This window comes from Camarhynchus parvulus, chromosome 9, assembly GCF_901933205.1.
Source record: "Camarhynchus parvulus chromosome 9, STF_HiC, whole genome shotgun sequence".
NCBI classification, from domain to species: domain Eukaryota; kingdom Metazoa; phylum Chordata; class Aves; order Passeriformes; family Thraupidae; genus Camarhynchus; species Camarhynchus parvulus.
Genome location: NC_044579.1, coordinates 20,139,051 through 20,209,266, shown reverse-complemented (window position 1 = coordinate 20,209,266; position 70,216 = coordinate 20,139,051). Strand labels below are relative to the sequence as shown.

Sequence of the window (70,216 nt, the reverse complement as noted above, 5' to 3'; positions counted from 1 at the left end):
ATGGAGCAGAAATCTTTCTTCCCCTTAAAATAAATCAACAAGAGGAGATTTATAATTTCTCCAGGGGGAAAATTGCACCAGCCAGCCTGTTTTCTCAGGCCTCAGCTCTTGAGGCACTTGAGCACAATTCCAGCTTGAATTGCAGGAGTTCTCCTCCTGCCTGGCTCCCTTTGAATGACTCATGGCTTTCAGAGTTGGTCACGTCCTTCAGGATCCTGTGGAATTGAATGGAGCCTTTCCTTCCCTGCAGCTCAAGGATATGGAATGGGAGCCATCCTCCCTTCCAACCCTGCCTCCTGCCTGAGCTCATGTCAAAATGTTCTCCTTGGCAAGCTGCAGCACGGTTCTGTTTGACAGACAGGAACACAGGGACGTGCTGGGTACTTTGCTACGTTTCCCACAGGGGACAATTTCACAGCTCTTCTGTTTAAACAAGGGTTTTCTCCGTGTCTTGTTTAACCCCCTTGCTGCCCTGCCACAGGAAATATTCCTGTGTGCCCAGCATGGCCTAAATCTTCATTTCCAGCCTTAGAAAGGGACAAGAGGCAGAGTTGAGAGAGCCTGGATTTTAAGTTAGAGGGACACTTTGCATTATGTCTTGGAGTTGATGGACTTCACCTACAGCTGAGCCCTGGGATGATGCAGGGTGATGGTTTGGAACTAAAAGAGAGGAGGTTTAGGCTCAATATAAGGAAGAATTTTTTACTGTGAGGGTGCTGAGGCCCTGGCACAGGGTGCCCAGAGCAGCTGTGGCTGCCCCTGGATCCCTGGAAGTGTCCAAGGCCAGGCTGGACAGGGCTTGGAGCACCCTGGGACAGTGGGAGGCATCCTTACCATGGCAAGGGGTGGAAATGGATGGGCTTTGAGGTCTCTTCCAGCCACAGCCATTCCTGGATTCCATGGCTCTGAGTGGGCTGCAGTGCCACGAGGATCCTGCTTTGCCTTCTGCACCATCAGCACCTGGAGGACACCAGATGGACTTGCAGGCCCAAGAGGAGATTTTCACCACAGCGTGAACTCAGATCCACATACTCTGCTGCTACCTCCCTCTGCTCCTAAGGGAAATTGTAGCTGCTCCCATTTCACTTTAGGTCTTGCGGTCTTTCCAGGAAGCTCAGTGATCTCCTTTTGTCCTGCGCCTTGCAGACACTGGGGTTCTCCTGTTGTTCCTTTTGGGCTTGTCTTGACTCAGGGGTCTGCTCCAGCCTGCCATGAAATTCCCCCAGCCTGAATTCTTTCTGCTCTTCTTGCCCAGGGAAATCACATAAAGGCGTCCTGCTTATGCCACCCTTCACCAAATGAGGAGAGCACTGCAGCCCAGCTGGATCTTGGGGAGGGATTTAGAGTTGTGCTCTGACTTTTAGGTCCTGAATTCAAACTGGGGCAGTTGTTTCCATCCCCCCAGAAAAGCTGGGCAGAGCAGGAGGGGCTCTGACAGCTTGCCAGCGAGGCAAATGCTGCCATTGAGTTTTCCCATCCTGTCCCTTCTCCAATATCAGGAGACTGCCCTGTCCCTTAACCCCACGAGCCCTCTCTCATGGCAGGAAACTCTTCTGGCTCACACAATCTTCAAATTTAAAACATTACTTGGTAACCATCCAATTTCTCTGAGAGGAAATTCTATTAAATCCCCAGAAGAAAGTGCATTATGGCTGTACTTTCCAAAGCAGACCCTTGAATAAACTTTTTTTTTCCTTATTTCACGTAAGGAAATTCACATTTCCATTATTGCCTGTCATTATGAAGCAGATGAACATTTTCTGGAACAATTAGACGCGGGTGTGTGGAATAAAGAGCGGAGTTCGCCTGAGATCATTGAAACCTATCTGTTTGGGTGATTCATTTTCTTCCAACTAGGCTGCCCATAATAAGCTTTTCTTCTCTGGCTTTGTCTTGTTTCCCATTTCAGGCAGCCACAATGCCCAAAGAACTGAAAGAATGTCTTTCCCCATGTCCTTGTGCTGCGACTGAGCCTGGCAAACAAAAAAATAAAGAAAAAAATATTATTTAAGAAAAAAATAAAGCAGAAAAAGAAGAGAAAGAGGGGGCAGAGAAGATTATAAATAAAACAAGTGGTGAGGGTAACCTGGGGTGTGAGGGCCTTGAGAAATATTGTGCTGTAGAGGATAGGAGATGAATTCTTTCTGCTCCTAAATGGAAAAAAAAAATAAATCCATGTACATAAAAGATGTCAGAGTATTCCTTGTCTTGGCCTGATTCTTGTGCCATGTGCCAAGAAACTTCATCTCCTGCTTCCAAGACTTCAGTAAAGTCCCCAGTGTTCAGAAAGTGCTCCTGGTGACCCCATGGAAAATGAAATTTGGCTCTCTGGGTGATGTGCCACAAAGGTGACACAGCTGGTCTGTGAGGCTGAGCCTGAGGAAAGGAAATGGTGTAAAAATTCTTACAAATACAGGGTGTCCTCTGCACACCTTCCCCATGGTCTGGGATCTTCTCCATGCCCCCACCCCAGGGTATCCAGGGCTGATCCCAGGGTGGGCAGCAGCAAAGGGATTGGGATTGTGCCCCTCTGCCCTGCTCAGGTGAGACCCCACCTGCAGAGCTGCCCCAGCCTTGGGGCCCAGCACAGGAAGGAGCTGGAGCTGCTGGAGAGAGCCCAGAGGAGGCACCAGGGTGAGCAGAGGGATGGGGCAGCTCTGCTGGGAGGAAAGGCTGGCACAGCTGGGGTTGTTCACCTGGAGGGGAGAATCTCCAGGTAACCTCATTGTGGCCTCGCAGTGCCTGAAGGAATCAACAGGAACCATGGAGAGAGACAATTTCCAAGGGTCTGGGGTGCCAGGACAAGGGGGAATGCTTTCCCACTGCCAGAGGAATGTTCATTAGATGGGAGATTGGTGAGAAATCCTTCCCTGTGAGGGTGCTGAGGCCCTGGCACAGGGTGCCCAGAGCAGCTGTGGCTGCCCCTGGATCCCTGGAAGTGCCCAAGGCCAGGCTGGATGGATCTTGAAGCACCCTGGCATAGTGGGAGGTGTCCCTGCCATGGCAAGGGGTGGGACTGGATGATGTTTAAGGCCCCTCTCAGCCCAAACCACCCCATGAGTCCCTGATTGCTGACAGAGGAGCAACTGGCTCCCATTAACTCTTTGCCCACATCCTTATTCCCTGACAGCTTTTCTTTGGATGTGTCTGTGATTCCCACCAGGCTGTGCCATTGCTGGAGCAGCACAGAGCCCCAGCAGCTGCAGTGTCCACCCTGGGGAAGGCACCTCCTTCCCAAAGTGGCTCCTCTCCCTGGGGCAGGAGCTTTATCCTGCACATAAAAGTGCAGTTTCCTCCTCGGTACCTCACAGAGGGCCCTGCTGAGCCCCATGCCAAGTGGAACAGCCTGAATTTCCTCATTTCAATGGTTGTCTCAAAGCGCAGCACTGTGGAGTCACAGCTGCACCTCACTCCCAGGTGTGGGTGCTGTGATGTTCCTCCTTGGAGGGTTCAGAAAGCATTTCCATTGTTTTTTTCCCTGCATGTACATAAATACACCTGGATAATGAGAGATGACTGATAGTACAGGGAGCTTTGCTGAGGGCGTGTCACTTGACAAACAAATAGGTTTGTAGGGGGCTAAAATCATATTTTCCTTGTTCATCCAAAATTAAACATGCACCTGCTGGGTGATCCCTTGCTGGTTCACCTTTTGGTGCAAGCAAGACAACAGCAGTGCAGCCAAAATTCCTGTCTGATGGCAGGAGTGAGCGTGTTCCATTGTGGTTGTCACCCAAATCCCCACAGAGCAGCCTGAGATTTTGTCAGGACTGCTGCAAATCTCCTGGGCACCTCCAAGAATGCTCTGTACTGAAGTTTGCAACTCGAGAAATTGTTGGAGAGTGGAAGGAAATAAAGAGCTTGCTTTGATTCTTTTAAAGCAACAGCAGCAGCTGGCGTGGGGTCTGCCCTGAGCTGCTTTTGGATATATATATTAGCAGGGGTTGGATGGAATGGAAGCTGCTGGAGAATGTGAGGCAAGGGAAAATGTTTTTCTAAGGAAGAGAAATGGTAAAACTTAAGGGAGAAAGCAGAGAATGTGAGACCTTGAACCGAGCCTCTTTGGGGAGAGGGGGGGATGAAACAGGAAAAAAAAAAGTGCCCACTTGAATAATAGACTAACTGGCGACCTTGAACATATATGTGTGCATAATGAGAGTGAAACAAAGGGCCTCTGAATATCAGGCATTCTTAGGCTGCAGAATAATAATCACAAGTGGCAAATGTAAAAAATAAAAGCAAGATATATAATATAACTGAAGTAATGGGGACCTGAACCAGCAGAGATGAGAGGAGTGATGGAGGCCTCAGCAGCAGCCTGGGCTCCTCAATGCCCCAGCTACTGCTTCAAGCAAAGCCAAGATTTTCATGCTGCTCCAGGAGGATTTTTTTTTTGGTGTTTTATTATCTTGGACCAAGTGGAAACTGCATTTCTTCCTCAGAGCACGGCCAAGTTTGGGAGAGGGGAGTTTCCCAGGTTGGTTCTGCTCCCCAGCTGTATCCAGCCCTCCTTGTCCGGCATCCCAGCTGGCAGGGGATGGTGATGCCCATGGATGCTGAGGGGTGGCAGCAATTCTTGCCAGTGAGGGATGTGGCTTGATGCTGATCACTGGGCTCCATGGATCTGTCAAGGCCAGTGGATGTAGGGAATCCCATGGAAAAGCGGCAATGCTCCCAGTTTGTTCCCAGTACTCCCCACATCACTGTGAAGCAGCAAGTGCTCTCATCCTGCTTCCTGCCGTGGCCTCTTAGGCAATTCTTCAAGTCATCTTGACCACTTGAGGTTTGTCTGTTCCTTGATTTCTTCTGGATTGTCTGTTTGTTTCCTTATTTCTCTGAGAGTGCAGTTCAACACGGTGCTCACCTGCAGCAGTCCCTGTGTGACCTCCAAGGCTGCTCCTCTCTCTGGGGATGAGGATTTTTGATCCCAACCTTGTGCTTTCCTGCCCATATCCTGTGTGCTGTAGTCCCTTTGCAAGTGTCCTCCACATCTTCTGATTAGACTCGAGTACCTCCAGGAGAAATGTTGTAAATGCCTTCTCCAGGTCACCAGTGAAGATGTGAGACTCCTCCTGAGGTTCTCCTTGGCATGTGACCCTCGTTTGGTTTCTTCTCAGTAACTGGTCAATTTCAGGTGGGCATTGAAAGATTTCCTCTGAGACCTCCTCTTCAGCTGCGGTTTCTTGGAGGTTGTGGGGGATGTTTTACATTAGATTTCTTCTTCATCCCTTCTGTCCTCAGAGCTTGTGATTTTGTGCCCAGAAGAGTTCAAAAAATGTGTAGGTGTGGTGCTTGGGGAAAGGGTTTAGTGATGAGCCTGGTTGGACTCAATGTTCTTAGAGGTTTTTCCAGCCTAAATGATTCCAGGATGCTCCTTCAATTCCACCAAGGGTAACTCCCCAACATCCCTGTGAGTGAGACACTCCAGCACCTCCAGATCCATCACCTTCCCAAAGTGGAACTCTCACATCTGAGATGGGAATTGTCTGGCCCATTTCTCTTTGGAGCTGGGTTTTGGGGCTGAAGCCACTAAAGACTCCTAGAGAAAACTTCAGCCAAGCTTTGCAAGGCTGGACATTTTTTTGGTGGGTTTCCATCCTCGGAGGATGCTGCTGGAGCACCCATTCCTTCACACAGCCCAGTTACCCTGGGCCTGGCTCCCACTGCCTGGTGTTGATCCGTGTGTTGTCCTCATTCTTCACACCACAAAAGATTAAAGATAATACTGATACTAATAATACAAACCCGCCCTTGTGAGAATGGGCTGCCGGAGGTATTATGCCAGAGAAAGGCTCTGTGAAATGGCTTGGGTAATTTACACTCATTAGGAGGAGAATGCAGTAGATTAAAGGTAGCAAGGGTGAATAGCTTCCCATTTTTGTCAAACTTGCCTAACCTTTTATTCACCTGCTGAAGCCATTATTTTATAATAATAAAAAAAGAGGAGAAAGAGCCTTGCATGAACTTGGGGAGAAAGGCAGAGAGTGCAAGCTAGGAGCTATTTTCTCAAGAGAGAGAAATGCAGCATTATAGATTAAAGGTGAAAAGACAGCCCTCATTTAAATCAATCCACCTCTCCGAAGCATATTTATTCACAGATTAATTAGAGTTGCAAATGAAAATGATCTGGTTGGTGGGAACATTATTGAGGCCTTTAAAGTGCGGGAGTGAAGATTAAAAGGAAGCACACTTACCCTTCCCTTATGATCTGAAGAGGAGATCAAAAGACTTGGTGTCAAATTAACAGCCCTGATGATTTCTCTCTTCTTCTAGGCCTCGTTCATTATCTCAGGCTCGTGTTGGTACATGCAGGAGGAAGACATGGTTTCCTGAGCTGCTGGTGTGGGAAGAGTGCGGGGACCCTTTGGACAATTGGGAGCAGTGGGAAGGTCTGCCTGGCCAGTGAATGTGTGTGTGTGCAGGGCAGCAGCACCTCCACACCTGGCCTGATGGACAACTGGGAGCAGTGGGAAGGTCTGGAGCAGTGCCCAGGGAATATGTGTGTGCAGGGCAGCAGCACCTCCACACCTGGCCTGATGGACGTCACGGAGGGAGGAAATGTTCATTTGTGTACTGGGGTGTTGTAGGGAATTGTTCAAGCTACCACACTTGTCAATTAACCAACCATGGCTAATTGAACACCCAGCCTTTTCTGAGTCTGTGGGATGGATTTTGGGCTTGCTGTTGGGTAAGAACCACTATTTCACTCTTCTTGAAGGGAAGAGAGACAGACTCAATCCTTGTGAGACTCTACCAGGAACAGTACACACACAGCAAAACAAGGAACAACATTTGGGTCCTTTGGGCAGACACCAGCAGAGGCAGCACACCTAGGCAAGAATGTTCCTTTCCATGGGATCTGAATGGGCCTGGAGGAGGCTGAGGGAACCCAGTGCAAGCTCCAGTGTAGCCTGGTTGGAAGCAGAGAGATGAGATCACGCAGAGCTGTCAGGGAACATCCCAGCAAGGTCCATCCCACTGAAGCTTCTTTCCCATTGGATCACAGGAGCTCACTGGGGCAAGATGGTAACTGGCTGTGCCTGGAGGCAAAGATGTCATTGAATCCCAGAATGGTTTGGGATGGAAGGGACCTTAAAGCCCATCCAGTCCCACCCCTGCCATGGCAGGGGCACCTTCCACCATCCCAGGTTGCTCCAAGCCCTGTCCAACCTGGCCTTGGACAATTCCAGGGATGGGGTAGACACAGCTTCTCTGGGCAACATGTGCCATGGCCTCACCACCTTCACAGGGAAGAATTTCTTCTCAACATCCCATCTAAGCCTACCTTGTAGCAGAGAGAAGGCATTCCCCCTTGTCCTGGCATTCCAGGGCCTTGAAAATATGAAAAGGGCAAGGAGGTGTATTCTGAGAATTTTCCCTAAGCGTAGCTCATCTTTTTTTTTTTTCATGATATTTGAAGGCTGGAAGAGAAACATCCCCCATAATCCTGTTTTTCTTATATGGTGATCCTCCCTGTGCAATGAGTGCTGCATAAACTGGTCTCTGCCAGCACGGAGCAGCTCTGCTCTGGTGCTTTGGATTCATTCCCAGCTGCCCAGTGAGGACCATGGCAGTGGCAGTGTAGGAGAGCCTCAGAGGGTTGTCTGACTGCAGGGTTGCCAGGAGGTCTCTCACTTTGCAAGCCAATATTAGAGGTGCTGCAGGTTTAGCAGGAATGCACTCGCTGCAGGAATTCATGATTTTTCCTGAGCTCTGTCAGAAAGGAGAAATGAGAAGGGGAAAAGCAGCAGAATCCTCTGCTGCCAGTATGGGCACCAGGAAATGGCCCTGGAGCACTGGGGGAAGGAGGAGAAGCAGCAGCCTGAGGTATTGACTGGCTCCTTCTGCAGCCAGACAAAAAGGCTCTCATAAAGAACTCCAGTTTGGGAGCTTTCTGGTGCTCAGTGCCTGCTCCAAGGGCTGATTATGACTCCAGAGGAGCTGGAAGGGCACAGAGGGAGAGGCAGCCCAGCAGGCTCAGCTGAGCTGTGGTGCTGTCTCCAGATCTAGAGCTGCTGTGGCTCCAAAGGTTTGAGTCCATCCCAAAATGGGGACAAGGGTAGTCTTGGCTGGTGTCTCAGTGCTGCCTGCAGGGACAGTTGTATCAGCAAGGCTGGAGAATCCCAATGCACCCAGGATCCCAGTTTGTATGGGGAGGATTGAGCTGTCCCTGTGCTCCAGCAGGACGAGGTGGTGGCTTTCCTGACCCCATCCCTGACACCATCCATCTCTCCTTGCTCCAGTGCTTGGCTCTGTACAGGGGGTGCTGTGCCCTGAACTCCTGGAATGTGGTATTTTTCCTGAAAGCCAGAGTGGGAGGTGTGAGGTGGGTGCCAGGGGTGTGGAATGTTTGGGGCTGGCTAGATCCATGGAGCTGTGGGCACTGCTCACACCAGGCACACTTCCCAGGAAACAGCTGACACGGGAGAAGGGATTGTTCCACCCTAATGCTTCATTAGCACACAGCCCTCCTCATTTGCTGGGTTACCCCTAGGGGATTTGGCATTCCTTGTGCACTCAGATTTTCCTTGCCATTGAGTCCTTCCTCCATCAGACACCCAAATTCTTCCACGGTCCCTTTGAGGGGCAACACAAATCTGGTGGAGGGGGAGGAGGATTGGGCCTAGCCCTTATCTAACCATTATCTAACCATTTGCTTTTGGGTTTTTGTTTTTGCTTTGCTTTTGTTTTTGTTTTTGTTTTTGTTTCTGTTTCGGTTTTGGTTTTGTTTTTTTTTTTTTTTTTCTGGGAACTGTGCTCTGGCTGTGCCAAAATCTTGGCATTCTGATTCTGAGGGAGGACTGGAGACACCCATTCCCAACTGGGTGGGCTCAGTGAGGATCCCTCCTCTCTGCTACAAGGCAGAGAGCACTACAAGCACAAGAAGAAGCATTTTCCCAACGGGTCCAGCTCCTTCCTGAGCTCTTCTGTGTGTTCAGAAAAGCCCGGCCAGGAAGATTTCCATGGAAGGGTCAGCTCTGGCTTGTGTTGGTGACTTGGGAATTGCTCTGCACAGGCTGCAATGGCATTTCCAGTTTAAAACATCCCCATGAAGCTGAGTTTGCATTTGGATGCGGATGCAAATGAGAACTTAATCAGGTTTCTTTTCCCATAAATATTTTGCTTCTGCTAGGAGGAAACAAAGCACCTGTGTGTGGTTTGTGCTGTTTTCTGCTCTTATTTGGGTTTGATTTCGACCTGCCTGTGTAGGACAAACATTTTGCATCCACAAGATTTAAATGAGCTGGGAGACTTGTTCCCCTCCCAGCCCTGCTGACAGGTTCCAGGCTGTTTGCAGAGGCTTTCCTGAATTGATGATTTCTAGGTCAAGGAGAGTGTTACGTTTTCTGACCGTTTGTCTTGTGCTAATCGCTGTCAGCCCTGAGATTTATGCATGGATAGTGACAGCAGATAGGGTCACTTTTATTAGGAATTCACACACCAGGCAGGGAAAGGCAAAGGCACGGGGGCCTTTGCCAGGTAGGCTGTGGATACTCAGGGGCTTCTGCCCTGAAAATATTTCTGGTTTTAACAAAGCTTCAGATTGTAGTTTTTCATTATTTCTTGTAATAAATGCATTTGCATACAGGGTTTTTTTCTTTTTTGATAGTTTTTATGGGATAGTTTTCATTTTTAAATTATCCCATTATTGCCCAACATCCATGTCTCCTGTGTCTGCCTGAGAGCATGATTCTGACTGGATTCATCCTGCACTATCAATTGGATTCAAAGGGTCTCCACCTATATTCCAAATATACCATTGCTTCTTGCAGTACAGTCTCTAGAGCCCAATATCTATTTACATCCTGTATTTTGATGGAAAGAAAATTTGCAAATCTGGAGTTGCCAGGAATTCCAGAATAAATCACTGTGCCCAAGTGGCATCTTGTGCTGGGTTGCAGGTGGTGCATCCCTTGGCAATCTTTAACCCAGTGTACAGGTGGCTGTAAAACTTCAATTCCTAGGTAATCTAATACTTTTTTTTTTTTCCAGGGCAATATAAACCACATTGTGTTTTTCTGGGTGGTGAGTGTAATGATTCCAAGGAGGGTGTGGAGTCTCCTCACTGGGGATATCCCAGAGCTGTCTGGGCACAATGTGTGCGATGGGCTCTGGGGTGGCCCTGCTGGAGCAGGGAGGTGGCACCAGATGGACTCACTGTGGTCCCTTCCAGCCTGGCCCATTCTGGGATCTGGGATTTGTCTCCCTTGCATTTCATCCCCTCTGTTCACAGGAATTTCAAATTTCTCATTTCCAGGCCTTTTCTGAGTTTAGATCTCTTCCCTCCCAGTCTAGATTTGTTCTCACACATTTTCCTCTTCTCATCTTTACTCAATCCATCACATCCTTGGGGCCCAGATCTTTTTGCTCTCCTTTTCTTTCTCTCCCATGACACAGTCCCATTTTTCCATAGAGGTGTGGGAACACCTTTCTAAAGAAAGTCCTTTCTTAAAGATGGCCTGAACAAATTAACCAAAGAATTGTGGTTCAGGACAACTTCCAAATGATTTTTGGAGCAGTGCATTGTGATTTTGAGCCCAGCAGCCACCCAAAAATATGTGATGAGGGACTATAAGGTTGTATTATGTATTTTCCTAAATAAACCTCCATGCTGTGCCTCAGCCTCTGGTTTTGGGGATGTGCCTTGATGCAGGTGATGGAATGTGTTGGGACAGGGTTCATTGGGGGGGTTAAGTCAGCTCAGCCACTCTGTCACTCAAGGAGCAGCAGCCACCAGCTGCCATTGTTATCCCTGGGACACCTGGGAAACATCCCATCCTCCTCTGGTGGGTTGGGGATGAATGTGAGATGTCCCAGCCAGAACCTCACCCTGAGGAGTGAGCATCCTCCTAGCCCGCATGGAGCCATGGGGAAGGGGATGAAACAGCCCAGAACACACATTTGGTGAGCAGGTATGGAAAAAAACCACAGGGGAAAAAATCCCTTTGGAAGCTCCTGAGGCCTGGAGTGATGCAGAGCTGTGGTTAATGGCCACTCCCCGAGGTTTCCCCTCCCATGGAGCACAATTGATTGCAGCGAGATTACGATGCCATTAAAATTCACTCTGCCCATAAACCAATGCCGGGGAAAATGCTGACGTTTATAGCAGCTCCTACAAGAGACATATTTCAGGGCAAAGTGAGTCCTAATGCAGGAACTTTATTTAGGTAAAACAACATCCAGGGAGGGGGGGGAGAGGAGGAGGAGAGGTGGTGGCGATTGCAGAGAATTTTATTTCTTTCAACTAATGGGTATAGGGATGCTAAATTTAAAAGACATTTTTAATAAATCTATTGGCCTTTGACAAAATCAATCCAAACCCCATAAACCAAGAAGTCACCCACTTGGTATTAATGAGGCTACATTTGCATTTATTTTTCCTTTACACTAGACAAACCATTAATTTCGTGTTTATGCTTCCTTTGAAGTCTGAATGCTTGGAGATAGATGGCCACATCAAGTCTCCTGCTGCTACATTAATATTTTGCTATAAATGATAAATTTGACCATTTTCTACAACACCCCTTTTTTCTTTAAGAAAGCTGAGAAAATGCGAGCAATAAGTCTTAAGCCCCTGAAAGCTTCGCTGTTTTTTTAAATACTCTGCAGTCATTGATTATTAAAGCAGTCATAGCTTTAACTTGGGCTTGCATTTGATGGCACCCAGCATTCTGCTGCTGTAAATTGAGAGATGTTCATTAACCAATCAGGGGCTCCTTTTTTGCAAATCATCTTTCATTTGACCCGTGGAAAAACTGGACACGGCCAAGTCACCACTGCCTCACACCCTCCCTGGCCTCTGAAGCCCCTCCTCACATCTCTGGGTTGCTTCCATGCAAGTTAAGTACATCCTTGTGCTCCACCAGGGCATCCAAGGTGCCTTTTCCCAGTTTTGCAGTAATTTGCTTTTTTTTTTTTGGTAGTTATTTTTTTCTTTCAGGATGTTCTATTGCCCATACAGGACACCAGGAGCCTCCCAAAAAACCTCAGCTCTTAGAAACAAAGGGAAAGGCCTTCTGAAAAATTTCCAGGATGATGGGCAGGAAGGAGATTAAACTTCTGCAAGGATTCTTGGGGAGGTCTGTAATTTTCCAGAGCCTGGACTCTTCTCCCAAATCTCAATCCCAGATCCAGAAAAGGGCACAAATCTGGTGATGCTCCATATTCATCAGGCCCCTGCCTGATGTGGGTCTCAGGATGGGTTTCATGAGCTCTGTGTGGGGACTAAACCTCTCCCAGGTGGAGTGGGATGGCTGATATCCAAGAGAATTCCTGCAGCCAGTGCAGGGAGTTGTGTGGCAACAGGGAAGCTTGGGAATATCAAAAACATTCCAGGTTCCTGTTTTCCTGAGGAGCACAGAGAGGCAGGCAGAGGTTAGATCTGAAAAACCCCAAGGATCCCAGATTCCCTAAGGATTCCTAGGCTGGTGCTCACATCTCAGGGATGTTGCTGGGTACAGTTACCTGGGCTGGGGCACTGTGGGGGATAAACCCACGCAGGTGGATTAGGGAAGGGGTGTCCAGCCCTCCTCCTCCCAGCAGGTCAGACCTTCTCCTGAGATGCTCCTAGGAACTGCCCCAGGACTGGCCAGCCCTTGCATAGAATCCCAGAATGGTTTGGGTTGGAAGGGACCTTAAAGCTCATCCAGTCCCACCCCTGCCATGGGCAGGGACACCTTCCACTATCCCAGGGTGCTCCAAGCTCCATCCAGCCTGGCCTTGGACACTTCCAAGGGTGGGACAGCCTTGCACATGTACTCTTGCAAGGATTCTAAGATATCAGAACCTCAGCTGCCAAAGGAGAGATTTTGTGATCTGTGTTTCTTGATTTAGGTGCCTAAGTTTTTCCTTTTTACTGCCCGGGAGGTGGGATGGAAGAGGCAAATCTAGTGGGGCATCTCTGGGGTCCCAGCTGAGGCTGCAGCAAGCCCCAGGGTGAGCTCTATGTCTGCAGCAAGCTGGCTTTTGGTTCCCTCCCAAATTCCTCTGGCAGTACATCACTGCTGCTGTGGGAGGCAAACATTGCATGGGATGCAGGGATGTCCAGTGCTCTGCAGTGAGACTGGGGATTAAGGGCTTCTTCAGCTTCAGCCTCTTCCCCTTCCCACTAAATCTTTTATCTGGTGTCTGCCAGGTCTCCCAGCAGCTTTGGTGGTGGAGGATCTGAGCTGTGTTTTCCCCCTGTCCCGAATCCAAGCTGCTCTCTGCACACACTCCCTAAACAACAAGCAGGGCCCTGAGCATGAATTAGCAGATTAAACATCACTTTTTTTGTGGGCTGGTTTATTTTATTATTTTTTATGAAGCATCTTTTATAGCTATGCTGGGGTTAGATTTCATCTAACCCTTGTTTATTTTCTTTGCCAGCCGGAGTTTATGGAGGAGGGAAGGGATGTTATATCAATAGGGGAGTGGCTATTGACACTTGCTGCTATGAAGTGCCTTTATGTGCCTTCAAATGGCAGGATTATGCTCCCAATGGCTCCGTGCTGGAATTGTCTCCTGCTCCATTAACAGCTGAGAGATGGAGGCGTGAACTGAACGTGGGGGTCTGACATGAAGGAGAGATGAATATTGAATGGGTGAGTTGCACCCACTCTGGCTCTTTTCCCTCTTTTTTTTTAAATGAAGAAGAATTCCTGCTTCTGAGGATGCACTGAAATTCAGCTTTCTGGGATTCACACCTCCCTTCCAGCAAACCCTTGTGCAGCACAGTCCAGTGCATCCTTTGCTAAAGATTCCTGAGAAAACCTTGAGAACTGGTTTTTAGCAGATCTAATTTCTCCTCATTCTCATTCAGCTATTTCACATTCAGCTCCCAGTGTCTGGACTTGGAAGGTTCCCATGTCCAAGCTTCACACCAAACCAGTTTAATGAGAAAGACACTTAAAACAGCAATAATGCCTGGATTCAGGTCATGGAAGGATGGGATGTTTCAGGAAGAATGTGGAGCTCAGCAGAGTCTCCCAGTTTGGGCAGCAGCTCTGCTGAACACAGTTCTAAGGCAGGGTTTGTGCCCATGGATCTCTCCCAGCATCCAAGATTCGAAGCTCGGTGTTCAGCCCTGCTCCAGCTGTTGTTGCCTGCTGTCCTGCCAGCTGCTCACACTCTGCAGGCAGTGGATGTCCTCTGGATACATCCATGGATTTTTGCCTTGCCCAACAAGTCTGAACATGCTAAAGATCAAGTGAATGTGGTTGGCACTTCCCGCCAATAATTAGAAATGAAAGCAAGCATGAAATAAATGTCTGGGTTATTCTCATGAAAAATTGAGACTCAAGCAGGGATTTCAGAAGCCAGGCTTCTGCCTTTCATTTCGGATTTTGGCCTCTTTTTTGCCTTTGAAAAAAAAAAGGAAAATATAAATATAGCGTCTGGGAGCTGGGAACCTCTCCTGCCCCAGGCTTCTCACTGTCATTGATGTCTCCTCTCATGCCACAGGGATACCAGAGCTGGAAAAGAGCTGAATGTGGTGGAGAGTCTGGATCACTGGGGATCCTCCCCACCCCTTCCACATGCTCTGAGAAGGGGGAGGTTAACTGAGGAGAAGATGTTTCCCTGTATCCCTTAAAATCTACCTTTGAACAGGGCAGGTTTGCAGCCACAAACCAAAGGAAACCTCCCAAGCCGCAAGAACAAATGGAATAATAAAGCCCAGATAATTTGAATGGGGGTGGTTATTAAGGGTTTTGCTGCTCCTTGGACCTGTTAACTTGTCCTGCCCAGAGGCAGTGCATCCTGCTTGGAATAACCAACTTTGGATCACTACTTTTTCCCTCTGGTCATCTGCTCCTGCTCTGGTTCCTGTTGTGTTCATGAGAGAATAAAGTGACCAGCATCATCCCAGCTCATTCCAGCTTGAATTCTCTGCCAGAGCTGGAGCTGGGCTGCTCAGAGGAGCAGGAGGCCAATGCTGGTGGCCCCTATCAGTCCTGATCCTGCTTGTGCAGGGAAATGGAGAAGAACCTCTTTCCTACAGAGACCAGAGAACCCCAGAATGGTTTGGCTTGGAAGGGAGCCTCAAGGCCATCTCATTCCACACCTCTGCCATGGACAGGGACACCTTCCAGCAGAGAAGGCTGCTCAAATCCTCATGTAGATGATCCACAACCTGCAGGATGAGGCACTGGCAGATCACCCTACTCCAGATAATTCTGTGTAGTGGCACCATCAATCAATTCCCTTGTCATTATATGATTCATTATCAGACTTCAGATCTGGATTTTAGCTGCCCCATGGGTCAGACTCATCATCCCCTTATTCCTTGACAGATCAGGAGCAGTTTTTCCTGCTCCCATTGCCCCCTGGAGCCAACACGTTCTCAACCAAGGAATTTTAGGAATGGGGGAGCTATGAGTTGATCCAGAACACCATGTCTGTGCCCTGCTCCTGCTGCAGATGGCACAGGGAGGGGAAGATCCCAGACACCCCACGTGCTGCAGGCTCAGGGTTGGATCCCTGCCCAAGAAAAGCTGCTCGAGGACTCTGGTGCTGCAAACCTTTCCCATCTCCTCATGAGAATGGTGACCTGGACTTCCATCCTCCTTCCCAGATAAATCCCCTTGAGCCCCAGGGGTGAGTGAGCCAGAGCCACAGAGTCCTGCAGCTCTTCCTGCTGGAGGGGACGATGTTTGAAAGGACATTCTGCCTGTCCTTTCAAACCAGAGCCAGAGAGTTGGGAAGGGAGGGAAATGGGGGAAAGGGGGAGGAAGGAGACACAAAGGCTGAGGCTTTGCTAGAAAGGGAACACAGCACTTCCCAGTCTAATATCTGCCCTTTATTCTGCATTACAATATCTGCAGACTTCCAGACTGGACTCGATGCCGGAATCAAGGCTGAAATTACTTTTCAGCCATTCATTCATAACTGTTATGTTTGAAAAAAAAAAAAAAGAAGAAGAAGGAAGAAAAAAGAGGGAGAGAGAAGGTAGGGGAAACAAAAGTAAATACAAAAAGAGAAATGTTAACATGTGTGGCACAGAATGTGTATGGCAGACAAAGCTCTGCTTGTTCTGCCACAAAGGCTTTGAAAAGCAGGTGTCATAGCAGCTGTACAAGGTTAAAGCACAGGGACCATTATGTACAAAATGAGGGAGTCTTTATCCACAGTCTGCTTCAGCTCTTAAGAATGTGCTTCCTATTGTGCCAGTGTTTGCTGGAAGGACTCCATCTACACAATGGAGAAATTTTTCATTCTCACCTTCCCCCCAACCTCCGTTCCACCATCCAAATCTACAGTTATGGATATAATACAGACCTCTGGCATTCAAGGTCCTCATTGCCCCACACTTCTGAAACAAAAGCTATTGTGCTGCACCATGAAAGGCGCCTGCGGCAGAATAAAGCCCTTCAGCAGAGGACCCTGAGAGAGTATTTGTGAGGCTCTCTCCAAAGTTAAAATCCTGGCGAAAACAAAACACTTCCAATTAAAAATGTTCCCTCACTTTGTTTTGTGTGGTTCTTTTCCTTTGCTCCCTCTCCCCCTCTCAGAGATGTCCAGAGAGATCCTTGTACAAAAAGGCAAGTGACCTGTCCTTGTTTTCATTCTCAAAGGAAAGATAGAACAGCAGGAATGCACGGCTTGGAGACAAACAACATTATTAAAAGAAAGAAGTTGGAAAGCAGGCCAGGAAGCATCTTCTTCCCTGTGGACAGTGTGCTCTGAAACACAAGGTACGAGCTCAGCAATGACACAAAATTTTTGGGATTAACAAAGGGGTAACAGGACAATCCCATTCCCAGCTTTTCCATTTCCTTCCCCACAGCACATCCAGCATGCCTCAGGTGTCTCCCAGAGGGAGCATGACAGACAGTCCCTATATTACCTGACTTGTCCCCTGGGCTTATCTTTGAGGCATAGCAGTGTCACAGGCATGGAGCTGGCTCCTGTTGCCTGTCCCCAACCCAGACCAACCCTACCAAAAATGAACACTCAGCCAAACCCTGAAGCCAGCAGAGATCAGTGAGCACTTTGCTGACACCCCCAGGAAATGCTACTGGGGTAAACCCAACCTGTTCCAGAAATATTCACAGAATCTCACAATGGGTCAGGCTGCAAGAGACCACAGTGGTCACCTGGTGCCACCTCCCTGCTCCAGCAGGGCCATCCCAGAGCCCATGGCACATATTGTGTCCAGACAGCTCTGGGATATCCCCAGCGAGGAGACTCCACACCCTCTCTGGGCTCTCTTCAGGGCTCAGGCACTGCCCAGGAAAGTTCTTCCTCATGTGCAGGTGGAACTTCCAGTTTCCCATTGCCTCTTGTCCCTGGGCACTGAGAAGGTTGCACCTATGTTCTCTCTTCGGCTGCTACTCCCTTCTTTCCATGGGATGTTTCCCATGTTTGTGGCGTGGTCCTTACTGGCGTGCCACCCTTCCTGACCTCTGGAAGCATCAGGGTGTAGCTGAGGAGGCAGCAAGAGGCTGGAATCTGCTGAAGCTGACTGAAATGAGGGGGACACCCAAGGAATATTGAGCTGCCAGGGAGTTGGTGTCCCCAGGGTGGTGATTCACCCCCTCAGAGGATAGAGCGAGGTGGAAACTCCTGGCTGTAAAGGGTGTGTGTGCAAGTGTGGTTGTGTTAGGCACCCAAGATCTGTGCCTCAAATTTCCCACATTTATCAAGGTCTTTGGGATTGGAGAGAGCAACACAGGGAAGGCAGGGACAGTTTGAGCTTGATTTGTCCATAGCTGGCTGTTTTCAGTATGAATTTTGTATTTAGTGTGTGTCTGGTGGGGTGTGGAGCCAGGCAAGGGATTCTTTGGCTCAGTAGCTCCTGCAGCCTATGGCGAGTATGACTCGGCGTAAATAATGTCCTGTAGAGAGCACTGCCTTGCCTGTGACACCAACCCCAGCCAGAGTGTGCAGCCAGGGTGCTGAGTGGGATTTGCACGGATGAGGATGAGGAATTAAGCCCCAGGACCCCTTGCACTCCAGCAGGTGACAAAGGCTGGAGCTGCTCTTCCATCCTTGGGTACTTGGGTGGGAGCTCAGGTGCCAGCTGGGAGTCCCCAGGTAAGGATCCCCCTCTGGTTCCTCTCCAATATCCCCAAATCCCTGATGGCTTCCACTGCAGTAGGAATGTCTTTTCCATCAGCACCAAGGTTTTTGCACTGCGTGGGACACGCGTGATGAAGTGTGACACACTGGTTGTTGAGCTCTGTGCATGCACAGCCTTGGTGACGTGTGCCTGGGTGTGATTCAAGTTATACAATGCCAGGAGTTAAGGACAGGGACCAGGATTGAAAACCAGAGAGGGTGTGTGGAGGGTGGCCCTCCATAATCAGGATGGCCACAGAATTCCAGCATGGTTTGAGTGGGAAGAGATCTTAAAGCTCATCCAATTCCACCCCTGCCATCGGCAGGGACACCTTCCACTGTCCCAGGTTGTTCCAAGCCCTGTCCAGCCTGACCTTGGATATTTCAGGGATCCAGGGGCAGCCACAGCTTCTCTGAGCAACCTGTGCCAGGGCCTGCCCACCGTCACAAGCAGGAATCTCTTCCTAGATACTTACCAGCTTCTCTTGACACTTTGCCATCAAATGAGTTATAAAACTCTCTGATGAATCTTGTTCCCAAATTGTGAGAAGCATTTGAGCTTCTCTCTTTGTGCTCCCGGAGGTGTTTTATTTATATTGTATTTTAATCACCTGGATTCTTTTTGAACCCTGCTTTTAGGGAGCTGTTGCTGTCACTGTACCTTTATCAGGTCTGTTCCCAGCTGGATTTTCCTCTGGCACTGGTGTTAGCACCCCACCCTTCCCAGTGCAGTGACACTGTGATCCTGGAGGAGTTAATCCCAGCTGACAGCTGGACCATTTCCATGAGCCCAAGAGTGAATTAATGCCAGGTGTGGGGGAAGGCTGGACATCATGGCTTGGCTTCTGGACACAGAAGTGTTTTGAGTATGAAACCCAACACTTGGGGCCACTGAGGCAGAGTGACAACAACTGCAGTGCCAGTTCCTTCTTTGTGACACAATCATCCCCCTTTCAAGGGGCACAAATGCCCTCTAGAACTCAGATCCAATGGTAAATAGCTCATGAACAGTTTTTCTGCCTCTTGGCACTCTCATCTTCCTCAGCAGAGACTTGGATCCACAGTGCTTGTGTGGTTTGTGGGCAAAGGAAGAAATGGAGCTGGGAAAGCAGCTGATGTCAAGAAATGAGCTAATGAAGGGAGATCACAAAGTGTGCAACCCCAGATGCTTCTATCTTTCTCTCCAGTTACCTTGGTAACTGGGTAGTGATATGATGTTGCTTGGTTTTGTATCCTGCAACTAAAAGAAGCTCAAAGTACCCACCACTGGCAAAAATATTGGGAAGATATCACATTCATCTACAAAACAACAATTAAGTTGTGGCCTTGCTAGATGCTATACAGAAGGGGGGATGTATCTCCCCCAAAGCCTGGATGAAATGACTTCTATTTTCCTATGAGCCAGCAATTTAGTGCAGCTTTTGATGGGATTTCTCAGGGCCAAATCAAAGGGATCACCCCAGGATGGCTCTTTTCAGGGACATGGCTCACTGAGGCTTTACATCCTTTCCTCTGTAGGCCTTTCTGCTGATGATGATGTTGGTTAAAGGCAGATATGGGCTCCTGGTGAACAGAAATGGGCTTAGACTACATGTGATGGACTTTCTTAAGGAGGACATGGAAAACCCAGCAGCTCCCAGGGGTGTGGAGACACCTCTGACATGAGGAATGACATTTGGTGTCAACAGTGAGGCTGGGCAGGGGTGCACACAGTGACCTCTGTGGGCAAGGAGGTCACTCCGTCACTCCTTGGACTCACTGCAGCTGCCAGGAGTTCATTCTTTCCCCCAGTTCTCAGATATTGAGGATTTATTCTCTCCAAGGGAGTCAGCAATGCTGCTACATACCAGTGACTTTCCTCAACACTCCTCCAGCTCTACTCAACCCCGCTGGGTGAGATGGTTTGGAGTGGTCACAATGGAAATAGGTTTTTTTTTCCAGCCACTCTACCTGACCAACCAGCAGCTCTTGCTTCTGTTTTCCCCTTTTCCGGCCTCATTTGTGGTCCCCAGCCTTGAGGTCTGGGTCTAGGGTGTCACCCAGGTATGTCCAGAGCAGGATGCTGTCACACAGTCTGGAGAAATCCATGGTCTGCTTCCCACTGTTTTCTGGTTCTCCTGGTCCAAGCATTTCCTTGGTCTCCTTACAAAACCTGCAGCAAATTGTTGAAACTAAATTCTCCCTGTAAGTCAAAGACTTGAACAGGGAAAGGAGGTGAGAAAAACAGTTCAAAGGGGAAAGATTCACCCAGGAGGGGAGGAAGCAGCACTCCTCTGCTGAGGGGGAAAAATGCCCAAATAACTTATTTGATTCTGAATCATCTCCTTCCCAGCCTCTGCACCTACAGGCTTTGAAATGGGAAGGACAAAGTTAGGCTAGGAATCTTGTCAGCTCTGGATGTAAAATCTGGATAGCCAGAATTTCACAGGTAAACCCAGAGCCTCAAAGGGAAATGGGAATGGTATCTTTGCACCAGTCTCTTTTGCCATTCCCATGTTTCCTGTGCAGTTCTGCAAATCCCTGGGAGTGGGACCTGGAGACTTGGCTACTCAGCCAGAGGGAAGTGATTGGTTTTAAAAGAGGATGTCACGGAGAAGGCAGGACTGTTTCCAGGGAGCTGTCTCCTTCTGCATCCAGGTGGACCACCAGAGGCCCATGGGGCTGCTGAAGGTCTGTAACTAAAAATTCCAAACCTGACTTCAGGAAAAGCACATGGCTTGCTTTTGGCAATGCTGCAAAGAAGTTAAATTTGATTTTAAAATCAAATAAACCACATTTCTGGCTGGATATTAGTTTAGAGACTGCCAATGGCTTTAAAGAGGCAGAGAATAGGGTGAGATTTGACATTAGGAAATTCTTCTCTGTGAGGGTGCTGAGGGCCTGGCACAGGGTGCCCAGAGCAGCTGTGGCTGCCCCTGGATCCCTGGAAGTGTCCAAGGCCAGGTTGGACAGGGCTTGGAGCAACCTGGGATAGTGGAAGGTGTCCCTGCCCATGGCAGGGGTGGGACTGGATGGGCTTTAAGGTCCTTTCCAACCAGACCATTCCATGATTCCATGATCATGGGGTATCTGTATGCATAATTGATATCTTTTTTCTTTTTCCAAACACTGACAGTTGATCAAGGTTTCCAAATTACCAACCTTATTTGCCTGCGTAAATCTCTAATATTTGCCTTTTAAGAGCTAAACTGAATTGCTATTACAGAGAGAGCAGGCAGAGAGACAGGGCAGAGGCAGCAGCAGCAGCGATTTGAAGTCTGTGAAATCCCTGCACTCCTGGCACAGCCCCAGCCACTCCTGTGTGGTGAAGCACACGGAAAATGCAGATCAGACATGGATGGAGTGGTCCCTGCCACGGCTGGAGGGTGTTTGCCTTCCCCAGTGCCTGGCTGTGCGTTCAGGGCTGCCCAGCCCATGGCCACTGGAGACAGCTCAGCCTGACAAGTCAATAAAAAGGAGGGAAGAGGGAGAAGAGCAACAACGCACCTGAAATGGGCTGGAAAGGCTGGAAAGCCTAAGTATGTAAAGCTTGGCTAAGCAGAGTTTGAGAGCAGGGAGCAGTGATGAGGAGGAGGAGGGGGAAGGTGGACGAACAGCCTTTTCAGAAATATATTTATTTTTTAATCAGTGTTCGGTGGTTGTGCAGTGTCTCAGAAGAAGCAGCAGAGTTCTCCCACCAATTAACCCCAGCCCTGTGCTGTGCCCTCAGGGGTGCCCGGCTGTATGGGCACCCTTATCTTTGTGCCATCTTCTCCGAACGCCAGAGCAGGGGTCTGGCTGGAAAACCGCAGAAATTTCCTCCAGACAATAAAATGATTCAATTTACTGCCCATAATAGAGGGAGTCCATCAGGCAGGGTGAGGATGCCGGCTGGTGCTGCATCGCTGAGTTTCTGCTGCCATCCTGTGGCAGCACCGCCGCCCTTGTTTCATCTGAGAGGTTTTTTGGCTTGAGGAAGATCCCAAAATCACAGAATCATAGGGAACAGATCACAGAATCATGGAATGTCCTGGGCGGGAGGGCACCCACAAGGGCCACATGTCCCTCTTGTCCCCCTCTTGGCCTGCCCTTAGGCCGGCCCTTAGGCCTGCCCTTAGGCCTGTCCTTAGGCCTGTCCTTAGGCCTGTCCTTTGGCCTGGGGCTGCTGCTGGCGCCTCCCTGCCTCATTCACTCAAACACTTGGTGCTTTTACCCTGCCAAACTGATGGTTTTGCAAAAATCTTTTGTTGGAGAGGTTCCCCCCTGAGGTTGCAGGGTTAATCTGTGCTCTCTTCTCCACCGTAAAATATCCTTTTTTCACCGCCTTGGCTCAGTGTGTTCCCATCACTCCTGCAACTCATGAGACCTCCACAGACTGTGCAATTCTCAAAGAGACAAAATAATTTTAAATCTTTGTGTCTTTAGGTCACAGCTCAGAGATCTCTTTTACTGGGATCAATTTAAAGCCAACACCTGCCAGACATCCCATGCAGGGTCAGGGAGCTCCCACACTGACACAGTGACAAAATGAGAGGCTCTGGTCACATCCCATCCTCAGGATCTGCAGGATCTCCTCCTTTTCAGGGGAAAATTAATTCTTCAAATATTTGTGGGTTGCTTTGCAACCACAGAACCCTGGAAATACTCTGGATATGGCCAGTGACAATATTTACAGGGCTTTTTTGTCAAAGTGATCCCTGCAGGAGAAAAGTTGTCATTACTTTGGATGTCAAGGTTTTTAGTAGTTCCACCACTTGAAAAAAAGGATGTAGGAGAAAAAGAGGAAAATAGGGAGAAAAGAATAGGAAAACCCAGGAGGGACTCTGGAGTTTCACCCTGGTTTGCCCAGTAAAGAGGAGGAGATGGGAGAAGGTACCTGGGAGGAGAACAGAATGCACAAATCTTGAAATTCCCACTGAGGAGGGAAGTTTCTCCAATACAAATAAAATAATTTGACATTCCTGGTTTGTTTTGTTTTGGCTTTTTTTTTTCCTGGAAAATCAACACAGAGTGTGTATTTAACACCTTAAGGCTCTGAAATGGGGTTTAGCCAGAATTGCATTAAGGGGAATGCACAGACACCTCTCCTCTCTAGAATTATGTGCCAGCCCCTCTTTGGTTGACTTTCCAGAAAGGTTTACCCAAAAAACTGAGTTGAAGAATTTTATAAACAGAAAATTGAGCATTTTGTTTTAAAAAATTAAAAGGATACCTGCTTTTCTTGAAGGAGCAACAGTTAGCAGCAAAGGATACAGACTGGACAAAAACAAGGGGAAAATGGATTTTTCTACAGTGAAACTTTCCTTTGTGAATTTCTTTTCTACCTACACAGAGCATCAATGGATGCTTTTAGTAAAAAAAAAAATACTAAGGATTTAAAAATGTAAATATGCAATGCAAAGGATCTTCAGGCACAACCCCTAATGGGCTGGGACTTCTTTTCCTTCTGGGCAAGGACTTTTCCTTCTCTTGCAGCACAAGCATGACCATGGCTTTGGAATTCCTGGCCTGTGGAGAAAGCTGACCTAAAGAGGGAAAATAAATCCTGACTCAGTCAGGGGATGGTGGAAGAGCTGATTGCTGGCCCCTTGTCCCCAATGGACTTTGCTGGAGTCTTGGCAGGGACGTCCACCCTCATTCCTCATGTGCTGCATCTTCCCTCCTTTATTCATCCTAAAATCTGAGTCATGAAAACCTCTCCTTGTTTGTTTTCCCCTCTATGCAGAGCCCTGTAAAACTGATTGAAAGGCACCTTGAGAGCCCTTCAGTCTGGGCCACACAGGTTTCCTTGGGAGTAAGAAGGAAGTACAAGAAAATAACAACAACAACAACAACAACAACAACAACAACAACAACAACAATAATAATAGGATGATTTAGAGGACTGCCCATGCTCTTTCTGGCCCCCAGTGCAGGAGAGTCTTGCCAGGGTAAATTTTGTCTTTCCAAACCAACTGGAGACACACAATTGTTCATTTCAATGCCAGGCTTTAAGTCCTGGGAAAGCTGAGGGCTGTATTATGTGCAAGCACAATTCCTGAATTTCCAGGGGGAATCTGTTGGTGTGAAAGCAATGAGAAGGAAACAAAGGCTCGGAGAGGAAAGGCTGGGAATGCTGTTTGTGACAGATGTGCCTGAGCCTTTCCATTCTGGCCACAAAGCCTGACACAGGAATTTGCCATCTGTTTGGGCTTTGGATGGTAAAAATCACCCCCCTCCCTCCCCCCACAATGATCTGCTGTTGCTGGAGCGGGTTTAACATGGATTTCTGTGTGTAAGAATGATGGGATTGGCTTGTGATGGCATTCCAGCAGGTCACCTCGTGGCTGTGGCATTCCAGGGGTGGGATGGAGGAGCTGCAGGGGTCGTTCCTGCTCCTCTTGGCTGAGCAGGAACACTGATCCTTGCTGGAATCTTGTAGAGAGGTGAGAGGAGCTGGGATGTGTTCAATCTGGTTTCCCTCTGGGAATCACCTCCCAAGGAATCTCTTCAGACTTCTAGTTTTGGTGGGAATCCATGCTGCCAAGGGAAATTTGGGAATAGAAAGGTTTTCCAAGAAGGCTGAAGATTAGGATTTGGTCCTGGGATGGCCCAAGTGGATTTGAGCTCAGAGATGGCTGGTGAGGGTCAAGTGGGGGTTTTTTGGTGGTGGCCAAGAGGTTGAAAAACACTCTTTTTGGGAAATCATGGAGAAGTAAAGCACCAGGACATGTTTTTGGGAAATCCTGGAGAGGCAGACCACCAGGACATGTGGATGAGCACAACACAGAATTGTGTCTCCTGTGAGCAGTGGGGAAAATAATTTTGTATCCTGGAAACCACCGAATGGCAACCTCATCCCTGCGATAAGCTGATCTCAGCTCAGTCTTAGCTCTGTTCCTGCCTTGGATGTGGCAGCCAGAACACTCCAGCTCTGCACTCCCTGCAGCCTCTGTGCTTCCAGAGCTTTCCAACATCCATTTCCAAAGTCTGGGACTGAAAAACCATCTGTGATTTCTTCAATACATAGAAGCTGGAAAACATCAGTGCTCTGTCACCCAAAACTTGTTGATCTTCTTTGTCAGGTGACCACTTCACATCAAATTTATATACTTTAATTTAGATAATATGTATTTATTTATTTTATTTAGTTCTTCCTGTCTACCTCTGACAAACAGAAAACTCTTCCATGGCTTCCAGTATGAAAATTAATGAAGATGTCAGGATTCAGTACATCAGAATGCCTTGGAATGTTTGAGGAGCAGTGTGACACCACCTCTGAAGTCCTTTTGTGTGTAAAATGGGACTTTTCAGGCAAGTCCTCCTTCACTGGAGATGATGAAGGCTGAGTGTCTCACAACAAGATTCTGTAGTTTCACTTGACTTTTAGCCTCAGCCTCTGCTTTTCTTGGATTTTAAGTAATTAAATATTCACCCTCACTGGTTTATCAGCGCAAAAGGGGTTTGTAGCAAGGAGGAATAATAATAATAATAATAATAATAATAATAATAATAATAATAATAATAATAATAATAATAATAGACAGTGTAGACCAGATGGGGTTGAAATTGTGTAACAAATACAAGAGTAGTGAATATGATTTATGGAGTGACATTATAGAATCATCAAATGGTTTGGGATAAAAGGGACCTTAAACAGCCTTTTGTTCTTCACCACCTGCAGTAAACACCTTGTACTAGACCAGGTTGCTCCAAGCCCCATCCAACCTGGCCTGGAACACTTCCAGGGATGAAGGGATAATTCCTGTGTCACCCAGAAGCCTGACAGCAAAAGTGGTATTTATATACAAATGTGGGAGGAGAAATTACATAAAGTGATCAATAAATTATTTCAGGGGGAAAAGTCCTGTCCATTCAAACCTAGGAAGGAAAGGAAATGAGGCTGGCTGGCAGCAAGAGCATCCATTTCTGGACCAGGAGGTTATGGAAAGGCTCTGTGTGGTTGTAGGACCTCATCCCTGGGACTATCCCCCCATGCTCCATCGAGGATACTGGCACTGTTTGGGTCACACCACTCTTGTCACTCAGAGCCATGAAGTTAGAGCTAAATACACACATGAGTTTGGGCAATACTTACATTCTTCCTTGGAAAGTGCTGCTCCAGGAGATCCGCTGCTCAGGGATGTACTTAATTACAGTTAATTGCATGGGTGTTTGCCTTGTAATGGTGTCAGTGACACAAGGTCCTGGATCTGCAGCCTGCTCCTTGTTCTTTCTTGCCAGGCTTTAGGCTTTGCTTGTAGATGTCTCTGTCTGGGTTGTCTCCCTCCAGTGACTTGATTTATTCCCAAATCTCCTGTTCCCAAACACCAGCAGAACTTGGAACAGGCTGTGCAGAGAAGCTGTGGCTGCCTCATTCCTGGAAGTGTCCAAGGCCAGGTTGGAAGGGGCTTGGAGTAACCTGGGATAGTGGAAGGTGTCCCTGCCCATAGCAAGGATGGATATGGATGGGCTCCTTCCAACCCAAACCATTCTGTGATTCCATGATCCAGAGAAGGCACATTGGCCAAAGCCCTCCCAGCTTGGTGTGTACATGTGTCCAGGTGCCAGTTCTGGGCACTGCAGCCCCTGGAACCCCCTGTTGAATGCACCCGAGCTTAGCACCCTTCAGTAGGGGACAGTTTTAAGTCTCTGATAGAAACATGAAAGGCTGCAGAGTTAAGTTCTATAAAGGGCTTTCCCTAAATCTTTCCCTAAATCTCTGGTGTGGCTGCTCCTTAACGCAAACCAGGGAAACAACCAGTGATTCATTATTCTGCTGAGCTTTTTGTGGTGGACAAAAGCTCCTCCTGCCCACACATTTCCCCCAGCTCCTCCTGGGGACAGGCAGGGGAGAAGCAGTTGAGAGATTGTGTGAAGTTCACCCTTCCTGAGAACCTGTTCATGCTTGGACTTGTCCAAAGAGCTGTCGTGGTGCAGCTCATGAGCTTGTGCAGGGAAAGTGCTGCTTGTAGCTCCTTGAAGACCCCGAGAGCAGGAAGCTGTGGGTGTTGTTGTGATGTGTTGGGACAAGCAGAGTGATACTGCTGCTTGAGCCCTCCTGTCTGACCCTGCCCCTCTGAGTCACCCCCTCCACCCAGCCCTCCCTGCAGAGCTGCAAAATATCCTCTCTCTCTAAATTTCCTGGTGTGCCCAGCATTTCTGAGACAAAACTGGCTGTGCCATTCTGTGTTGGAGGTCACATCACGTTGGAAGGAGTGACTTTTTGGTGTGGTCTGACTCTTTTATGGCAGCTGCCTTTCTCACCTCATGATTGACACAAGTGTCAGTCACTGTTCAAACTTGGTGACAGAAGCCATGGCCAAGTAACACTATTAGAGCTCTTCAACCTCATGTAGCTAATAAAAATAATAAATAATTTATTGGGGGCATATTGCTAAAAAAACAAAATCACACGAAAGTACATTTCGTCTGGACCACGACATTTTTTTTTTAATTCTCCTCTCCTCTCCTCTCCTCTCCTCTCCTCTTCTCCTCTCCTCTCCTCTCCTCTCCTCTCCTCTCCTCTCCTCTCCTCTCCTCTCCTCTCCTCTCCTCTCCTCTCCTCTTTCAAGCCTCTTCCTGTTCATGTGAGCACAGTTAAAAATAGAAATGCCATTTTGAAATGAAAACTAGAGAGAGTTTTCTCTGGGCTTAATTTCATATGAAGATCTTGGCTTTTCTCTCTTCAAATGTTTAAAAGCAGGCTAGGCAGAAACTTCTCCTGAGCTCATCTGCTGCCACACTCCTCCCCAGTTTTCCAGGGGTTTTGCTCTTTCCAAAAGCCCCAAACAAAAATGAGAACCCTCAAGCTCCCCAAATCTTTTATAAATAACTACTACAGCACTGCTTAGCCCTGAAAGTGGTTAAGCCACCATTCCAGGTGGGTTTACCTGATTTCAGGGGTATTTGAGGCTTGTGGAGCTTTCCAAGCTCGTTTTTCCTGACCTGTGGTAGGTGCTGTGCCTGGCAGTTTATCTCCTTGGCCACGCAGGAGTTCAGGAGGCCAGGAAGGAGGGATGCAAACAAAGGTGTTATTACCTTGTTACTTGGCTCTCAATGGCCAGAAGAGAGGCAAGAGTCTTCTGGCACAGTGGTACTTTTTCCTAAGAAAAAAAAAAAGAAAAAAAAAGGAAAAAGGACTTTAATTGAAGCCTGCAATGTTGTATAAATGGAAGATCTAAGTTTTAATTGAAAAATAATTATAACCACTTAATCATTTTAAATGAGGGCTGTAATTGCAGTCAGTTCATAATAGCCAAATACAGACACTTAGATTCCTGCAATAAAGCAGGGATGGTACAGCTTGATTTGCTAATAGCTCTTCCACTTCTCTCCTCTTTTGTCTCAAAGATTAATTCAGGCAAGGGCTATTAGTGCCGTTAATTGGTTCTGCAATTTAGACCTTGTGCTTGTGAATGAGTGACTGATGCAGACCCATCAGCCAATAATGTGAACACTTTGTCAATGTGTTCCTCATTGTCCGGCTCCGCAGAACTCCCCCGGCAGCTCCTCCGCCACCCAACCCCGGCTCCCCGGAGGGATCAGCGGGAGCAGGGCTCCTCCGGGGTGAGGGATTCACTTAGCTTTAGATAGGTCACCCAGATGTCTTTGAAAGCGCGGCTGGCTTATGAATAAAATAATCAGGCAGTCCAGGCGTCCTCCTTGGCAGGGACAAATCCCATAGTCAAGAGAAATCTTCTCCACTGTGGTGGAAGCAGGAGGTTCACTGGGGTTGGGAGGGTGGCGAGGAGATATGTTAGAGGCAGAGTGGAGCCGCAGGTGGGAAGGGGCTGATGGCTCCAGGCAGCTCTCCGGGAGGGGTCCCCTTCCCATGGGCAGCAGCAAGGCCGAAGTGAGGCTAAATCACTTAAATCCCAGAGAACAGCACAAACTCTACTTTTTAACAGGTGTAATTTCCCACTTAAGCAGTGACAGCATCGAAGATGGGCAGTGGACAAAGCTGGAGGGACTTTTGGTGTCACTCTTCAGAAAAACACCCAGGGAAGGCTTTGTCCTTGCTGTGTCTCTGTCATGTGAGATAACTGAGATGAGTTACACAGGTCACATCAAGTTTAGGTGGTTGAAGGAATTCAGTCCTTGGCTATTTTCACTGTGAGATCCTCCCAAAGGAGAAAACTGTCCTTTTTGTTAGTTAGGAAGTTTTTGGTTGGGAATCCTGCTGCTCACACACCAAGAACCTACTCTTCTGGCTGATGTACATTGGCACATCTTGAAATAAATGGGTGATAATTTGGACAAAATTTGTCCCTTTGCAGGTATCTTGCACTCCCCACCCAGAGATCAGCGTGTACCAAGTGAAGACGCTTTTTCCAGACCTTCCAAGTTGATCGAATGCAAGGTGAATTTATCCTTTGAGTTAATGCATTGAACACAATCGTTGGCTGCCATGACTCTTTTCCGTCTCCAGGCGATCCCGGTGGTGACAAACACAGGGTGTGTTTGTGCTCTGGACTCAGGCTCTATATTTAGCTATGTGATACTGGGAAAGCTTTCCGTGATTAAGTTCTGTTGACCGATACCGAAAGTAATGAACAGCCCCAACATGGAGTGGGTGAGGTGTGGCACCAGGACTGGGTGTCACTGGGACCAAAAAATGGCTGGGAGAGAGAGTTGGTTGTGACAGCACATGAATCAGCAATCCTGCTCTTTTGGGGGAAAAAAGGGAAAATGGGTGTCTTCCATTTAAACCTGAGGACTGTTTGGAATTGTCTTTTCCCTGTTTGGTGTTTAATATTGGGAATTAATTTCATGAATGATGTGTAACAAACTTCGGTATAGACACAACGCTTTTGGAATTGATAATTGAGGCTCTGGAATCTTAAGTGAGAGTGACATCTCCCTCAGAGCTTCATGAGTAGAGCTGCTCTGCTTTGGACGTGGGAACAGACTGGGTGACTTCCCATGGTCCCTTGCTTGGTTCTTTCAAAAAGGTGCAGGACCATAATAATCTCTGGGAGATTTTGCTGCCACAACAGGTTGGCTCTTCTTCAGAAGCAGCTTTACAGGGAAGTTGTCAAGGCATTGAGGCCAAGCATCTGGAAGAGACTCCAGGGTCCTCGAGCAAGGGTGAATTCAGCCAGGTGACAGAGGTCCACTCCTTCATGCTTCCTCCCGACCTTCTACTTCCACCCCACTGAGCTCCACTTCTCCTGAAGGTCCCTCCTTGACCCCTCCATATGCTCTGGGTTGAAACAGGGCTCCTCATCTCCTCTTCTACACATTCTCTCCTCCTCTCCATCCACAGATGGGTTGGTACCTGTGGAAAACTGGGCTAGGAAGAAAGGTGTGAGGGATGGAGCAGAATGGGCAAACAAGGCATTACCCCACAAAGGCATTTTCTGCAATAAGGCCGGGTCCATGAAAAGAAGTCCAAATTCCTATTTGGATGAGTGGTATAAAACCATAATAAATGAGGATATGCAGTTTTGTCTATATTTTCCCCTGGGTCCTCCCACAACAAACTGTAGGTTCACACCTTTCACCCTCTTCAGCAAGTGCTGCCTTTCCTGTGGGCTCCCAGCCCAATCTTCCTGAGGTGTGCCCAAACACCCAATGCTACAAGATTCCCTTTTTTATGCATTAACCTTGGCTTAAATGTTTTGGTTGAGCCAGATGGAGCCATGCTAATAAATCATGGAATCATTTAGGTTGGAAAAGCCCTCTAAGATCATCAAGTCCAACTGTTCCCTCAGCACTCCCAGGTCAGTCATGTCCCCAAGTGCCACATCCACACATCTGTGAAATCCTACCAGGGATGGGGACTCCACACTTCCCTGGGCAGCCTGCTGCATGCAACACTTGACAACCCATGCCATGAAGGAATTTTTCCTAATATCCAATCTGAACCTCTCCACTTGGCTCAAAAGCATCATCCTCGCCAGGAAAGGATTAGCCTCTCCATAATTTTTATGTTTCATCCGATTTAAGCCCCTCTGTGCTTGGTCTCCTGAGGTGCCCTGGCGTTCCTGTGGAAGCTCTCCAGAGGGACCCGCTGGTCCCGTCCGGCCGTGCCTCTGCCTGGAGGGAGAAGGTAAACAGAGAGCGAGCTGGAACAAATGGCTCTTGGTACCGAGCGAGGAAATTATCTCACCGAAACAGATAAAGGCAAGGGGAGGTTTACATGGTGCACCCAGAGCTCTCCTGCCTGCTGGCGTGACGTAGGCAGTGCCTCCAGCTAAAAGTCCCCAGCGCCCTGGCTGCCTGCCCCAGACCCGGCTTGTGGAGGCTCGTGCGCGCCCAGGACCATGTCGGTGACAATCTGCCAGTCCATGGGCTTCGTGGTGTCTGCCCTGGGCATCGGGGGCATCATTGCCTCCACCTGCATGGACCAATGGAGCACCCAGGACCTGTACAACAACCCGGTGACGGCTGTCTTCAACTACCAGGGCCTGTGGCGCACCTGCGTCCGGGAGAGCTCCGGCTTCACCGAGTGCCGCGGCTACTTCACCATCCTGGGGCTGCCAGGTAGGGCCTGATGGCGGCAGGAAAGAGGTGGGAGGGGGTGGGACACAATCTCTGCCTGAGAAGTGGGGGATTTTCTGTCAAATTTCAGCCAAAAGACCTCGGGTGCTCACCCTCCTTGGAAAACAGGTCCTTGGAGATACCAAGGCAAACCCATGGCCAAGCTAAGGTTCAGCAAAACTTGTTACATGCATCCTGAGGTGGTGTGCAGGCTGCTCCATGGGGAAATTTGTCCCCTATACTGTGGGTGGCTGTGGCTCAGATTCGTGCCCCAGCTGTGTGGCTGTGTGTGACTTCCCACCAGAAGCCACTAATAGTCTTGTCACTGGAGAAGATCCTTTCCTAAGAGGATATGTCACAGTTCAGCTCACTGTATTTCTATTCGGGCTAACACCACCAGGCTGGATTTCTCCCTAATTCTCCTTTGGTTCCAGTTTTTTCTGCCACGGGAATAATTCCTGTCCCGGTTGTGCCCCGAGTATCTCGGGGTGCAAACAATTAGGTTACAACAGGATTATCTGGGGTTTCTTCTTGCCTTAATACAGTGAGAAAAAAGGCACTTAGACTCATATACCCATCTGGCCTCTGTGCTTTGATACAGCCAGAATGGAGGGAAGAAGCCAATTATATCAGGAAATCACTGCAGAACTTCTGCAAAATGGCATTTCCAAAACACACAGAAAGGGGCATTGTGCACAAAAATTGCTTCTCTCAAGAGAAGGCACAAATCAAACCAGTATTACCCAGTGTGGCTGTGGCCTCAGACACCAGCTGGGGAGGTGTTTCATCCCCTGAGCTGTGTTTTTGTGTTGCTCTTCTCTGGATCCTCATTCCCAGCTGCTGGCTGGCATTGGCTGTGCTGCCACTTCCCCACACCCTGAGCATTTCCTCCTGCTGGAGCTGTGGCTTGGAATGTCCCTGCTTGGACTCTCAGGTCCAGAGATGTGTTTTCCTAGAAGGACATGAGCCTGATCCTGGCTGGGTGTCCAGCTGAAGGATGGCATCCAGAGAAGGGTGTTTGTGCAGGGCTGGCATTCACACACTGCTCCACCAGTCAGCAAAGCTGAGCAGCTTCACCAAGGGAAAACTCAGGGAGAAAAGGGCAGGACAGGTGGGTAAAACTCACTGGGTTAATGGTTGGACTTGATTCTGGAGGTCTTTTCCAACCTTAATGATTTTAGAAAGAGATTGAATTTACCATGTGAGGAGTAAATTGAGGTGTGAAAACCAAACCCTCCCCACACAGATGCTCCCACAAGACACTGCAATTCTTCCAGTTCTTGCAGTTCTTCTGCTCAAAAAGCTTTAAATGACAAAAACTGTAACTCCACGAAAGAAGCAATTAACCTTTCCAAGTGCTCAGCCCTGGCAACTACTCTAATCTTTGAAGAAATCAGAATACTTGAGATTTGGGGGGTTTTGTTGTTTCACACCTTTGTCACTGACCTCAGCCCTACAGCAAAAAGCAGAAAACCAGGGATGGTTTCTTTGCAATTCCAAAACCTCCAGACTGGTGTCTGCTGGGCAGGTATTAATGTTCTAAAATGGGAATGTTGAGGGAGTGGATTTCCTGCATTAGCAGGATTTTCCTGCATTTAGAGGGGCTGCTGGAGATCAGTGTGCCCATGGCCCTACCCACAGAAAGGGGGTGGAACAAGGTGGTCCCTAAAGTCTCTTCCAACCCAAGCCATCCTGAGGTTCTCTGTTTCCAACAGAAATTAGCATCCTACCCTAAATATTGGGATTTTCTCATGAAGCCCTCATCGTAGAGTGGAATTCCCACTTGTGTTTGCCAGGTTTACTGCTGTCACCCACAAAAAGGGATATAAAAAAGCCCAAGGAATAAAGGACAGCCATAACAAATAAAGGTGGTGGATTCCTGAGCCCCCCAAAGTTGCTGTCCTCACCCTCACTGGTGCCAGGGAGATGGTGTGGGCTCCGTGTGAGGGAATATGAATATTTATGTGCTTTGTCCCAAATGATCCTTTTCGTGACCAGTGCTATCAGCACTGCCCGACAAAACGAGGTGGAATTTTTCCCTTTCTTTTTAATGAACTGGGCTTGTTCTTCTGTAGTCACCCCCCTTCCTGCTCCCGTTTTTGGTCCTGTTATGGATTGTCTGACACTTCCAGTCTCTGGAGAAGCTGGAGCAAAGCCTCACATCCCGCTGCTGCGCTTTATGGATTGGGTCTGTCTCCTGCATCCAGCTGCTCCTATGGGCATTTCTTCCCACCCACCACCAGCAAAGGTGGCACCCCAATCAGAGGAGGGGGAAATGATGCTAAAAATTCTATTAATAATTTGCTCAGATACTATTTAAGTGCATCATCCCTACGTTTATTTTAAGTGTACAGCACCTTGATCCCCATGAACCTCCCCCGCACAAACTACCCCCAAGTTAATGGTTTGTCAGCATTTCCATTATCAACACCTATTTATTATTCTGACAATGGCAATTTATATTGGGAACAATAGTGCCAGAGTGAATAAAAATAATAGGACTCTGGCAAAGCAGCGAGGTGACCTGAGCACATTGAGGAAGTTTTGAGTTCCAATGTTTTTTTCACCTCAATCCCTCACTCCCACAGCAAAGATTAAGCTTGTCTTGCCCATCATCTATCTTCAATTTAGTTGGGAATTTTAATTTCAAATAGATTGAGGAAAAATCAAGATAATAGGTAGAAATGAGAAATTACCCAGGCAGTTTATGGCTCTGGCTGCTCAGCTATAAACAGTCGCTCTCTGGTGAAATGTGGCACTGGAGGACTGGACGTATTTGTCCTGATTTTGTTTTCTCCTGTTATTTTTTGCTTCTTGCTTTGGCATGAGATGGTGTGGAGGACATAGTTGGAAACTGAGCACACAAATAAAGAATAAATAGCAAAAGCTGATCTGGGCAAGGCTGGTGGTTTCACCTTGTGTGGAGATCATGAGGTGATTTCTGCTCAGAGCAGAATTTTGCAGTTTCTCCCAACTTTGCTAACCTACAATTGCATGGGCAGTGATTTCCCTGGTTTCTGTGTCAGTGTCTTTTTGCCACACCACTTCAGGGAGCCTTCTCCAGCAATTTTTCCAAGGACATTTCTCCATCTGGTCCAAAGCTCTTTTTACCCCTTCAGAACGGCTGAGATATCTCTCTGCTGTGGACTAAAGGCTTTTTGGCTTGAAATAGAATATTCTTGCCTTTCCAATGGCAAACTTTGACAGCCTGAGAGCAACTTGTTCAACTTCTCCAACTGATAAAAATGCCCATGTTCTTAGAGTGCTCAGAGGGAAAAGAGCCCATGGGAATGCAACCATGACTGCCCAGACCACCCATAAATTTCAGTTTGGCTGGTGCAGGGTAGCAGCAGTGCATAGATGTTTCCTGAGGAGAATTCATGTTTAGGAAGCATCAACATTAGCTTCTCTGGATTTTTCCCTTGTACATTGACGCTCTGACAAAGTTTTCTTTCATTTCATACAACCCACAACCATTTTGTGGCATAACCATAGCAAATAACCTGATTTTGGAGAAAGAGCAGCCACTGGCCAAGGCAACAGTGTCTCTGCTCCCTGGAACTGTTCCATGCCCAAAGTTTGTAAGGATGGGAAGTGCTAATTGCCATGTCCTGATCCTCCAATAGTGAAGGCCAGGGCAAAATCTCTTTCAAGGTCTGTTTGCTGTTTGAAATCCTTTCACCCAGCCAGGTCAGCTCCAAATTTTGAAATATCTACAGGCAACTGCTGTAACCTGCTTAAAGTCTTTTGAGGTCACGTTTTGGGTGCGGAAGGATTTAGGTGGTCCAGGTAGGCTGGAGACTTGATATACCCTACCGGGACATGTGTGAGGCTCTGATGGGTTTGCACTCACAGCTGAAGCTGAGAGAGGTGTGGGGATGGGGAAAGGGCCAATGGGAGACCTTTAGTGAGGTCTCAGGAGCCCCAGTGACACTCAGGGTGGGAGGAGGTGGCAGGGAGCTGCATACGTGTGTCATATTCATTGTTTTGTGCCTTTACACCATGAAAGGATGAGAGACAAGGTAAAAAAATCCTAAGGGATTTGGGATGAGGGCCAGAAGAGGAAGGAGCAAGGCTGTGGAGACTTGGGGCTGGGCTGCTGCTCATAGGTGTGCAGGCAGGTTCAGCCTCATGCACCCCAGGGACCTCAGAACACCCTCTTGACCACCTCCAGTGGTGTGGATCTGAGGTGGGATGGGGTCCTTCCATGACCACTTCCTTCACTGAATCCCACAAAGGCCATTCAGCCCTTCTTATTGTGGATCACATTCGCAAACCCTGGGGTGGTCCCGACAGTGGAGGGGCAGGAAGAGAAGGGTGGGTGTGCTTAGTCTGGGCCTGAGCAGGCAGGGCTGGTGTGGGCAGCTGGCAGGGTGTGAGCTGTGTTTGCAAATTTGAGAGCAAACATGAGCTGGAGGTGATTTTTGTGGGAGAGGCAGTGATAACATTCAGGGGCTGCCTGGGCCCGGGACCGGTTTTGAGATAACACAGAGTCAACGCCTGGAGAGATAAAGCAACTGTGAGCTGGAATAAAGGGGCACAGGGGAGTGGCCACAAAGCCCCCTTCTTTTCCTCATTTGGGTAAACCACTGGAGCTGGAGCTGTCCCAATGCTCAGTGGGAACCCTGTTCTCTGCTCCTTGGTGATCTGCAGCCTCACCATTCCCTTTCCTTGGACACAGCTCAGCAATTCCACGTGGATTGGCAAACCCTCTGGCCAAGCATTCAGCTGCTGGAGACAATCCACAGATTGCTTGGAGAGAGATTCCCATCCTTCAACCAATCCTGGCTGTGGTCATCTCCATGGAGTGGCTGGAGATGAGCATCAGGTTGTGGTGTAGATGCTCAGACTTGCTCCACAGCTTTTGTGTCACCCAACCCCTTCTTGGGTTGTGCTCTGAGCCAACAGTTCAGATGAAACTCCCAGGGGATCTTCTGCTATCTGGGAAAATGGGATGAATGTATTTTTCCCTATCATGGGCAGCTCAGAAAAAAACATTAAAATAAGCTTAAAATCCGAATATTTGAGAAAGGCAAAGGAAATGTGCTGGGGAAGGGTTGGGAAGCAAACAAATTGTGATTTTGTCTCCAGAACTCTGCTTGAAGCATCCACTGAGGAAGGTGTGGAAGTTTTGAATTCTCACTCTTTCAAGTTTGTTCTAGTCAGAGCAGGAGAAATAGCAATGGGATGGCTGGAGAACACTTCAGCCAATACTTTTAGGGATGAGCAAACAGAAGCCCTCCAACCCACAATAATTCTTCAAAAATGGCAACATGTGGAGTGCTGAGCATGGCTGGGTGTTTAACTCTTAACTGAGGACTGCAGCATGACCATCAGCAGCAAAATTCCTTCCTTGGCTCCATTTTTGGGTACAGCACATGAGTGGGGAAAGTTCAACCTTGAGTTGGTTTCTCTTCTTTAGAGACATAGTTCCATCTGGCCCTGCAAATCTAAGCCAGGCTGGTTCTTCTGGACTTTCCTGCACACCTGGAGATTTTGATGATGTGTTTTGACTGCTCCACCATTGCTCTGGGGTTTTGATGTCCCTGAGTAAGAGCCATGATGAGAAACAGCATTTCTATCCACAAGGGAAAATTCCATTCCCAAGGAAAGGTTACTGAGGTGATGGACTGGACATGGGCACATCCAGGCATGGCCCTCTTTCAATAGGTCTCTTGGGGGCATCAGCAGAGCTTGGGATGTGAAACACAAGGAGAAGGAGAAGGAGAAGGAGAAGGAGAAGGAGAAGGAGAAGGAGAAGGAGAAGGAGAAGGAGAAGGAGAAGGAGAAGGAGAAGGAGAAGGAGAAGGAGAAGGAGAAGGAGAAGGAGAAGGAGAAGGAGAAGGAGAAGGAGAAGGAGAAGGAGAAGGAGAAGGAGAAGGAGAAGGAGAAGGAGAAGGAGAAGAAAAGCTCCCTGTTGGTTTGAAGAGCAGCTCCTGCTGCACATGGCCAGAAGCAGCAGCCAGGGTGGAGGAAGGAGTGGTGTGTCCCCTCCCACCAAAGCAAATGTGGATATAGGGGTGGAAGGGCCACCACCGCTGATATTCCTGCAACCCCCCAGATGTCCGACGGAGCAGAAAAAACACAATCATTTAAAAGTTGGAAGAAGTGTTTGGGGGAAAAAAGCTGGGAAAAAAAAATGTTCGCCCATTTAATTTTCCCCCTTTCCTTCCCTTTTCTTCTCCAGGGGTTATTTTTAGTTGTGACCAGTCTGTGGGTTCATTTCTCTGTGCACTGTTTCATGCACTTGGAAATAAGGGTTATGACTCAAAGGAATATTGCTCCCTCTGACGTGTTCTGATGAGGTTCAGCCCAGAAAAACGGATGTGGGCTCTCACCACTAGATGGCCAGAAACAAGCAGGCGAGTCCTGGGGCATGGGAAGGACAGGAGTTATCCTGGAGAGCTGCTGAGGAATGTCAGGGCTTCAATGAAACTGGATTTTGTAGACTGGGACACAGTTCTGGCTGTGGGACCACAAGGGATGGGATGGAGAACTGACCACATTTTAGTGCTTTTTGTCCTTCTATCTTCCGGGTCCTTCTCATCCCTAGTTGTTGTTTCAGCTTCTAAGTATCCTCCAGCACTGATCTATCACCAATCATTATCCAAAATGAGGAATTCCCTCATCATTCCTTATCCTTCACAGAGCATGAGCAGCTCTTTACCACCTCTGGTTCTTGAAGGTTCCCTTCCATGGTGTTTGTTCACTTTATTATTTTTGCTGCCAACTTTAGGTAGGTCAGAACTGATCTTCCTGTGATATAAACTTGCCAAAGTGAGTGAAAATGATGACATTTGAATAAAACTGATAGAAGCAAAGACATCTCGTGCCTGACCTGAGAGGGCTGTGATTGCCACTAGACATGGAATTGTGCTCTGGCTGCCCCAGCAGAGCCCCACAAGACAAGGGATGTCCTGGATGGTTGTTTTCCAGAAGGCAGGAGCAATATCCAGAGTGTACTAACCCCAATGTAGTTCCTCATGGACACAAATAAGCCTTTCCTCTCTTCCTGGTGGCTTCACATCGAGTTGCTGTTGTGGATGGTGCCTGTGGAAGGCACAGTTTAAAGTAGGAATTTGCTTCTAGGTCGGGACTGAAGTAAATCAGTTGGAGGGAGATACTGGATGAGAATGGATGCGTTTAAAGCCTGGAAGGTCCTTGTATCTCGCTGGCTCAATTGGCAGAGTGGCAGAATGGCAGAGTGGCACAGAGTCCCACGAGCCCAGCCCACCTCTCCACTGTGATAATGATTTTCCCACTTTGACATGCCCCATCGCCTTCCCAGGACCATCCCTCCAGCGGACACGGACAAGCACCCCCTCAGAAAGGCCATTTCCCAGTGCTCTCTGTGCTCTCCTCCCTCCCACATGGGTTTCAGGGTGTCCTTGTGATGGCAGTGGGGATGTGGGTGGGTGGAGAACAGTGCTGGAGGAGCTTTTCTGGATCAGTTTGGGGCTCTTGACTTGGTGCCATGGGCTGTGCCATGGTCAGCATCCAGTGGAACCTCAGTGATGCCCGAGAGCACAACAAGGAGCAGCCGCATCCCTGGGCTGGGCTGGTGGCCCCACATCTCTGGCAGAGCCCTGTCTCTCATTGTGCATCTTGTGAGGACACCTCCAAGGGGGACAGACCGTCTGGTGGCATTAGCAGAAGGATGGGGAGGTGGTGGCCTGGGCCAGCTGCTGGATTCCCCTGGGAACATGGTCCTTGCCCTGTGCCAAGCAGGCAGGAGAGGCCCAACGGGCAGCAAAGGGTTTCAGGGGGCCGGCCAAGCCCCAAGTGGGTTACTCAACACTCAGCAGAGCGTAGCTGCTTAAACGTGGAAGGACAAGCACTTCTAAAGGACAAAAGCTCCTATCTCCAAGCCCTGCCGGCACAAACCTCGCCGGCAGCGAGAGTGAAACTGGACTATCTTGCAAAAACACTTTGAGCAAACAGCCCTCAATGGAAAGCATCTGATAAGAGCAGCTGCGCTGCTGGTGGCTCAGGCAGGAGGACTCTGGTGCCCCAGTAGGACTGCAGCTCCCTCGGGGCTGCGCCACCTCCGCTCTCCAGGGACTCACCATGTCCACCACCATCTGCCAGGTGATGGGGTTCCTGGTGTCGTCGCTGGGCGTTGGGGGCAGCATCATGGCCACGGCCATGGACACGTGGAGCACGCAGGACCTGTATGACAACCCGGTCACGGCTGTGTTCCAGTACCAGGGGCTGTGGAGGAGCTGCGTGCGGCAGAGCTCCGGCTTCACCGAGTGTCGGCCGTATTTCACTATCCTTGGGCTGCCAGGTAGGGGCAAAACCACTCCAGGTGTCACCCAGGGGCTCTCCTGGAGATCTGCATCTGAAAGGAGGAGCAGGTATCTTAAAGCACTTTGTGAGGAATAACATTTCCAGTGTTGTGTTAGGAGCATAAAAATAGGAGCATATTTGTTGCCAAAATGATTTTTATGGTGGGGGTTATTGGTGGGGGTTACAACCTGGGGTGTGTGTGTGGGATGTCTGGTGTGCATCACGGGTTCAGCACCACTGCTGGCATAAATCAGAGCAGCTCCACTGAGGTGAGGAGAGCGAGGATGTTTAACCCTCTAAGTATTATTCCTTGGAATGGAAACACAAGGAAAAGGGCTGCATGCAATTGTGTAGTGTTATAGGATAATGGAAATAATTGAAATGTACTGTTTTTCCAAAGATAGAACTGGAATGGGAGAAATCTGCCTGTGAGAGGTGCGGGTAGGAAGGGCACAAAGGGGAAAGGTGTGTTCAGTCACTGCCCATCACCTGGGCAGAGTTAGTGCCTACAGAAGCAGAGTGCAGAGGGGTATTGCTGTCCTGTTTGCTTGCTCATGTTCCCAAAAGAGCTGATTTTCCCACCCCACTGCATGTGAGGGTATTCCAGTGCTCCCAGCCCAGAAGTAAATTTGGCCCTGGGAGCATTCCTCACTCCTGGTGCATGATCACAAAAAGGTCCAAGCAAGCACTGCTGTGCACAGGCCTTTTGCAACTGTTGATCCAAGCATGATGTGGGTTCCAGCCCTGTATCCTCAGGGATGCCATCCTCAGGGATGCCCTCAAGCTTTGCTGAGGACCCATGACTCTCTGAGGGGTGCCATGGAATAAATGTGTCTCAGTGTATCCAGTTTCAGGATTGCCAGGTGAATTCTTTCCCAGTTGGAAGAGCAAACCTGATATTTTGTCACCTCTCCCACGGGGATATTTTTTTAAGACTAAAAATTAGATTTATCCAACTATCTCTACAAAATGTTGACCACTATATCTCTTCATAATGCTTTGGGCAGGTGATTGTGTTTTAAATGAGCCATAAGGAAATGGGAATCATCATTTTGATGTCAATTTATCCTAATCCTAAGACTTTACTTTTTCAGTTATTTTTAAGTAATATGGCAATGAAGAAATGTGCAAAGCACTGATGGACAATTTCTGTTGCTAGAGATATCCTGTCAGAGTTATCTTTATGAATCCGTTTAATTGATTTATTCCTTCAAACATATAGAAAAAATGTCTCTGCTGGAATTTGCTTAACCTAAACACCTGCTGGATGTACTTAATTTCCCTAAAATTTCTATATCCCATCAATTATTACTGGTCATAAAGTCAGATTCCACCTTTTATTATATATTAGCAACAGAAATGCATGTGATTGTCATTTAAATACTTAAAGTTGTTTTACCTCGCTCATCTCTTACCACTCACATGGAAGACAGCTATCCAGTTTCCCCTACCTCTGGAAAACAGGGATGCAGGCTGTGGTTTCACATCACTGGCATTTATTTTGATGGAGAAACTGTTTCTGTTGGTGCTTTTGCTATTCCCTTGTTATGGAACACCAGCCCTTGTGTGGAAGCCAGGTTATCCTCCCTCAGGTGTGTGCAAAAGGCAGGTTTTGTAACTCCAGGGCTGTTTGCTTCCTACTGCTCCTGATACCACTTTTCCTTAGTCTCCCACTTTGTTTGTCTAAGCCCTTCCACTCCTTCCTCCAAGCAGAGGTCATTCACCTTTGGAAAAGCAGCTCTTTTCAAAGGACTTTCAATGGATGCCAAAATTCCCTTGAAACTGCAGTGCTGCCTTTCCAAACTGCTCCCACTTCACGTCCCGTGAGCCAAGCGGAGAGGTCTTCATGCCATAGCAGAAACAACTTCTTTCTCCTTCCCATCTCTTAGTGGAGATTGTCAGTCTCATGGAGGCAGGAATGGTTATCTGGAATTTTTTCTGTCATGCCCTGCTGTGCTCCTCTCCCTCCCCTTTCCAACAGCTCCTTTCAATGGAGATTCACGACAGTGCTCCAGCAAAAGTGGAGCATCCTTGGCTGCTTGGCTTGGCCCTGCCTGTTGTGTCCTTCCATGGGCACTCAAGGTGCTGGGAACACCTCTTCTGAGAACCAACAAACTCTCTGTGGGATCTTTTTGGGGTCACTGATTGATGAGTTGAAAACACCCAGGAATCTGCAGGGAACACCCAGGAATGAGGCACTGTCTTGGGGACAAGGAGCTTCCATCATGATCCATGCTCTTGGATTATCAGCCTCTCCTGCCTGCCCTGAAACAAAAGCATTTGCAAAGAAACTTTGGTGGTTGCAAAGACAAATGAAGATTGAAATTTCCTCCTCTTTCTGCTTCCCATCAGGTGCTGCGGAACAACCTCTGAGGGCTGATAAGGCGTATCCGCCATCCCCTGATGGATCATAACTAATGAGCTCCTACCTGGGGGCTGATGAATGGGAGATTGAAAACCCCCGGCTCGTTAGCACTCGTTATCAGCTGATAAGGGCAAATTGAGTCATAAGAGCTGAGGCAGTGGGACTGCTGGATGGGAGAAGATGGTGTATTCCCGGCCTGTGGAATGGCAGCCCGCCCGCTTCCGTGTGCGCTGCGGTGCCAGCGCGGTTCTGCTCCGCTTCCTGACACCCCACAGGCCAGGAGAGCCACCCAGGCACCCAGCACCCTCCTGGGAAGGGTTTATAAACCCTTCTCCCAACCTGTGCAAGGGCTCTGTGCTCCCCTGCACCCTTGGGCACCATGCTCACCCAGCAAAGGGGTAACAGACAGGGCAGAGATGTCCCTGGGGCTGTGGAATGTGTTTTCCACCTGTTTCACTCCATCATGAACGCACTTTCTCTTCCCTGAAGAGGGGCAATCATGCTTGGGGAGAACCAAAGCCAGACCCAGGGATGTGGGAGCGTGTGGCAGGGTAAGGAGGGGCTGCAATGTGTCCCAGCCAAATCCCAGCAGCCCTTGAAGTACTCCCCAGCACCCCTTCCAGGGCTCTGCCGCCTTCCTGTCTCTGCCAGGGACTTGTGCACAAGTGGGGAGGGGAAGTGTCTGGAAAAAGATGGGATATGTGCCACCTTATTAGAGAATCACCTTGGTATTCAAGTGCTCTTTCCTCCACCACTCCTTTAGTTTTAAAGGTGCCAGCCTCCCTTTACTTCTGCTTTTACTTTTCTACTCCACCCAAGAGGAATCTGAAGGGTTTTTGCCTCCTTCAGGCCTCAGCTCCCATGGGCATGACCCACCAGCATTCCCAGCTCATGGCATGCTGCTGTACACATTCAGGATGGGGTTATTTGGATGTTTTATTCATGATCATGGACAGATTTATCCAGGACTGATGTTCCAAACAACCCTGGGAAGGATATGATGAGGGAGATGGTTGCCAGAGCTTTGATGCTCTCTCCTCCTCTCCATGTAATGTTTGATTTTCCTCTTTTCCATGTGCTTTACTGGGAAGCAGGAATATACAGAACTGCATTTTGAGCATGCAGTAGCTGGAAATATCCTGGATAGGTGTGTGGAGCTGTCTGCTTCCATTGCTGACTGGGGAGGAAAGAAGAGCCCTTTCTCAGCCTCTGTGGTTATGGAACAATCCATGGTTATCCCAGCTCCTCACTAACTCTTCTCCATGAATTTCATGACTGCTGCTATTGAACACTTCCAAAAAATGCTGCCTAAACCATCAAACTCTTTGGGAAGTTAAGTTGAACAGCTGTACTTCCAGAGGTGCCACAGATAATAAGGAGTAGATCCAGTGCCCATTTTCCAAGGTTTTATTCTTTAATATTCTATTTTCAGACAGAGGCAATCTTTGAAAATCCCCCAGACTCTGACAAATCCCATTTCAGCCACTCAGTGAGGCTCTTGCTGTTTGTTTTGCAGCGATGTTCCAGGCTGTGAGGGCCCTCATGATCGTGGGGATCGTACTGGGACTCCTCGGCCTCTTTGTGTGCATTTTTGCTCTGAAATGCATCCGGATTGGGAGCATGGAGGACACTGCCAAAGCCAACATGACCCTGACCTCTGGCATCATGTTCATTGTTGCTGGTAAGTGGGAATGGTCATGTCTTCCATGTGGAAGGTTGCATTTCCCTGGAATTGAGAAGTGGGCAAGTCTTGGTGCATTTCTGAAGTTATTGGCTTTGTTCTCCAGCCTGATTTCCTGGGATCAAGTGGTTTTTACCTCTGATTAGGGAACAAAAAAATTTCTGGAAACCAGAAGTTTGCATGGACAAAACATAGTAGGCTGAAAAAACATCCCACAGATAGATGGAAAAGGAAGTATATATCTTGATTTGTTTGTTGTTGCCATATATTTTTATAGCCTTTATTTATGTAGAATATTTCTTTCAGTTTCAGGCTTTATCCATGATAATTTTAGGAAGATTCCCAGGGTTGTTGTGGCCTGGTTTGTAGGTTTTAAATACCAGCCTACAAGGCTGCAGGAATTCCCAGCTTCCTCAAAACTGCAAGTGCTTAAAACATCACATGTTTTCCTATTTTTCAGATGGGAGTCAAATGAAATCTATATCCTAACAAAGGGAAGGAGAATGTCCCTATTTAAAATCCTCCAAATCCCAACGCTTAACTTTTGTTGGGATATGAGACATTCAACACAACTTCAAAAAGTATAAGCTGGAGAGAGGAAACCACTTTCTGCCACGGAGCTTTAATTTTGTATTTTATATCTATCATTTTAGAATAATGGAATGGGTTGGGTTGGAAGGACCTTAACAATCATCCAGGTCTACCACTGCCATGGGCAGGGACTCCTTCCACTGGACCAGGGCTCCAAGCCCCATCCAACCTGGCCTTGGACACTGTGGAAGGAAGAGCAAAGCAAAACTGTCATGGGAGGGTTTTCTGCCAAAAGTTCTGGACTTGAGCTTTTCTGGACACCCTAGCACCATCTATCCTTGGTCTTTGAGGTCCATTCCAACCCAAATCAGTCTGTGAGTCCATGTTCAAGTGTTCTGTGATGCTTCCCTGAGGCCCCAGGTGGCTTCTTGCACTGTGTGGCTCTCAGTCTGTCCTTCTGTCCCCTCTCAGGCCTGTGTGCCATCACTGGAGTGTCCGTGTTTGCCAACATGCTGGTCACAAACTTCTGGATGTCCACCACCAACATGTACCAGGGAATGCAGAACGTCCAGAACAGGTGGGTGCTCAGCTGGCTCTGCATGCTACAGGGTGGAAATCTCCCTCAGGGCTGCTGCTGAAGGATTGGAAAACTCTGGGAGTATGTTGGGATGGTTGCAGGGCTTGGAAGATTATTCTTAGGAGATAGAGTCTGGGCTGGAGATCAGCAAATGATCCGGGATGTCTCTGTTTTTGCAGCTTAAGAATGAGATAGGGAGGCTATTGTGGTTCAGGCTGCAGGTGGGACTTTTGGGAAATTCTGGGGACTTCTGGGAACTTCTGGGGACTTCTGTAAATTTCTGGGGACTTCTGGTACAACTCTATGGCCATAAGGAGGATGCCAGTGTTCAGTGTGTCTGGGCAGCAGCAGACAGGACCTGTAACACCCTAACCAGCCACGCCTGTTTTGCAGGTACACCTTTGGCTCAGCCCTCTTTGTTGGATGGGTGGCAGGGGGCCTGGCCCTCGTGGGAGGCATCATGATGTGCCTTGCTTGCAAAGGGCTCATCCCAGAAGAATCCCGGTAAGCTGGGCTGGGTGGACATGGGGAGGTATTGCAGGAAACCTGGGTGCTCAGGTGTCCCACAGCTGTCCCAGGATGTGTGGGTGTGTGACACCCTGTCATGATAGCTCTCATGGTGATGGAAACACAGAGTCCTTTAGGCTGGAAAAGACCTTTAAGATCAGAGTCCAGCCATTAATTCAGCACTGCCAAGGCCATCACTACCTGAAGTCCATGATTTGTGAGGTCCAAAGTGAGCATTTGCCCTCTCTGACCCTGTGACTCACACAGGAAAAGGGAGGACATGAGAACCAACCTCAAAATGAGACATTTGCATTGTGCTGGTCGATTCAGGCCCATGAATTGCAGGCTGCACAGCAGATCCTTAGCAGGGGTAGATTGCATCTGCTGAGCCATGATTTACATGGAATTGTAGAATTCCAGAGTGGTTTGGGTTGGGAGGGACCTAAAGCCCTTTCCATTTCACTCCTGCCATATACAGGGGCACCTTCCATAGACCAGGTAGATCCAGGCCTTGTCCAACCTGGCCTGGAACACTTCCAGGGATGGTGTAACATCACCAGGAATTTGTATCCCAACATATCCCCTTATTGCAGGTGGATCCATCACTCCATAAATGGTTTACTTAAGGGAAAAAAAGTATAAGCTTATGAAAGTACCTGGAAGGGACTTGCAGCTTTCCACGGATGGTGGGCTGAGCTCTCTGAGTGCCTCCAAGTTCCCTAAAAGCCACCATGAGCACGGTGCCGTACTGGGCAGTGACGGATCCTCCATCAGAGGCTGATGTCCCTCTTGTGTCTCTTCCAGCTACAAAGCCGTGTCCTACAACGCCTCAGGCCGGAACATCTCCTACAGGACGGGGCCCTACAAGGGTGGCTCGGGGTATGAAGCTGACCCAAGGACCAGGAAGGGTGTGGGATATGAAGAAGCTCCTCGAAGTGAGGATGGGAGACGCCCCTACCCTTCGAAGTACGACTACGTCTAGCAGACCTTCTCGCCTTGACTTGTGCTATCAGAGATTTTTAACTTCACAAGCAAAAAGTGCAGCAAACCAAGCAGTCTGTAAATAGGATTGTGTTTTCTAGCAGGTTTTTTCTACTCTGAGGTTGCATCTTTGTTGTGAGCATCAGTTTTACTTGACTGCCCATTAGTATTAACAGCACCAGGAGGTCTGTGACCAAAGTAATGCCTTGTGGTGCTCTCAGAGTAGAACATTTTGCTCCTATTTTCTGTATAAACTGATATCCAGGAGCAGTGCCTTGTGCCCTTTTTTAATTGCTCAAATAGTGAAAATTCCCCTTTGATAATGGCTGTGTATTTGAAGTAAATTCTGTTGTGTCCCCCAGGCTATGCCCAAAGCAAACAGAGCCTGTGGTCAGGGCATTTTGCTCCCTGGTGGCTTCTCTACCTAGTCCCACCTTTGCTTTGCTGGCTGTACTCTAATGCTGATCTGCTCTGATATTTAATCTGATTTCTGTTACTCAGACGTTTGCTGGAGCCTGTGATAGCAAAGTGTATTTATTTCTTTGGATCTCTCCAGGGAATGTGCATAATCCATTGTTATTCCTGCACTAATAGCTCCCAACCTCTGTGCCACCGGTGTTCCCACAGATGCCATCTTTAATGGAGCCAGGAGAATTTCTCATTTAGAATTAATTAGAGTTACCTTTGGAGCAGGACTCCCAGGGAGCATTAGATGTGTAACTCCACACCGACATCAGGACTTCCCTGTGGTAATTCTCCCCCCAGTGATGGGAAGATTAACTCTGCAGTGGAACGTTGCCTCCTCCAGCCAATCCATTAGAGAGGGAGTTTATTTGAAGGGGGAAGAGGAAGACATGTCAGAACTTTTGTGGGAAGAGAGAGCTGTGAGCTCTTAGCAGGTCTTCCCACCTAGTTCCAGAGCACATCCTAAAAAGCTCTAGACAATACCTATGAATAGAGAAAAGGGATAAATTAGAGAGAAAAAATGGTTCCAGAGCCTCCAAAATAACCATTTAATGGCATCTGGAGTGGGCTTGAACACCACTCCTCAGAATTACAAGTTCTCTGAAGGAATTCAGTTCAGGCAAAATTATTTTGGTGAAATGCTGGTGTTCCCTGTGTGTTTGGTATCTTGGAGGGATCAGAATCTACAGCTGAACATTTCTGCAGAGCTGGACCTTTGGAAGGTCAAGTTGCCACCAGCTGAGCTGGCATCTCTGGTGGCTCTGAGGATTAGAGGGGGCAGGCTGTGTTCCCAGTGAGCACAAACTGCATCCCCCTCCTCCCCATGTCCAACAGTGCTCCATAAACCTCAGTTTCCACAACCACCAGCTTTCCACAACCATCACCTCTCCACCACCACACGGAGCCAAATCCCCAGCACGGGTCCAGGAGGTCCTGGGGAAGGTCACCAGGAGGAGGAGGAACACCTGGCAGGTGGTTGGAGGGAACAACCACCACGCAGAGGGGTGGGAAGAGCTTCCAGCCACCAGCAGCTCAGGCTGGATTTTGGCCACTGGGGATAAACCCCTGTGGGATGTCAGTACTGACTCTCTCTTTTGTTCCAGCAAAGAACTTGTTTTAAGGACTTGTTTTTAAAGGAGAAGAATTTCTTTTGCAGACATAGATCCTGTTCTGTTTAAAAACATTGCTACTCTTTTCCATGGTTTGTATCTCTCAGTATAAACTTAGATTTTGTGCCTTTTTTTTTGCCTGCTGGATTTTTTTTTGCTTAATTGTTTTGTTGGTTGTTGTTTTCTTTTTTTTTTTACGTGAATATTAAAAAAAGATAAAATCTTAAAGACCAGAATCACAGTTTCAGTCGTTCTCGTCAAAAACATCAGCTCCAACCTTTTTGCTCATCCAAAGCTCCCCAGCTTGCGTTCTACATGTTTTTGGGAGGAGTATGGACACAAATGGGTGGTGGAGGGAAAAATTAAAAGCTTTGGGTGTTTTATTTCCTTATAAAAGTCACACAATGAGAGAAAATTTCAGACAATCAGATTAATAATTATTGGGGGACCCCAAATCAGTGATGTGATGGAGTCAGAGATCCTTGGTGGGACCCTGAGCCTGCTGAGGAGTAGAGTGCAGCAAGTTTCAGGGTAGAGATTAAACACTTCTGAACGCTCCATTGTTCTTAGGAGGGCAGAAAAATTGTGGGTATGTTCTCAGGCTCCACTGGAAAGGGGCTGAAAAGCCCAGGAATGTTTAATTTAGATAGGAAACACATAAGTGGTGCTGAGGGAAAGGTACACAGTGGAATGTGAAAAGCAGGAAAACACCCAGAAAAATTCAAAATGCAGGTTTACGGCTGAGTTAGAACTAAAAAAAATTCCCAAGGAAACAGCTTTGAAAGTTACATTTTATTTTTCTGCTACACAAATGATGTGACAAAGTCCCCGAGCCGGCTATCTCTCGGTCACACTTTGATGTGTGCAGGCGTGTAGATGACAAGATTAGGGCCAGGAGCCTTATGGGGAGCTGAGAGAGAGCTGTATCCAGGAATTCCTGCCCTCGCTGGGCTCCTAATCTTCCAGCATCAGTTTTCATTTCCTTGCCTTGGCCGAAAACTTGCGGGATGAAATATTTTAATGCAGTGAACTCCGCTGGAATAAAATCCCATTCCGGAGCAGAGAATCATTTATTTATGAGCCTGGTAGTGGCATAACTACACCTGGTGTTACAGCTGCTCCTGTGTTTGTGGCCCTAAGGGACCTTATCTTGTTCTCAGCACCACGGAGGGTGGTGAACAGCATTGCTGGGAATGACAGCACCGGGAGAATCCGCATCCACAGCCACGGAACTGCAGCTCCTGCTGCTGGGAGAACTCGGGGTTTGGATGTGGAGCTGCTGGAGAGAGTCCAGGTTTGGCACCAGGGTGAGCAGAGGGATGGAGCAGCTCTGCTGGGAGGGAAGGCTGGCACAGCTGGGGTTGTTCAGCCTGGAGAAGAGACCAGGGGTGACCTCACTGTGGCCTCCCAGTGCCTGAAGGAGCCAACAGGAGACATGGTGAGAGAATATTTGCCATGGACTGGAGTGCCAGGACAAGGGGGAATGACTTCAAACTGAAAGAGGGGAGATTTAGGTTGGATATACAGAAGAAATTCTTGGCTGTGGGGGTGGTGAGGCCCTGGCACAGAGTGCCCAGAGCAGCTGGGGCTGCCCCTGGATCCCTGGAAGTGTCCAAGGCCAGGCTGGGGGGGCTTGGAGCAACCTGGGATAGTGGAAGCTGTCCCTGCCCATGCAGGGGTGGAACTGAATAAACCTTAAGGTCCTTTCCCACTCAAACATTTCCATGATTCTATGATTCCTTGTCTTGGACATGGACCCAAGTATCCCCTTTTCAGCTGAGTTATGTCTCCTCTGAGCTCTGAAAGCAAAATTATCTCCTTGGGAAATCTCTGTGTCTTTACTGAGGCCAAAGTTCCCTTTTCCAAGCTTTCTTCTGCAGTCCAGAAGGCTAAATAAACATAATTGTGATACCCTAATAATTTTTTGGACTTAGAGATCCAGAAGGTCACCCTGAAGATGACTCAATGTCTTGGTGACAGCTCATTGTGTCCCAGTGCTGTTACGTGAAGGACACAAACCCCTGAGCCACATCCACAGCCCCCAGCGCAAAGGGAAGGGGGACACTTGCCCAGGTGCTGCCTGGGGACCATCCTGGGGCCCCCCACCCCAAACACAACCTCTGCCCGCCATGCCATGCATTGCAGGGAACCCTTCACCCTCAGGGCTGTGAGTTTGGGCTCTGAGATCCATCAGTGGGGCTGGAGCTGCTGGGAGGAGCAGCACGTGTGGAGCACACAGGGCTGGACCAAATCCCTCCTGCCTGGCTGTGGGCTGGGAGGAGTTCCATATTTACTGGGCTGAGCTGGGCTTGCTGCTTTGACCAATTGCACAGCAGCAGGGAGGTTTGGGCCTCTGCAGTTGCTTGGCTGAGTAAAGCTTGGAAAAAAACGGGTCCCAGAGCCTGCAGAGCACGTGGCCCTGTGAGTAAATCCAGTGTTTCCAGCTGCTGTTCCTGGTGAGGGAGGGAAGAGAACCCTTTCCCACCTTCTATTTTGCCTTTATTGACCATAAACTGCAAGGGATGGATTTGGTAGCACTTGTAAAACCAAGGGAGACGAGTCAGGGAACTCATGAACAGTTGTTGGGGTTTTGTTTCCATAAATTTTGATCATCCTCTGAAAAATGCATTTCCTGTTCAGACAAACTAATTAAATCTAGGCTTGTCTAATAAAGCTGAGCCTGCAAAGGCTGGGTGCGTTATCTGACAGCTCTGAACTGGTTCTTTCCAAGCCCCTGCAACTTCTGGAGCGTGTGAGAGCACTCTAGATTTGCATGGAGCTTGACCAAAGGACAGACTGGAGCTACAAATTGGACTAGGAGATAAGAACTCTCCTGAAATCTATATGCAATTAAAAGCCCAATCGTCCTCCCTATAGTGACAAGGTTATTGCTTTTATAGAGTTGAACAGAGATGAATGAGTCTATGGATTAATGGCACAAAGATTTATGACACTGTGCTTGCCCCAAATATTATGGGAGAATAGCTCCCTGGGAGAGATATTCCAGCTGAATAATTTTGATAGGATTTTTATTTTCCTTTACTATTTTTTTTTTCAGCATTGGGAGAGCTGTGCTGCATTCAGAGCTTGTTAGTGCTGTGGGTTGAATATTTACTGATATTCCCTGGTATATTGATGATTTATAAAAGTATTGCCAGTAACAGGAGCCCATGAAGAAAAAGTCAATGGGAAAAACAAAACCTACAAACCCACACTGATTTGTGTGATTTCTCCTTCATTTAATTGGCTAGATCTTTATCTTGCTGGCTCTGGGCTTGTTTTACTGTTCCCAGAGACTCCAGAGAGGATAAAGCCAAAGGAGTAACTTCTGGCAGGAGAAATGAGGTGGCAGCATTTGGTGGAGACCATGGCAACCCCTCTGTGCTGTGCTGAGCCAAACACTTACAAAATTAGGAGGAGGAAAATAAAAACCTGTGGGAATTTAGGGGAGCAGCTTGGAAGGGATGGAGTCACCCACCCAGGGCAGGGCAGAGGGGTGAGGACTGAGGGAAAACCATGCCCAGGGAAAACCAGGGGTGTGGGAACAGGCCCTGCTCCTCCAAATCCCACCAGGATGCAAGGATTGCATCATCCATCACTTAACAAAACTTTGGGAGCTGTTTTAAGCCAGGTTGAAGAGGGCTTGGAGCAAGTTTAGAGGAAGATGTTCCTGGTGGTGGAACAGGATGGGCTTTAAGGTCCCTTCCAACCCAAACCACCCTGGGATTTTCAGACTTTGAGGCAAAGCCTCTGGGGGCTGAGCAGCAAGGACAGGGACATGTTTCCCAGCCTATGGGCTGAGCCTGACCCAGCAGCCTGCAGCACCTGGGCTGGCAGGCCACAGCAGCAGCATGGATTTGATCCCAACTTCCCATGGAACACGTTGGCTCAAGATGCCCAGTGTGGAACAAAAGCTCTTTTTGGCTCTTTTTCCACATCTCAGCTCCCTCACTGGTCAGAGGATGAGTGCCATTATTGTATTTGTGGGGTGCCCTGATGAAGGAAGGAATGATGAATTTGACTCCATGTTCTTAGAAGATTAATTTATTATTTTATGATACTATATTATATAAAGGAATACTACACTAAACTATACTAAAGAATACAGAAAGTATGCTTACAGAATGCTAAAAAGATAATAATGAAAACTCGTGACTCCTTCCAGAGTCCCAACACAGCTTGGCCCTGATTGGTCATTAAGTTAAAACAATTCATATGAAACCAATGAAACAATCACCTGTTGGTAAACAATGTCCAAACACATTCCAGAGCAGCAAAACACAGGACAAGCAAATAGATAAATATTGTTTTCCCTTTTCTCTGAGGCTTCTCTGCTTTCCAGGAGAAAAATCCTGAGCAAAAGGATTTTTCCAGAAAGTACAACAGTGACATGCCACCTTCCTCTTGGCACAAGGCCCTCAGCTATTTCTGGACTTTCCCAAACTTAGGAGAAGTTTCCCCCCACTTTTCCACCACCATTTGGACGTGGTGTTTGAAGCTCACCAAAAGCACCTCAGGCAGGGAAACTGCTGGGAAATCCAACAGAAATGTGATTTTTGCACTTGCTGGCAGCTGAATGAGCAGGCACCTGCCTTGGCACCAGCTTTGCCACGTCGACGAGGCAGAGCAGCTCCTGATTTCTGCCCTTTTCCTTCCCCTGTTTGCTCTTTGGGGCAGGAATTTGTTCTGCCATTAGTTTTGGATGGTGCCAGCACCAGTGCCCAGCCAGAGTTTCCTGTCAGTCCCTCCATGGAACGAATTCTCACTGCCGCCTGGAACTTTTTACAGGTAAAAAGGGTTTTTCTGCTTATTTGTGAACAGTTGTCCAGAAAAGGTTTTTTTTGTTTTTGTTTTTGTTTTTGTTTTTGTTTTCCCCAGAGGAATTAAGTTTGTTCCCCTTGTTCTTCTCAGCCCCACTTTGGTGTGTCCTGCTTCCTACTGTTAAAAGCCACCTGGAAATGTGGGAAATAAGGAAGGGTAAGAGTCTGAACCAGAAGTTTTCCAACCCACTCTTTTCCAGTGGGTTGGAAAAGAGAAGAGGAATTGAGTGCCAGTTTTCCTGTTAGGTCTTCCCAAATTTTATACTTTGCAGAGACCAAGTTCAGAAATGCACTGCTAGAAATGTCCAGAATACAGACAGAATTAGGAAAATGAACTTAATTTACACAGATGAGCTCTGGAAGGGGTCAAGCTGACATTGTCATGTCCACAGTGCAAAGAGTCATCCTTGGGGTTGGATTTTCCCACTGATTCCAGAAGGAAAGGAGGGACACACAGCAGCTGGGGCTGGGTTCTCTGTCCAGGTGAATTCAGGCCAGCTTCCTCCTGCAGCAGAAAATGAGGCTTTTCCCATCACCTTCTGCAGCTTGGGCAGAGAGGAGAGTGAGGAATGAGGGGAAAGAGGAAAATGAGGAGAAGGAAAGCTGCTAAAGAATCAAGAATCCACACACGAGTGTGTGCAGTGTGGAGATCTGCCCCCAGCCTGTGGGATGCCACATCCCATGGGAATTGGGTCATACCTGTGCCCTAAGGATGTCCAGGGAGAGCTGCTGAGGCTCCAGAGCTCCTGGCACTATCAGCCCCTGGTATTGCTCATTGTTATTGTGTGATGAAGGGAGAGGAGAAATCACACCTGGGAAATGTCATTTATCCTGCTCGGCGGCTGACCAGGCAGGTCCCAACCCTCGGGAGAGCCCCAGCACTGGGATCTTCCCAAAAGGAGAGCCCAGAGCAGCCCTGGGGGGATGCAGAGCGGCGGCTGCTCGTTCCTGGTCCTGTGGCACCATCCAGTGGCTGCTGGCAGAGCGCTGGCACTTCCCTGTCCCCGCCACGTGTCCCCTCCCCGGCATCACTGATCCACAGGGAAGGGCTCCAGGTCACTGCTGACAGATTTGGAGAGGCAGATTTGCTGGAGAGATCCTAAAAAGCAATTCCAAAAATCAAAGCCAAGAGGGGCAAACACCCTGGTTGCATCAGGACACCACACAGAGACCATTCCTTGACTTCCATGGCTTGAAAATTGTACCCATATGCTCATTTTTATTTTGAATTTGCCAGATGAAGGCCTGGAATTTCATTTTTATTGCAATAAGGAAAAATAAATCTTCCCATTGTTTGTGCCAGGCCTTCCTTGGGTAAAATCTTTGTAATTTTTTTTCCTGTGCAAGAAGCAATTTAATTCTGACACTGTCACCACTGTGATTACACCAGTTTTCAGGTTCTGTGCTGCTTTAGTGTGTGGGTCTGAGCTTCATATTAGGGGATGGTGAGCTCTGTGCACAGAGCAGGGAGACAAAACAATTCCTGCTCCAGCTGGGGACCAAGGACAAATGATCCAAATCTCAGCCCCAAGAGCACAAACACCGTGGGCTGGAGAGAGAAAAACAATCAGGGTGGGACTGCAGGGGCTAAAGCTGGAATGGGACAATGAACTGCAAGATGCAAATGGAGCAGAATTTATTAAAGTGAGAGACCCTGTGAATTGTGGGGCTTTTGTGGCCATTTTGGTTCTTCTTGGGTTCACCTGGCTGGGCTCTTGTGCTGCCCAAGGTGGATCCATTGAGGAGATCCTTTCAATAAATCCCTGCTTTATTCTTTAGCTCTGTCCAGCCTCTGTTCTAGGTCAGCCTTCACAAGGCATCACCTCAGGTGGAGGAGAGCAGGGAGTTTGTGCTCCTTGGGCTGCTGCTGATGCCTCACCAGAGCCTGGAGTCTCTTGCAGGTCCAAGTGGAAGTTCTCTTCACAACCTGAGGCAGATGAGCCTGGCACTGTCATCCCCCAGGACAAGGCACAGCCCCTCAGCAGCACCACCCATCTCTCAGAGCATCCTTCGAGCTCCAAGGCCTGTCCAAATCCCAGGGAAAATCCCTGACACCCATCATTTCCCAAGATACAGCCCATGTTTGCTTTAGGGAAGGACTGCTGAAGAGTCCTTTTTGGGAATTTTCAGGCTTTGGGATATGTGCAGCATTTACTCTTGGGAAGTATTTACAGCTCAAGGGGGTTTTGTGACCAGGAATGTCCTGGGGATGTAAAATATGAGAAGTGAAGGGGGGGTGTGGGTCTGGCTTTGGGCACCTCTGCTGCCTCCCACACCCCCTCAGCATTCCCAAATAACATTCCAGGGAAAGGGGGGTGTGCCATGCAGTCAAACAAACCCAGGAATGTGTCACGGACACACTTTATGAAAAATCCTTTTGCTAGGATATTTTCTCCTGAGAAGCTGAGAGGCCTCAGAAATGAAATGTAAACAATGATTATCTGCTGCTGTGGAATGCAACAGGTGCATCTGTGATTGGTCTCATGTGGTTGTTCCTAATTAATGGCCAATCACAGTCCAGCTGGCTCGGACTCTCTGAGAGTCACGAGATTTTATTATCATTCCATTCCTTTCATTTCCTTTCAAGGCCTTCTGAGGAAATCCTTTCTTCTATCCTTTTAGTATAGTTTTAATATATTATTTTCTTTTAATACAATATATATCATAAAATAATAAATCAGCCTTCTGAAACATGGCGTCAAGATTCTCATCTCTTCCCTTGTCCTGGGACCCCTGCGAACACCACCACAGGGATGCTCCTTAAAAACATCTCCAGGAAACATTCACGGGGAAAATCACTGAGTCACTGATTTTTTCTTTGTGCTTTTGGAGCAGAAGCGCTGCCCTGCTGTGGAGCAGGGGCAGATGGAGCATCCCGGGCTGCCCGTGTCCCTGCAAGGGCTCTGCTCGGTGCTAGGTGGTGGTGTTGCATTGCCGGCAGCTCGGGGATGCTCGCAGGAACAGCTGCTCGATGCTCTTGCCATGGAGAGGGCTTGGACGGTGAATGTCCCCTTGAAATCCCCATGCCAGGGGCTGCCTTGCCCACACACCCTCAGGGGGAAGCAGCCCTGGGTAATTTAGCCCAGGAAAGGCTGCTGGAGAGGCAGAGCAGGAGCCCCAAGTCCTGGTGAACACTTGCTTTTCCTATATGGAAAGCATGGACACCACTGTCCCTTTGGGGATGGCACCAGCCCTTGGAGAACAACCTCTGACTGTCACCTCCATAGTTTCTGAAAAATCCCTTGCCCAGGATTCTCCTCCTGGGAAGCTGAGAAGCCTCAGAGAAAAAGGAAAACAGTATTATCTCATTTGCTTCTCTGTGTTTTGTTGTTTTGGAATGTGGTTGGAGATTGTTTATCCAACATGTGAATTGTTTTTACTTATTGGCCAGTCATGGCCAAGCTGCGTCAGACTCTGAGGAGAGAGTCACGAGTTTTTCATTATTATCTTTTAGCCTTTTTTCTGTATCCTTTCTCTATTCTTTAGTATAGTTTAGCTTAGTATTCTTTAATATAATATAGATCATAAAATAATAAATTAGCCTTCTGAGAATATGAAGTCAGATTCATCATTCCTTCCTTCCAACAATGGAGGTCTCAGAAAATACATCTGACCTCAAGGCCACTGGCTGGAGGATGTCAAAGGGGTCACAATGCCTCCCTTGGGTATTTGCTGACAGCCAGACCTGGTTTGGGACTGGTTTTATTTTCTGATTGCATTAAGGAGCAGAAATCCCCCTTTTCCTTCCCCTGGACTGCAGTGAAGGATCCACAGCAGGCCCTGTTTGTATGCAGATAACCACTGGCATAGTTTGAAGGAGGCAAGGCCATCCCTTTGCTGTGAAACTTGCTGGAAATCTCGTGGAAATCTCATTCCCCTGGGATCTGGCTGCAATGCCAAGGGACAGTTTTGGTTTTTGAGCTGTGCTGGCAGTGGGAGGACTGGAAGTGTCCAGTCCATGGCTCACATGAGGGGAAGCACAGCCAGATCCCTGCAGGGACTCCATGGCTGTTAGAGAGGGACACAGAGAAGAGACTGTGCTCTGAAGGGATGGAAGTTATGAAAAATGTATCTACATCCAAATTGATTCGCTTCAAAATGCCATCATTACCTTCAGCTTTGTCTGCTGAGAGCAGTTGGATCTGTACAGAAACAGACTGGGCATCACAGATCATTTTTTGGTAATTTTTTGGCAATTTTTCCTCTCTCTGCAGAATATTATTATGAAATGCATTCAAAACCAGAGCAAAAAAGAGCAAATTGGGAATGGAGATTCCCCAAGAGCTGTGTCCCTTCAGCTGGCCATACCTGAGAGGGGCCAGCTCAGGGCCTTTCCTTCCCAAAAACAATCCCCTGGCCATCAGGTGCCATCCTGTCACACCCCACGTGTCACTCAGACCTGGTGACAAGGAAAAGATGCTCTCAACTGGAATTCAAAGCGTTGCTCTGATGGATGACACCCCGGTGGCCGACTCATGCTGATGATATTCATGTGATACTTTGTGTTTAATGAGTGCCAAATAGAGTAAAACATCCCTGGATGGGCTTGAAATGGGGCTTGAAATTAGGCTTAGTCTAAACTCAGCAAATATTTTAAGGCTGCTTAGAGTTAAACATCTGCTTAAATGCTCTTAATGAGCCAAGGCCTCTTTTTTTTTTTTTTTCTTCCCCATTACTATTATTTCACTTGTGTTCTTTTCCTGGGTGTTGGTGGCCTAGGGCTGCTGCCCAGGATGGGACCTGAGGCAAAAATGGAATGAAGAAGATGAGAATGAGGCAAAATGGGTTTGCAGCCACCTCTTCCCCTCACCAGCCAGGAAAGCTCTCTGGACTTTTTTTTCATCATTGGGATGTCTTCCAAAGGGCAGAAGATGTGCCACCAGGTACAGAGTCTGCTGCTGACAACTTTTGGTTTTCTCACTGGCCATGATAGGACACAACTTCAGTCATTTCTGGTGTTATTTCCCTCAATAATCTAATAATGGAATCCCAGACTGGTTTGGGTTGAAGAGGACCTTAAAGCCTGTCCTGTTCCATCTCCCCCTGTCCCAGGGTGCTCCAAGCCCTGTCCAGCCTTGTGGGTTTCTTGTGGCCACGGGCACAGTCTCATCCATGCTCAGAGAGTAGATTTAGATGGGATATTGGGAAGGAATTGTTCCCTGTGAGGGCGCTGAGGCCCTGGCACAGGGTGCCCAGAGCAGCTGTGGCCGCCCCTGGATCCCTGGAAGTGCCCACGGCCAGGTTGGACAGGGCTTGGAGCCACCTGGGACAGTGGGAGGTGTCCTGAGCTGAGAGCAGACATCCACAAAGCAGATGCTCCCAGAGCTGCCTGGATGTGCATCCATCTCTATCCACAGGCATGCTCTGGAGGGCACAGGAGGGGTGAGGACACGGGAAAAATATTCCTTCATGTCAAGCTTCTGCTCCAACAATCGCCAGCACTCGGCTTGGCGCCACCTGGCCTTACACTGGAGTGACTTTGGGGGAACACAGGGCAAGGAGGAGCCCCTTGCCCAAACACAGGAGCACACAAACCCTGTGTGCAGAGGGCTCCCTTGTCCTGCTGAACCCCAAATTCTGAGCTGCAGCCGGCTCAGCAGCTGCTGTGTTTGCAGGAGATAGCAATGTGCACACAGCAAACATTGCATGACGGGGACAGATCCCCACCTTTCTGCTCCCGAGTTAAAACCATCTGTTCAGAGAGACTCAGCAGAGATCTGAAAGCTGGGCTTCTCTTCAGGGAATTGGGTGGATCGGCATTCTCCTGGGAAAGAGAGTATCTGGAAGGCGATTGCTCACTGGGAGCCCTTTTGGGATTCAGTGAGATTTTTGCACAGCTGGACATGGGTGACCATTCATGTCCTTTGGAATCCATTTACTTAAGAGGTATTTGGAAACCTGGAGGACCATCCCTATCCTTCCTTGGTGTCTCAGCATCTCCTTTCCAGGCACACTTTCTACAGTCAGGATTGATCTGGGAGGATGGGGCAGAGCAGCCACTTCCTGGCAAAACACAAAGTAAAATGTGGGAGCACAAACCTTTGGAAAATGTGACTCATTTTTCAGGGAGAAGTGAGCTCAGAGGAGTGGTGGTTTATGAACTCTTTTATTTTCACTCATACTGAAGTCCCTCTCAAAAACGTAGGGTGTAAAGTCCATGTGAGGAAAACACCAGGAAAAGACGCTGGTTTGGGTTTCTCCTCTTTTGCCCCGGAGGCTCCAGTCCAAAGTCTGTTATGCTTCCAACTTTTCTGACTTGGGAAGCTGCCGCTAGTTCCAAGAGGAATAGAGACAACATTTCTACTAGGAGGCCAGCCCTCTCTTTAGGAACTTTTTCCTTGGAGAAGCTTGTGAGCAAAGTCTGTCAGATTTGGGAAGGTTTGGCACATGAGCACCTATCAGGAAACAGAACTGAGGCAAAGGAGTCCTTGGAGGCTATGTCTGACGGATACCCACCACCATTCTCAGCATCCCAAGGGAATAGGAACGGTGGTCACGGAAAGTTCCTTCTTTCTCCTACAAAGCCGGATACCGACCGAGTGGGGATTGTGTTTGGCTGGAAGGATCACCCGTCCTTGCTCCGTGTCACTCAACCTCCTCAGGCTCTGGGAGATCCCTGTGCTTGGCATTCTGGATCAGGTCCTCGTAGGTGCTGGGGCAGTAGGTTTTGTAGAGGTTCTCAGCCAGGGTGTTGCTGCCGGCCACCACCACCTTGCGGTTGCGGTTCATGAAGTTCCAGAGGTGCAGTGCATAGGAGTGGTTGAAATTGGGGCTTTTATCCCACACCTGGTAGTACCGGCTCCAGGCTGGGTACGGGATGGGGTAAAAACGCTGCGGGTTGAGGAAGGAGATGTTCTGGCAGCTGTGGTCCTCGGTGCCTTGGAAATCCGTCAGGTTGCAGAGCGTTTTGAGCATCCTGGTCATCAAGAAGGGGCCCTGGTTGCCCCAGATGTTGCCGTTGTACTTGAGGACGAAGTTCTCCATGCAGTCCCAGATGAACTTGTGGCGGGCGGGGAAGCCGAAGATGCCGTTGCTGGAGAAGCGCGACTTCTGCGCAGCCAGGAAGCTCCGCTGGGGAATGGGCCGGATGGAGATGACATCCGTGTCCATGTAGATGCCCCCGTACTTCCAGATGAGCGCCAGTCTGCTGGCATCTGAGCTGACGTGCACCCAGTTCTTCTCCTGCTCCGGGACCACCTGCAGAGGGGGAAAGGTGAGATGTGATGCCTCAGGCAGGGAACGGATCCAGTCCATCCACAGGGCTGCAATTGGCACCACAAACCCTCACTGCAAACCCTCATGGCTGCAAATGGCACTGACAGCTCTGGCTGCCATTGGATTTACTGTGATAAGATAAAGAGCAGAGTGTGACTGTGTTCACAGGGGTCTTAGGATGAGGGAAGAGATGAGGATCTGACTCCATGTTTCAGAAGGCTTGATTTATTATTTTATGATATATATTACATTAAAACTATACTAAAGGAATAGAAGAAAGGATTTCATCAGAAGGCTAGCTAAGAATAGAAAAAGAAAGAATGATAACAAAGGCTTGTGGCTCAGACTCTCTGTCCGAGCCGATGGCTGTGATTGGCAATTAATTAGAAACAACCACATGAGACCAATCACAGATCCACCTGTTGCATTCCACAGCAGCAGATAATCATTGTATACATTTTGTTCCTGAGGCCTCTTAGCTTCTCAGGAGAAAAAATCCTAAGGAAAGGATTTTTCATAAAATATGTCTGTGACAGCAGAGCAGTGCTTTGTTAGCATTAGCAATGCAGGAACATTTCCCAGGTGGTTTGATGGCACCTACAGTGTTAACCCAATGCCACCGTGAGTCATTCCCTGCTATTTCAGAGGGACACAACCCACTTAGCACACTCCCAGATCCCTCCCAGCTCTTTGAACCAGCCTGGAGGCTTTTCATCCGCATTTGTTGGCATTTGGAGTAATTTTTTCTCAGGATAAGAAAGACTTTGGAGGAAATCTGCCTGCCCTGCCCAAGCAGTTTGACCAAAGCTACTTGTGGGAAGTTTGCCCGAGGAACTTTTTCCAGGGTGGAGCTCACCAGATCCCACCTTGGCTTTGCATGTTGCTGCTATAGAACCTGAAATCTCTCCCCTATCTCTTATCTCCTGCGAGCTCCGTCAGAGTGAGGCAGCTCTATCAAGTGCTCAGGCAGCACATTTTGTTCAACCAGCTTCTGTTGGGGAAGATTATTAAGGCTGTTTTCTCAAAACACGTCTGCAATCTATTTTTACCGATGTTTCCTTTGCCAAAAAATCCGATACTCCAGATAAGGCTGATCACGTATGCCATAAACAGAGAGATGAATACACAGCAGAACGTGGCCAAAATGAATCTGTTCCCAACCAAAACAATGAAAGTCACTAATTTCACACAGTCCTGCATTCCTCCTTCCTTTTATAGCCTTTCCCCACCCCTAGTTATAACTCTTTTCCCATTTTCCACTTGTTTTAACACTCACCTGGTTGTACCACTGGAGCAGGGGGGTCTCCTGGAAGACAGTTTCCATCTGGAGAGGGAAAAGGAAGACATTTTTCATGGAAGACAAGAGGGAGAAGGCTGCATAGCTGGTGTTCATGTCCAGGGCTGTCTCGTTGTTGAGTCCCCTCATGAAGAGGATGATGGGCCTGTCCTGGTAGATGCGGGCAGCGGATTCCACGGAGCACGACACCAGCGGGGGCGGCTCCAGCCGCTCCGTCGTCTCCAGGAAAATGATGCTTTTGCCAAGGTTCAGCACCTGCTCAGGCGTCAGGTACTGCTGGGCCATGGGCAGGTAGGAGAAGACACAGCTGGACAAGAGGGAGATCTCGTACAAAATGCCCGAGACAAAGCAGAAACAGAGGCATATCTGGATTTTCCTCAACATTCTTTCTTTCCTGGAGCGTCTGGGGGCATACCTCCGACATGGGTGCTAAGGAGAGACAAGGAACAGCAAAAGGAGGAGCCAGTTATTGCTCAGCAGGACTGGGACATGGAAGCACATGGCTTTGGACAGTGAAAGGTGAAGGCAGTTTGGTGACAGGCCTGGTGACAATCCGTCTATGGGTAGAGAGGCCTCCTCCCACCAGGATGAAGATTTGGGGTCCCACCTCCTTGGCCCCAGCCAGGCAGGGGGAACCAGGAGAGGTCTTGGAGAAGGGATGGGCACCTGTGTCCCATGGCACAGGCATGGGCTTGGCAGAGAGGGAAGGACCCAGGGAGAGTGGGTGGGGAGGGTCACCACGGCAAGGCAAGGAGCCCCAAGAGCATCTCTGGGGCAGACTGGTGTGGGAAATTGTTCCCAAGCACTGCAGTGTCATTCCAACACGTGCTTGTCCCAGGGAATCTGTGGAGCCAAATGTGCCCGTGGAATTAGGTGCCCAAGGAGGCTGTGAGTGTCACAGGGGAAGGCTGTGATTTCAGTTTGGGGTCTGTCACCCAAAGCTAAAACTTCAGCATGCCAAAGGCTTTTTCCCAATCCATCCCTTCTGCTAACACTTCAACTGTGAGTGATATGAGGGATTTGTGTCCTGCAGGGATGGAGTCTTGTGATGGACCAGAGAGAAGCAGATGAGGATAGAAAATTGATGGTTTCATACAAGGAAGGAATTATGACCTACCTGGATTATAGTCCTGACAAATCTACATTTCCAGCACCTTTTCTTGCCCTGGCAGTGACTGTTGGACTCCTGCAAAGCCCAGCTCCCTGGTGAGGACACCCAAACCTTCTGGAGCATGCAAAGGGATTTCTGGAGGTACCAGGATGGTGCACAGGGGAAAACCAGCTCTGCTGCTGGCTCAGCCTCAGTCCCAGCAAAGGGGTGGGATCCACCTAAAAGGACAAAGAAGGGCCATGTTTGGTGAGACCCAGAAGGACAAAGACGGGCCATGTTTGGTGAGACACACCTTGCGCCTGGCACAGCTCCCCCTCCCAGTCCCAGCAGCACACGAAGCCATAGAGCCATGGGGAGTTCCTGCTGCTAAGAGGCAGCATGGAATGGGATCTGCACTGCACTGTCTGGTGACACAGGGAAATCCCCTCCTGAAATGACACCTGGTTGCACCTGAGTGGCCCTGCAGGGACCAGGAGCCAGGGTCCGGCCAAGGGGACATACCTGGAATGACAGCCCAATGTCCAAGAGGCCCTGAAAGTGCCCAGAGCTTGATTGATTGAAGGGAATGGCAGGAAACACAGCTCTGTGTGCTGGGATAATTAATGAGCCTCATTCCATGTCACCCTTCTAGAATACAGATAAGTCTGGAGCAGAGCAAACCCCATGGAAATTCCCTGCCAGTGCTGAGCTTGTGCTTGGAGCTGTGGCAGCTCCTGATCCATTTCTCAGAGCTGGATCTCATCAAATTAAATATTAAAGCAGTGACTGTTCCCATCAGTGCTGCTTCCCATGCTGAATAACAGATTTTGTTGTTTTCCATTCCAGCTGCACAGGGTTTCTCATCACATCCTGGGTTCCCAGGACAGCACAGGAGTTTGGGAAGAAATTCTTGGGTGTGAGGGTGGTGAGGCTCTGGCACAGGTTGCCCAGGGAAGATGTGGCTGCCCCTGGATCCCTGGGAGTGCTCAAGGCCAGGTTGGAAAAATCTTGGATAGTGGAAGCTGTCCCTGCCCATGGCAGTGGTGGCACTGGATGAGCTTTAAACTCCGCTCCAACCCAAACCTTTCTGGGATTCCATATTCTGTGTTAATTTTTCCAATCCCATTCCCAGTTTCTCTCGTTGTCCCTGCACTCTGCTGTGAGTGGCAGCCCCTGGGGCCTTCCTGCAGATATGGAATTTGAGCGGAAGAAGGGAATGGAGAGCAAATATCCGCGGTTTGGAAGGGCCACGTTCCCGAGCCTGCAGATAAGGCAGCCCCGTGGGGCTCAGGTGGAACACACGTGCCCAGCCCAGCCCAGCCCAGCCCCACAGGGCTCAGGAGACACCAGCACTGACATTAAAATAAACTACAGTCCTCAATCTCCATATTTCCTCCCACCTTTCCCATCTGTGCCTCGTTCTCAGACAGGTGCAGTCAATTTACTCTGGTCTTTTGAAAATAAAACAGAAAGAAAATGTTGCTCCCTGGAAGCTCTGTTACAATCTTGGCTTGGACAGATTTTTAGGCTTCTGGTTGTTGTTTTTTTCCCAGCCCAGAGATTTTCAGGATTCTGGTTGTTGGTTTTTTTCCCAGCCCAGAGTGGTTTGGGTTGGTTCCGTGTTTCAAGTGCAGGATGAGCTCATTTTGTTCCAACCCCCCGCCACTGGAGTTCACACCCCTAGGACTCCAGGGCCAGGAAAGCTCAGGGGGATCCTTCCAATCTAACCTGGGTTATCCCAGTCCTGGGGGACACCCAGTGGTGCTCCTGTACCCTTCAGACAGGGACACCTCCCACTAGCCCAGGTTGCTCTAAGTCCCATCCAAGCTGGCCTTGGACAGTTCCAGGGATCCAGGTGCCACCACAGCTTCTCTGGGCACCCTGTGCCAGGGCCTCATAATCCTCACAGGAAGGAATTCCTTCCCAATATCCCATCTAACGTCTGGCAGTTACAGCCATTCCCCCTGTCCTGCCACTCCATGCCCCTGTAAATCATCCCTGCTGCTCCTCCAGTGCCAACCAGGGACTGGAGCCCCTCTGTTCCTTTTTAAATCTTGATGCCACTCTCCTGAAGCAGAAACCCCTGGCTTTGCTTTGATTAGAGTTGGGACCATGAGGACATTCCCATTACTGGATTCATATTTCTCCTTTGATGGCTGCCAGATCCGATGTCTCAGGTCTTTATGAGCGGCCCAGCAAAGCCGTGCTCGCAATAGTCCTTCAGATTTAAAACAGCCTGGGAGGCATTTCATTTGCAAATTGTGGGCAGAGAATGAGGAGCTACTCCAATACCTCCGTGCTCTGTGCATGACATTGTGAAGAGTAACACGCATCTTCATCGGCTCATTCCGGGAAATTGTTTTGCTTGGTTGGTTTTCCAAAACCCCTGTGTGGCGAGTTATGAATTCTCATCACATTTGACCTGGAGGCTGCTGTTATCAAAATGTTCCCTTCCCTGCTCGAGTTAAAAGGACTGCGGAGCTGAATGTTAAAAATAAATCCCGGCCATTGAATAGATTACCCTGCTGAGTGGGATGATTCCGGGATGCGGCTGCTGCCTTGATGGCCCATCTTGTAAAGAGATTTCTTTTCTTGGGGCAATTTCCGTGTTTCAAGTGCAGCATGAGGACGGCTGGGAGACTACAAGGGAGATTACTACAGATGTCTGTGATAACTACCCAAGCTGGCCTGTGAGACACAGGCTCTGGGAATGCAGTGGGATTTTGCCACCGATGAGGGGCAGTGATGCTGCTGGGTCTTGGCCCTGCACATCACACCCTGGAGTCCCTGTGGTGTGCAAAGGGATGAGCCCAGGACAGCCCGCGGGGCACCACCAGCCCTGCAGGGACTCGGGCTCAGCTTGAACAAGGGCTAAAACTCCTCATATGCTAAAAAGGATATTTAATAAATAAATAAATAACTTATTTTTTTTTAAATCCCAGCGCCTGCAGCTCACATTTTGCACAGCCCTCGAGCCCATTTCAGTTTTCTCATTTCAGTTTTCGGCTCTCCGAAGCGCGAGCTGCACCACAAACTGCAGTTCGAGCACCATGAGCACATACTGCACATCTCACAGTCCCCTGGCAAACCCCAGTGCCACTGAACCCTCATCCCCACAGCTCCTGGAATCCCTCGGGATTCAAAGCAGAGACCTCCCCCCTCTGTAGCTTTCCCCTGACAGCCGGTGGGATTTGCCTTTGGGATGCACCCATCCTGATTCTGGGAACAACCCCAGGCCAGTCCCTGATTTCCACACAGACAGCGTCTGGTGAACACAAACCGTTCATTTTTGAGTCTCTGAGGAAATTACAGCTGCAATCGAGCCAATGCACGTGCACACAGGCCAACCCCAGCTTCATCACATTTAGCACCAGGACAGTGCTTCCTGATGGAAAACGCGTGCGAGGAACGTATGGGGCTCACGGCAGATTAATTAATGCATCTGATCTGAGCAAAGGAAGGGGCTTCTCACTGCCCTGTGCCACACCTGCCTCCCCATTCCCCAGCTCAACAGGTTCAGGGACAGAGCCAAACTCACCTGAGGGCTGCCAGGAGCAGGTGAGGCGTGCAGGCCGTTGGGAAGCCGCGCGGGGAGGGATCCAGAGGCACTGGAGAGCCCAGGGAGCTGCGCTGCCTCCCGGCTGTGTGCTGCCCTGGCAGGGCTCGGAGCAGCCTCATGGCTCTGCTGTTTGCATTCTGGGGTGCCCAGATAAGGCCCAGCTGGGGCTGTGCTCTCCCAGCAGTGGGCAGTGCCTGGCGCTCCCGTGGCCAAAGGTGAGTCCCCTGCTCTGCCAGCATCACAAAGGAGGGGTGGGACTGGGAAAAGGCACCTTTTGGGGGTTCAGCCTTTTCTCTTTGTATCCAGATCCACACCTAGGGAGGGTGTTCTAGGGCAAGGAAGAACTTTGCTATGTGGGGTTGGTGCTCTGCATACTTCCAAAGGAGGCAACACCCGGGAGTGTGGTGTTTTTGGGATTTCCCATGGCAGGAAGGAAATTATGAATCTGACTCCATCTTCTTAGAAGGCTAATTTATTATTTTATGGTATTATATTATATTCTATTATATTATATTATATTATATTATATTATATTATATTATTATATTATATTATATTATATTATATTATATTATGCTATACTAAAGAATAGAGAAAGGATGCAGACAGAAGCCTTAACAAGATACTAATGAAAAACCTGTGACTCCTTCCAGAGTCCGACACAGCCTGACCGTGATTGGTCATTAAGTCAAAACAATTCACAGGTTGGATAAACAATCTCTAAACCACATTCTAAAGCAGCAAAACACAGGAAAAGCAGATCAGAGAATTATTGTTTTCATTTTTGTCTCCAGCTTCTCAGCTTCCTAGGAGAAGAAATCCTGGTGAAGGGATTTTTCCAGAAAATATGACAGTGACATGGGAGATTCAGGACTCTTGGACAACTAACCAATATGATTAAGCAGAAGCTGTTTATTGTTTACCTTACACACATAATTATAGATTCTACAAACTACTAGGTACACATTTCTTGATTAGTCTCTTTGTTTTGTTCACTCATTTCCTGCCTGCATTTCTCAGAATGTGTGATTGGTTACAGTCTAAGGGTTTTACAGTCTTCTGTTATCTAGTTCTTGTGGTCTTGGTATTTGGTTTCTGAGCCTCTTCTTTCTTAATTTAGCACAAATTATGTTTCAGTAGCTTTGTAGAATTCTTCAGGCTTTGATAACAAACTTAGAAGCAGGCTGGCTGGGGCACACTATGGCCTAACCCTTGTAAACACATTGCAACAGCAACAACAGGGCTTTCTACAGAAACACCTCCCAAATAACCCAGCACATCCTGCCCGGGCAGGTGGGGAGGTTCCCAATCCCTCAGAGACTGCTCATACTCAGCAGGATGCCTTGAGGGCGCAGGAACAGGACTGGGTGACCCACCTCAGACTGGAAAGATTCCCCCAGAGCTTTCCTGGCTCTGGAGTGTGAGGGCTGTGAACTCCATCCTGTGCTGGGACATTTGTAAGGAGAGGTGGAGCTGTGGCATCCAAGGAAACTGCCCAGTGCATCCCCCTGAACCAGAGATGCCCAGCCCATGTGAGGACATCACAGCACCCAGGGGAGATGTGACCCCTGGCTCCAGCCACCAGCAGCAATCAGGTTCTTTGCAGGTTCTTCAGGTTCTTCTCTCCTCCTCATCCTTTTCCTTTCTCTTCCTATTTTTGGCCAAGCTGTATATCCAGAAAAACTAGGAGAGCTAGAAGATTTGTCCAGCCAACGAGTGCTGGCATCACCACGTGTTGCACCCATTTTCCATCCATTTTCCACCCAAACCCCCACATCTCTCCACCAGCAGTGCTCAGAAACCACCAAAACCGCTCAGTGCATCCCCTCCCACAGCCTGTGATGGCACTAAAAAGCCAGCCAGCTCTTCAAAATCAGCCACGAACATCCCAGGGGCTCTGGTTTGCTCGGGGACAGCCCCTCAGCCCCAGGCAGGGTGCAGAGATCCTGCCCTGGGTACGTGATTCTCTCTGGGAGGGCTGAAGCAGGATGGGAGGGTAAACAGCGCCCACGGGAAAGGCAGCGAGATACCCAGGGCTTAATCAGCTGATAAGAGCCCGGGAATAATGGCGGGAGGGCTCCGGTTGTGAGAACCATCCCTGGGGCAATGACGTGGGTGAGGAGCCCAGCGTGCCGGCACACCCCGGGGCGAGGAACCCTCCCCTTGGGCAAACACCCACACGGGTCCATCCTTTCAGGTGACCTGCAGGGAACTGGGGGGGGGCAGCACACAGCTCCAACGCTGGGGGTGAGCACATCCATGTGCCCATCCAGCAGATCCCTGGCATTGCAGATGGATGATCTCCAGGGTGCCCTCCAAGCCACACGAGTCTATGGTTGCATGGTGGTCCATTCCTGCCTCCCTTCCCAGGGCCCTGGAAAGTGTCTGCTGAGCCTGGAGGATGCAGCAGCACCAGGACAGAGATAGCAGCTGATAGTAAAAGTTCCAGCCCAGTTTTTATCTTATCCATAACATGGAAACTTCCCCATCCTGCCCCAGTTCTCCCTAATGCCCTACTGAGACTCTTGCCACAGATTTAGGAGGAGATTTTTGCATGGAGATCACTCCAGCAGAAACTTATAGCCTGGAGCAGCCTCCTTAGTTCCAGATGAGCTGAGGCCAATCTCTTTGTACCCCCTGGATGCTGCAGGCTGAGCACCCCGCCAAGGCTCTGCCCATTCCCTGCTCCAGGTGCCACTGCCATGGCTTCACTGGTGCCCTGCCAGCCCAGCGTGGCAATTTGGGTCCCCAAAATTCTGCTGGGGAGACAATAAGCAGGGTCACAGCTGGTCCACAGCTGGTGTTTGGGCTGAGACAGCTGAGTGAAACACTAACCACAGGGCGCAGCTAAAGTGCTGCTGCTGCTGCTCTGCATTGCCCTCTAGGGAGCCTGTTTTCCGCAGAAAATGGGAGTCTGGAGGCAGAGCCTGTGCCTGGACCTCCTGCACCTCCAAGGGCTGGGTGGCATGGCCAGGGGAGGCCAAAATCCTCCCTCAGTGTCACATAAGCAGAAGGAGGCCCCAGCTCCCAGGGATGTGACTGGGGCAAAGTCAGGCCTTCCCTTCCCTTCCCTTCCCTTCCCTTCCCTTCCCTTCCCTTCCCTTCCCTTCCCTTCCCTTCCCTTCCCTTCCCTTCCCTTCCCTTCCTTCCTTCCCTTCCCTTCCCTTCCCTTCCCTTCCCTTCCCTTCCCTTCCCTTCCCCTTCCCTTCCCTTCCCCTTCCCTTCCCTTCCCTTCCCCTTCCCCTTCCCCTTCCCCTTCCCCCCCTTCCCCACATCCAACACACTCAGAGCAGCCTCTGGGACTCAAACACCACAGGAGAATCTCCAGAGTCACGGGAAAAGTGTCCCACCACCTTTGGTCTGCCTGCTCAGGTTGGGTTCACTGGGACGTGGATCACAGGATCATGGAATGCTTTGGGTGGGAAGGACCATAAAACCCATCCCATTCCACTCCCTGCCGTGGGCAGGGACACTCCCAGTGTCCCAGGCTGCTCCAAGCCCTGTCCAGGCTGGCCTTGGGCACTTCCAGGGATCCAGGGGCAGCCACAGCTTCTCGTCCCAGAGCAGGGGAGCGCTGATGTGGCTGCTTGGGGTCTGCTCTCCAGCCCCTGGGCTGGATCTGTGGTTTCTGCTGGGCCTGGATTGGGCAGAAGTTCCATTCAAAAGAGGAGTCAGGACCTGAAGGCAAGAATCCCATGCAGACGTTGCCATTCACCATGAAACAAATCAATATTATAATAAATATTATAATATAATTGTGAAATAACATTTAATTTCTGTACACGCTCTTGGCATCACCCAAACCAGCCTGGCTCAGCTTTAACAAGAAACTCTTAAACAGAGAGAGACAGTGACCAGATTCCCTTTTTCCTCTGCTGTCTGAGCATCTCCCTCAGCCTCTCCCTGCACACCCCATATAAACATCCTGATGGACTTCCAGGAGCACCTCTCCCATGGGGAAAGGCTGGGCAGTTTGGGATTGTTCAGCCTGGCAAAAAGAAGGGTCACAGGTGACCTCATTGTGGCCTTCCAATGCCTGAAGGAGCTGACAGGAAACATGGACAGAGAATATTTGCTGTGGACTGGAGTGGCAGGACACAGGGAATGGCTTCCCACTGCCAGAGGGCAGGGTTAGACGGGATACTGAGAAAAAATTCTTCCCTTTGAGAGCAGCGAGGCCCTGGCACAGATGTCCAGAGAAGCTGTGGCTGCCCCTGGATCCCTGGAAGTGTCCAAGGCCAGGTTGGA

General features: G+C 48.8%; 2 protein-coding genes across 3 annotated transcripts; one reads left to right on the top strand and one right to left on the bottom strand.

Annotated features, from left to right (window-relative positions):
• The first annotated feature begins 31,265 nt into the window (after positions 1–31,265).
• Positions 31,266–46,414, top strand: CLDN18 (claudin 18). 2 transcript variants are annotated; one of them, XM_030954641.1, is made up of 5 exons: positions 31,266–31,485; positions 43,653–43,817; positions 44,820–44,925; positions 45,319–45,429; positions 46,237–46,414. In XM_030954641.1, the coding sequence occupies exons 1-5, from the start codon at positions 31,266–31,268 to the stop codon at positions 46,412–46,414; spliced, it is 780 nt and encodes a 259-aa protein (XP_030810501.1). The 2 variants fall into 2 exon arrangements, with proteins under 2 accessions (XP_030810501.1, XP_030810500.1); XM_030954640.1 differs by lacking the exon at positions 31,266–31,485 and adding an exon at positions 39,550–39,769.
• A 12,978-nt stretch (positions 46,415–59,392) lies between these two features.
• Positions 59,393–62,625, bottom strand: A4GNT (alpha-1,4-N-acetylglucosaminyltransferase). Its single transcript, XM_030954698.1, has 3 exons — positions 62,437–62,625; positions 61,299–61,748; positions 59,393–60,004 (listed from the first exon to the last, which is right to left on the bottom strand). Exons 1-3 carry the CDS (start codon positions 62,551–62,553, stop codon positions 59,393–59,395), a joined length of 1,179 nt encoding a protein of 392 aa, XP_030810558.1. The 5' UTR covers positions 62,554–62,625.
• Positions 62,626–70,216: the final 7,591 nt, after the last annotated feature.

Coding starts and splice junctions, on each gene's coding strand:
- CLDN18 (XM_030954641.1), top strand. CDS start 31,266: ATGTCGGTGACAATCTGCCAGTCCATGGGCTTCGTGGTGTCTGCCCTG. Junction 31,486..43,652: donor CACCATCCTGGGGCTGCCAG/GTAGGGCCTGAT, acceptor TTTGTTTTGCAG/CGATGTTCCAGGCTGTGAGG. Junction 44,926..45,318: donor ATGCAGAACGTCCAGAACAG/GTGGGTGCTCAG, acceptor CCTGTTTTGCAG/GTACACCTTTGGCTCAGCCC.
- A4GNT (XM_030954698.1), bottom strand. CDS start 62,553: ATGCTCCAGAAGGTTTGGGTGTCCTCACCAGGGAGCTGGGCTTTGCAG. Junction 61,749..62,436: donor TTGTCAGGACTATAATCCAG/GTAGGTCATAAT, acceptor GTCTCTCCTTAG/CACCCATGTCGGAGGTATGC. Junction 60,005..61,298: donor TGCTCCAGTGGTACAACCAG/GTGAGTGTTAAA, acceptor CCCCCTCTGCAG/GTGGTCCCGGAGCAGGAGAA.